The sequence below is a fragment of the Pristiophorus japonicus genome, chromosome 2 (assembly GCF_044704955.1).
Source record: "Pristiophorus japonicus isolate sPriJap1 chromosome 2, sPriJap1.hap1, whole genome shotgun sequence".
Taxonomy (NCBI): Eukaryota; Metazoa; Chordata; class Chondrichthyes; family Pristiophoridae; genus Pristiophorus; species Pristiophorus japonicus.
Window position 1 is genome coordinate 116,096,326 of NC_091978.1, and position 72,089 is coordinate 116,168,414.

At 45.6% G+C, this 72,089-nt stretch overlaps 1 protein-coding gene across 1 annotated transcript; it reads right to left on the bottom strand.

Annotated features, from left to right (window-relative positions):
* Positions 1 to 8,050: 8,050 nt before the first annotated feature.
* Positions 8,051 to 56,098, bottom strand: LOC139228919 (cell division cycle protein 20 homolog). Its single transcript, XM_070860443.1, has 8 exons — positions 56,058 to 56,098; positions 53,538 to 53,569; positions 51,790 to 51,977; positions 49,164 to 49,258; positions 41,572 to 41,803; positions 36,016 to 36,141; positions 33,507 to 33,624; positions 8,051 to 8,244 (listed from the first exon to the last, which is right to left on the bottom strand). Exons 1-8 carry the CDS (start codon positions 56,096 to 56,098, stop codon positions 8,051 to 8,053), a joined length of 1,026 nt encoding a protein of 341 aa, XP_070716544.1.
* Positions 56,099 to 72,089: the final 15,991 nt, after the last annotated feature.

Sequence of the window (72,089 nt, forward strand, 5' to 3'; positions counted from 1 at the left end):
CAAGCTTCTTCTCATACTCCATTTTCCCTGCCCTAATCAAACCCTTTGTCCTCCTCTGCTGAGTTCTAAATTTCTCCCAGTCCCCAGGTTCGCTGCTATTTCTGGCCAATTTGTATGCCACTTCCTTGGCTTTAATACTATCCCTGATTTCCCTTGATAGCCACGGTTGAGCCACCTTCCCTTTTTTATTTCTATGCCAGACAGGAATGTACAATTGTTGTAGTTCATCCATGCGGTCTCTAAATGTCTGCCATTGCCCATCCACAGTCAACCCCTTAAGTATCATTCGCCAATCCATCCCAGCCAATTCACGCCTCATACCTTCAATGTTAGCCTTCTTTAAGTTCTGGACCATGGTCTCTGAATTAACTGTTTCATTCTCCATCCCAATGCAGAATTCCACCATATTATGGTCACTCTTCCCCAAGGGGCCTCGCACAATGAGATTGCTAATTAATCCTCTCTTATTACATAACACCCAGTCTAAGATGGCCTCCCCCCTAGTTGGTTTCTCGACATATTGGTCTAAAAAACCATCCCTTATGCACTCCAGGAAATCCTCCTCCACCGTATTGCTTCCAGTTTGGTTAGCCCAATCTATGTGCATATTAAAGTCACCCATTATAACTGCTGCACCTTTATTGCACGCACCCCTAATTTCCTGTTTGATGCCCTCCCCAACATCACTACTACTGTTTGGAGGTCTGTACACAACTCCCACTAACGTTTTTTGCCCTTTGGTGTTCTGCAGCTCTACCCATATAGATTCCACATCATCCAAGCTAATATCCTTCCTAACTATTGCCTTAATCTCCTCCTTAACCAGCAATGCTACCCCACCTCCTTTTCCTTTTATTCTATCCTTCCTGAATGTTGAATACCCCTGGATGTTGAGTTCCCAGCCCTGCTCATCCTGGAGCCACGTCTCCGTAATCCCAATCACATCATATTTGTTAACATCTATTTGCACAGTTAATTCATCCACCTTATTGCGGATACTCCTTGCATTAAGACACAAAGCCTTCAGGCTTGTTTTTTTAACACCCTCTGTCCTTTTAGAATTTTGCTGTACAATGGCCCATTTTGTTCTTTGCCTTGGGTTTCTCTGCCCTCCACTTATCCTCATCTCCTTTCTGTCTTTTGTTTTTGCCTCCTTTTTGTTTCCCTCTATCTCCCTGCATTGGTTCCCATCCCCCTGCCATATTAGTTTAACTCCTCCCCAACAGCACTAGCAAACACTCCCCCGAGGACATTGGTTCCGATTCTGCCCAGGTGCAGACCGTCCGGATTGTACTGGTCCCACCTCCCCCAGAACCGGTTCCAATGCCCCAGGAATTTGAATCCCTCCCTGCTGCACCATTGCTCAAGCCACGTATTCATCTGAGCTATCCTGCGATTCCTACTCTGACTAGCACGTGGCACTGGTAGCAATCCCGAGATTACTACTTTTGAGGTCTTACTTTTTAATTTAGCTCCTAGCTCCTTAAATTCATTTCGTAGGAACTCATCCCTTTTTTTACCTATGTCATTGGTACCAACGTGCACCACGACAACTGGCTGTTCTCCCTCCCTTTTTAGAATGTCCTGCACCCACAGGGAAGAAAGGCCATCACAGTTGTGGGAGATGGCAATGTGGGAAATGCCAGTTGAAGGTTGTTCATGGCATCCTGCTTCTCTTCCTTCTCTTCCGTGCAATACTCGTCAGTGACCCATATCAATCAGCTCTGTTGATAAAGGATGGAATCATTGCAATAGTGAGAAATGATATTGGCTCAAATGATCAGGATGTTGAAACAGTTTGGGTGGAGATAAGGAATAATAAGGGGAAAAAGTCACTGGTGGGTGTAGTCTATAGGTCCCCTAACAGTAGCAACTCTGTTGGTCGGAGTGTAAACCAAGAAATAGTGGGGGCTGGTAAAAAGGGAACAGCAATAATCATGGGTGATTTTAACCTCCATATTGATTGGACAAATCAAATTGGTCAGGGTAGCCTTGAGGAGGAGTTCATAGAGTGCATAAGGGACGGGTTCCTTGAGCTGTGTGCAATGGAACCAACCAGGGGGCAGGTCCTGTGTAATGAGACATGATTAATAAACAATCTCCTAGTAAAGGATCCCCTTGGAATCAGTAATCATAGCGTGGTTGAATTTCAAATTCAGATGGAGGGCGAGAAAGTTGGATCTCAAACCAGCGTACAAAGCTTAACTAAAGGAGACTACAAAGGTATGAAGGCAGAATTGGCTAAAGTGGACTGGGAAAATAGATTAAAGTGTAGGACAGTTGATGAAAAGTGGTATACATTTAAGGAGATATTGCATCACTCTCAAGAAAAATATATTCCAGTGAGGAGGAAAAGATGTAAAAGAAAAGATAGCCATCCGTGGCTAACTAAAGAAATAAAGGATGATATCCAATTAAAAACAAGGGCATACGAAGTGGCCAAAACTACTGGGAGGTCAGAAGATTGGGAAGCTTTTAAAAGCTAGCAAAGAATGACTAAAAAAATGATTAAGAAAGGAAAGATAGACTATGAAAGTAAACTTGCATAAAATATAAAAACAGATAGCAAGAGTTTCTACAGGTATATAAAAAGGAAAAGAGTGGCTAAAGTAAATGTTGGTCCCTTAGAGGATGAAACTGGGGAATTAGTGATGGGCAAACATGGAGATGGCAGAAAATCTGAACAAATTTTTTGTATCAGTCTTTACGGTAGAGGACACTAAAAATATCCCAACAGTGGATAGTCAAGGGGCTATAGGGGGGAAGGAACTTAACACAATCACAATCACTAAGGAGGTGGTACTCAGTAAGATAATGGGACTAAAGGCAGAGGCAGATAAATCCCCTGGACCTGATGGCTTGCATCCTAGGATCTTATGACTCATAACGACAGGGATAGTGGATGCATTGGTTGTAATTTACCAAAATTCCCTGGATTCTGGGGAGGTCCCAGCAGATTGGAAAACTGCAAATGTAACACCCCTATTTAAAAAAGGAGGCAGACAAAAAGCAGGAAACTATAGACCAGTTAGCCTAACATCTGTGGTTGGGAAGATGTTGGAGTCCATTATTAAAGAAGCAGTAGCATAATTCAGTCTGGCAGAGTCAGCATGGATTTATGAAGGGGAAGTCATGTTTGACAAATTTGCTGGAATTCTTTGTGATGTAATGAACAGGGTGGATAAAGGGGTATGGTGTATTTGGACTTCCAGAAGGCATTTGACAAGGTGCCACATAAAAGGTTACTGCACAAGATAAAATCCACGGGGTTGGGGGTAATATATTAGCATGGATAGAGGATTGGCTAACTAACAGAAAACAGAGAGTCGGGATAAATGGTTCATTCTCGGGTTAGCAATCAGTAACTAGTGGGGTGCCGCAGGGATCAGTGCTGGGACCCCAACTATTTGCAATCTATATTAATGATTTGGATGAAGGGACCCAGTGTAAGGGACCCAAGTTTGCTGACGATACAAAGATGGGAGGAAAAGCAATGCGTGGTGAGGACACAAAAATCCTGCAAAAGGACATAGACAGACTAAGTGAATGGGCAAAAATTTGGCAGATGGAGTATACTGTTGGAAAGTGTGAGTTTATGCATTTTGGCAGAAAAAAAATCGGAGAGCAAGTTATTATTTAAATGGAGAAAAATTGCAAAGTGCTGCAGTACAGTGGGACCTGGGGGTCCTGGTGCATGAAACACAAAAGGATAGTATGCAGGTACAGCAATTGATCAGGAAAGCCAATGGAATCTTGGCCTTTATTGCAAAGGGGATGGAATATAAAAGTAAGGAAGTCCTGCTACAGTTATACAGGGTATTGGTGAGGCCACACCTGGAATACTGCATGCAGTTTTGGTTTCTATAATTAAGAAAGGATATAATTGCTTTGGAGGCAGTTCAGAGAAGGTTCACTAGGTTGATTTCGGAGATGAGGGGGTTGACTTATGAGGAAAGGTTGAGAAAGTTGGGCCTCTACTCATTGGAATTCAGAAGAATGAGAGGTGATCTTATCGAAATATATAAGATTATGAGGGGGCTTGACAAGCTGGATGCAGGGAGGATGTTTCCACTGATAGGGGAGACTAGAACTAGGAAGCATAATGTTAGAATAAGGGGCCGCCCATTTAAAACAGAGATGAGGAGAAATTTCTTCTCTCAGAGGGTTGTAAATCTGTGGAATTCGCTGCATCAGAGAGCTGTGGAAGTTTGATCATTGAAGAAATTTAAGACAGAGATAGACAGTTTCTTAACCGATAAGGGAATATGGGGTTATGGGGAGCGGGCAGGGAAATGGACCTGAGTCCATGATCGGATCAGCCATGATCGTATTAAATGACGGAGCAGGCTCGAGGGGCCGCATGGCCTACTCCTTCTCCTATTTCTTATATTCTTGCATTCTTATCATGAAGCCCTCATGTCACTGCTTTACTGAAAGTGAAATGTGGACCACTGTTCCTGAGGAAACCATTCTAACCTATCTTCCTCTAGATGTTGTTACATTTTTGCGTCCTTTATGGCCTTCTTGCTGAAGATACTCTGGATTCCATATTGCATACTGTTCTCAAAGATAAGCTTTAGCTTGCTACAACTTTAGGAGTATCTTTATTGACTCTGAGCCTTAGATAACATGCACAACACAAGAAATAGAAAATTCTTCTTTAGATTTCTTTAGCTATTATATCATGTGCCTTCAGAACATGCTCCTTTTATTCAAAAGCCATAGAATAACACTAACATTAGGCATTGCTGGAAGCTGTAACTGCCAAACAAATTTATTGAACAATAGATAAACAAGCAAATAAATAACATTAATCTGATACATATATTTACATTAGCTGTTGGATTATATGAGCATCTCCAATTGGAAAAATAAATAAGTAGTTCTAAATCGTTATGCGAAACTAAGATTTATAATTAAGTGTTATATATACACAGTTGTTCTTTTCTTCTCATAATCTTACCAAGTATGGGCGCTAACTGGTCCTAGACTGAGGGGTCAAAAATCCACAGCCGTCTGGTGCACCCCTGTTGAAAATCCAGTGAGCCAGCAGGAGAGCAGTAGAACAGTTAGGAATTAGTCGGGGATGTAGCTTCACTGCCATTCTATGGTGTCTTGCTTGGGCCGGAGCCTCCACCCACCAGAAAAAATGAGACTGGTATTAGAAGGGGCGAGGCCAGAGGAGGAGAATCCCAGATTGGGAGTATCCATGCCCCCAGCATCAGTAGGGCGGTGCACTAAGTAAATGCAGAAGTATTTTTTATCAAGGAGGCTTTGAGGGCATCCTTGAAATGTTTCCTCTGCCCACCTGGGGATCGCCTGCCGTGTAGGAGTTCTGAGTAGAGCGCTTGCTTTGGAGTCTTGTGTCCGGCATGCGGACAGTGTGGCCCACCCAATGGAGCTGGTCGAGTGTGGTCAGTGCTTCGATGCTGGGGATGTTGGCCTGATCGAGGACGCTGACGGTGGTGCGTCTGTCCCCCCAGGGGATTTGCAGGATCTTGCGGAGACATAGTTGGTGGTATTTCTCCAGCAATTTGAGTTGTCTACTGTATATGGTCCATGTCTCTGAGCCATACAGGAGGGCCCCTCAAAACCTCCTTGATAAAGTGCAACATTCCCACCGACACCTGGGAATCCCTGGCCATAGACCGCCCTAAGTGGAGGAAGAGCATCCAGGAGGGTGCTGAGCACCTCGAGTCTCGTCACCGAGAGCATGTAGAAAACAAGCCCAGGCTGCGGAAGGAACGTGCGGTAAACCAGACTCCCCACCCACCCTTTCTTTCAATGACTGTCTGACCTACCTGTGACAGAGACTGTAATTCTCGTATTGGACTATGCAGTCAACTGAGAACTCACCTTTAGAATGGAAGCAAGTCTTCCAAGATTTCGAGGGGCTGCCTATGATGATGATGATGATGATGATGAATGCAGAAGTACCAGCCTGATGAGCGGCAGATGTGGGGCCAACCTGAATGTCCAGGCCCAGGACATGGCCTAGGCCCTAGAAGATTTTTTTTTAATTGTTAAAAGATTTTTCAGCCCCATTATAAAGGGTCTTTCTAGAATGGTCTCGGGAGCAAGTACTCTCTGCCCCATTTTTCATTCTCCCTGGTCTGGTGGGCAACTGAGATGTGCAATTAGTGGCACAGGTGTCACAAGGCATATTTAACTGAGGTGACCGTCCCCTGGCCTCGCAAACATTGTCAGGAAAAGTGCCAGATGTTACAGCTGGCATACCCTTGTACTTCTGCTGGGAAGTCAAGCCCTTGGATTCTGAATACAGATAGTTTTAAATGCTTTGGGCACAATTTTTCTCTTTCGTACTCAGTCGTCAAACACCATGTGGGTGGAGCACATAGGGTAAATTGGGCACAGAGGATCACTCGGCAAAAAAGCAACCCACCTGATTTTTTGTGCATTCATTTAAATAGTCGCAAAAATTCTTTATTCATTCATTCACGAGATGTGAGTGTCGCTAGCAAGGCCAGCATTTATTGCCCATCCCTAATTGCCCTTGAGAAGATGGTGGTGAGCTGCCTTATTGAACCGCTGCAGTCCTTGCGGTGAAGTTTTTCCCACAATGCTGACTTTGTCATAGTGGTTTGGTGCAGCTGAATGGCTTGCTGGGCCATTTCAGAGGGCAGTTAAGACACAACCTAAAGGACATTAGTGAACCAGTTGGGTTTTTACGACAATCCGGTAGTTTCTCGGTCACCATTACTGATACTAGCATTTTTTTTTTATTCCAAATTTATTTAATGAACTGAATTTAAATTCCACAGCTGCCGTAGTGGAATTTGTTACGGGTGGATTTCGCTACAGATCAGACATATGATTCAATTTTCCAAGTGCGTTTCACCGATACGGTTCTCTAACTCCAAGTACTAAAGAAAATGAGTCCCGTTATTTGCAATGTCTGAATTTTAAAAAACAGTATCAAGCTAAAGCTAGACAAAATGCTTCATTTTTGTCACAGATATCCAGTGAAAATGAGACAGGCACCAGTGCATCCTGTAATACCAGCATGTCGGAGCACATACCATCAATCACGTTCTTCCTCCCAGGCACCACCTCAGAGACATTCACCTGGGGGAAATTAAAGAGTTAGCCAAAGGGAAGTACTTGGGTGACGCACAGAGCACGAGTGAGCAGTAGCTTCTGTAATGGAAAATGAGGAGGACCACATTGCTGATCACAGAATTGGGATACATTTGAAGAGTTCACCGGACCAACATAAAAATAGGATGTTGTGCATGAAGTGCATGTGCAAGCACTGGGGTCAGTCAATGTGCTGTAGATGGCAGGATAAGTGGAGGAGTCCACTATACACAAGTGCAGCAGTTCCATCTCAGGAATTAACTGCTGTCTGACGTGCACCAGCTCGGTCCCGATGGACCCTTTTACTTTTACTGTCACCCAAAGCATTTTTGTCACTTCAGTTTGGTAGCATTTGGGAGAAGCACAAGTATGATCTAAGAAATCATCTAACACATGCTGACACCAAAGGGAAGCACAGTGGACAGAAATAAACACATAAAAAGGGATTCCATTAAAACCTCAGTTGTGTGTGCAGACATTGTTCTTTTCTGGATTTGGGGGCTTCTTTCATCTGGTTGAATGAATGAAAAAAATAAGTCAGAGCTACTGGGATCAATGCCCCTCAAATCGGAGGGCCCATACGACCACAGGATTCACAGGTGGCTTTAGTAAATGAATCTGGTAAATGAATCCTACTGAAGGAGGAGGGTAAGGTCTTTATTTATTGGATATTTGATGTAAGGGTCAGCATTTATCCATCTTGGTTTCTGACTATCATCTTGTGCATCATGATGCAAAAATCAATTCTATTCAACAATATAATCTGGTAGTATGCATGTCCCACTTGATAAGTATGAATTTTGTAAATCCCTCTGTCATATCACAGCAGATATTGCACATCAAAGAATCATGTGATAACAAATTTCATAAATAACATTTGATACATTTTTTTTAGACAATAATGTCTATTCTAGTATCTCAAAACATCTGGGGTGTTTTTACTAACTTATCTTCAACAGTCAATATGATGAAGCCTCAAATCAGATAGTTTGTATTTTAAAGTCTGCTTTGCTTCCCAGGAACTCTCCATCTGCTGTTCATTGGCAGTGAGGCAGTTCCATAAACAAACTGTTTCATCAGCTGCTGCTGAAAACACAATGTTGCCATCAGGACTTAACGCCAGATGCAGAACTCTCTCTCTGTGACCTGCAAAAACAGAATGTGTGGTATAAAACCCCTAAAGGATGACACCATCTTTATCTCATGAGTGAGTTCTATAGATCAGCTTTAATCACAGTAATGAAGACCAGATTTACTACAGGTACAGTATGATGTGCTTGCATGCACATACAGATCACTGTTCACTAGCACTGAAGTGCTAATTCATATAATTGTCCCATTTGGCTCTCTGATGATATTTTGAACATTAAAAATTACGTTTTTAAAAGTTTTCAGGTAGTATAAAGGGCCAAGAGGGATAACAGCAAAAAATGCTGGGAATACACAGAAAGAACAAGCTAATATTTCAGGGTTATACTCTTTATCAGAACTGAAAACTAAAAGATAGGCAAACATATTAGTAAGGTTGTAAAAAAAAGAGAAAAACTAGGAAAGGGAAGAATTAACAGACATTCTAACCAAAGGGAGGTAGTAGGACAAATTATCTGCAAACAGCTTACGAGACAACTGCTAGATGACAATGTGAGGCAATGGCAAGAAATTAAAGGAACAAAAGAATATGTAAATAGTCAAGGGGAGGAAAACTCAGATAACCCCATACAAACAAAAAGAAAAGAAAAGGCAAATGCAGAGGTGTGAAATAAAAATAGGAAGTGCTCGCAATACATAGTGGGCCTGCATCACAGGCACAGACCTTCTGCCCTTTTCCCTTTCTACTTTTCCAAACCAACTAAAATGGCAGCTTTTCTTTTAGTCATCAATTCTGTTGAAGGGGCTATGCCCAAAACATTAACCTTTCTTTTCTCTTTACAGATACTAACTGACCTGCTGTGTGTTTCCAGCATTTTATATTTTTATTTTAGATTTTATGTTTTTTTTTTACCGTCATCAGGAAACTTTAAAAAATGTTTTTCTGTATAGGCCTGCGGTCATGTCCCATCAGATGTGAAAGAGAAGCACTGTGAGACTATCTTATGGAGGTAATCTCACACCTCATGCCTAACTGTGCTTTGACTCACTTTGCACCCAAATTACACTGTGCAATTTGTTTTGCTGCGGAACTGAAATTTGCATTGATGTGAAATGCATAGCACATAATTTGGAATCAAACTCAGCACAGGCTTCCATTTATAATATTAAAGTTAATTACTATTAAACAATTAGGTCAATTATCTATTCCTGTGCCAGAACAGGTAGGCCAGAGGCTCAGCTGATATTGGATCTCAATTGCAGCAGGCCGGTGAGCTGCGGACACCTGCTGGATGTCCTTAGGCAGCTCGACGGTGAACAACTGTTGAATTTGAAATGACTGTGTCACTTGCTGTGGTCCTCAGATAGGTCTTGATAGATGAGGGGAGCAACCAGGAGTGGTACGGAGAAGGGCACAGGGTCAGGGGGGTGATCGGGAAGGGAGCGATCAGGAGAAATTCGAGGTCACAATCGGAAGGTGGGCTTGAAGTCGGAATCAGGAAGGAGGTCGAGGTCGCACATGAGGGGGGGGGGGGGGGGTTGCGGGGAGCGAGCAGAGGCCCGTAGAATTTCCTAGTTATGCAATGCGTCTTTTTCTTTAAGTGTACATTTTTGGTGGCTGCCTGCAGTTGTCCCTTTAAGGACCGCTGGTTAGGCCGCAAATAAACTTTTTTTAATCTTAATTGCAGCTGGCTGACATTATCGTACAAAGTCCAAATTTACTTTGAGCCAGCTGAGAGACAGGCTAGCATCATGAGGGGAGACAAATTGTGGTGGCCCAGGGTGAGAGATTAATAATACATTCATTTATATTGCAACATATAACACACCACATTACATAGTGAATTACTTTTGGAGTGCAATGCTTGTTGTTACATGGACAAGTATGCCAGCCATTGTGACAGCATCCCACAGACAACAATGGTGCGAATTAATTTCTCTTCAGACATCTGTATTTTTATTGTGGTTGAGAGATATTGGGGGAATCACAGAATCAGAGTGATGCAGCACAGAAGGAGGCTATTCAGCCCATTGTGTCTGTGCCTGCTCTTTGAAAGTGCTGTTCAATTAGTAACACTCCCTTGCTCTTTCCCATGGCCCTGCAAACTTTTTCCCCCAAGTATTTATCTAATTCCCTTTTGAAAGTGATTATTGAATCTGAATTCACCACTCTTTCAGGGAGTGAATTCCAGATCATAACAACTCGTTGTGTAAAATAATTTCTCATCTCGCCTCTAGTTCTTTTGCCAATTACCTTAAATCTGTGTCCTCTGGTTACCGACCCTTCTGGCACTGAAAACAACTTTTCCTTATGTGCTCTATCAAAACCATTCATGATTTTGAACATCTCTATTAATTTTCCCCTTAACCTTCTCTGCTCTAAGGAGCATAACCACAGCGTCTCTAGTCTCTCCACATAACCGAAGTCCAGCATCCCTTGAGCAGTAAATCTCCTCTACACCCTCTCTAAGGTCTTGTCATCTTTCCTAAAGTGTGATGGCTAGAATTGGACACAATACTCCAACTGGGGCCCAACCAGTGATTTATAAAGGTTTAATATAACTTCCTTACTTTTGTACTCTATGCCTCTGTTTATAAAGCCAAGGAACCCATGCGTGTTTTAACAGCCTTCTCAATTTGTCCTGCCACAATCAAATATTTGTGTACTTACACCCCCTCTCTTCCTACACCCCCTTTAAAATTGTATCATTTAGTTTATATTGCCTCTCCTCATTCTTCCTACCAAAATGCATCACTTCACACTTCTCTGTGTTAAATTTCATGGGACCAAAATTCAGGCACCTATGATTTTTGGAGTGGTACTTACTGTTGGAACTCTAGGTATGGTAAGTAGATCCATTTTCAGGACTTTGACATTTTTTCAAAGTCCTACAGGAAATGGATCATAATGGGGCGGGCCTTAGATTCAAAGCCCAGCTGACTGACTGAAAATGGGTCGGCAGGGTCTCTGCCGCTGTCAATCAGCGGTGGAGTCATGGTGACATCACAGCGCGTGTGCATCACCACGCTCTCTCCCCTCCATTAAAGGGGAGAGAATCTATCATTTTTTAACTTTGGCCACTGGGCCACCAGGGAGGGTTTCAGCCGGGCCAGCGACCTGGCACTCAAGAGGGAGCGCCAGGCTGCCCATTGGCAGCCCAGCCGAACCCAGGGGGGCAGTATTTTGTCGGCCGATTGGCAAATCTGCCGGCAAAAATGTTTCCATTATGGCCGCTGCAGGGGGCATTCCCCATTAAGGGTGGCCGCACTGCCGGGTCGTACTCAGTGCGGAGATGGTGCACCGGTAGAAAAACCTACCGGAGGCACCACATGGCGGCAGATCGAGGGATTCAGATGAAAATCGATGAGGAAGTATTTTTATTGCTTTTTTATTGTTTTCATTGGCGGTGCAACCACTCTGGCGGGACAGGGTCCAGGCTGAAAAATCCCCGACCTGAATTTAGGTTGGGTAGGCCTGTTGACCCCAAAGCAGTGGCCATTCGATTTTTCGGAATGACTGCTGCAAATGGGCATTAACGGGTCTCTTTGAGACCCTGAATTTTGGCCCCATATGTCATGTGTCTGCCCATTTCAGCAGTATGTCAATGTCCTCCTGTTACTATCTATTACACTGTTTATCACATTTCTGAGTTTTGTGTCATCTGCAAACTTTGCCCAGGTCATTAATATATATCATAAAGAGCAGAGGTTATAATACCCAATACCCTGGGGATACCATTGAATGCTTCCCTCCAGTCTGAAAAACAACCGTTTACCACTATTCTCTATGCTCCGACTCTTAGCCAATTTTGTATCCACGCTGTCACTGCCCCGTTAAGAAACACCAGCTGCAAGTCAGGTGTATAAGAGGAGGAGCGGTGGCCCTGGAAACAGTGTGGCACCTGGACCTGCGAGGAAACACCAGCTGCAGGTCGGGGGTACAAGAGGAGGAGCCACTTCAAGATACAGCACAAGCCGTTCCAGGAAGGCGACGGCTTCGAGGAGGGCGACTGGGTGACGTCATCAAAACCCAGGTTGCCGATTGGAGCGTGGGCAGGAACTTCGGCCGTGCCCAGGTACAGAAGAGGTGCCGCGAATGATCAGGGCAGAGGTGCGGCAAGAGATCGTGGCAGAGGTGCGGCAAATGACCGGGGTAGAGGAGCGGAGAGAGATCGGGACCCAGGAGCAATGTGATCAGGGCCCAGGAGCAATGTGGTTGGGGTCCAGAAGAGGCAAGGGCCCAGGGGCAGCCCGGGCCAGCCCACACTGCGATATGTATGCGCACTGGGTCCGTGCAGCACAGCTGGTCTCCAGTCGTCACTGGACCAAGACCTAGCTATGTCAAACCCGTGTGATGGCTGGTGTGTAACGGCAACCACATATTAAAAAAAATCCATGCACAGGCATCTTCCACCCTTCAATATGTAGCTCGCGACCTGGAATATTAGGTCCTTCATTGAAACACCTGTGAACTCATCGCTTTTTGGTGTGGATGCAAGTCATCCTCGATACGAGGGACCGCCTAAGAATCACAATGGGTTCAATTTGCTTACAAGCAAGCTAAGTCAGTGGCATGGGATGGTACAAAGAATTTTCAAGTTACCCCACTCCATACAGTAACAGAAATAGGGGTTATGACTTCATCATTCAACTGCCCTTTTGTGATTGCCTCCCTAGTAAACAAAAGCAGCAAGTAATACAGGGGAGCGATGTGGAGATAAATAGATTCACTTTATCTTCCATAATAGAACTGTAACATTTTTCACTACTCTTAATATCTTTCTGCAGGATTTCCCACTGTGAAGATAGTTGAGGTACAAAACTAGCTAATTAAAATGTTGCCCTGGTTTAGCAGTGCGGTATGTGTTGCAGCTGAAAGACCTGGGCCTGTGAAAAACCAAAGTGTGATTGAAATATGCAGTGTTAGTTTTCTAAAACCTCCAAATGTTCTTTCTTTTAATAGACATTTTTTTTCAAATTCAATTACAGCCTGATGCTTAGATGAAAATGTTGACTTCCTGGAAGCGAAGCTTTAAATAGATGTTTTCGGTTTTGTCAAATAATTGCATTTTTCTTCCCTCACAGGGCATATTATTTTCTTTCTTGTGTTCATCTAGCATTTGGGTCTTGCTTAGCCTTGCACACATGGCTGCACAGAGACAGAGGGCTGCACCCAGGTTCTCCGATGACTCTCTAAATATGCTTGTGGAGGGACTCAGAGCACGCAGGGGGGGTCCTCTGCCCTTCTGCTGGGCAAAAGAGACTTCTCCAGGAGACCAACAGAGCCTGCCTGGAGATTGCAGCAGAGGTCAACAGCAGGAATGTGGTCAGGAGAACTTAGGTGCAGTGCTGGAAGCGCTTCAATGATCTCATGAGATCAGGAAAGATGAGTGCAAAGCCACACTCAACCTCATCCTGCTCTGCCTCTCATCCTCATCACTCTGCCTTCCCAAGGTTGCTCCCGCACATAATTCCTCACACCAATATACCTTGCATGTCCACCCATTCCTCTCTCTCGATCTACATTATAACATCCCCATCTGACACCCCTCACACTCACCCTCATCCTAACGCAATCATAGCAACTAAAACCCCAGAAGGAGGTCACTTTGCATTGGCACTTTGGCATTGGCACCACATTCCCTCATAATCACCCTCTAAAGATACAACCCACACATTCTTTACACTCATTCCATCACTCTCACTCAAACATCTCTTCTTTTCCTCCTTACAGGAGAAGAGAGCCCACAATAAGAGGAAGAGGGAGAAAACCGGAGGTGGGCCTCCATCATTCACTACTTTGACTCCAGCAGAGGAGGTCACCCTGGAGGTCTCAGGAGTTGCAGAGCAGCTGGCGGTGGGAGACGGAGAGAGGGGGGCATCTCAGTAACCTGGTGACAGAATTACAACTCATACAGCCACATGGCATAGAGCAATCACACATATGGGGACTGATGTCAGCAGCCAGTTCATCATGGGTATAATGGTATTGTTACCCATTCTTGCTATGACATATCTAAAACATCTCTTTACTCTCCCTCAGGTCCATCAAGAGCCCCCCACTCCACTGTCCAGGAGGAAGAAGAAGAGTAAGATGGCTCCACAGAGGAGCCTCCAGCCTCTGAGGGCACACTGTCACCAGACCCAAGTGCACCCAGCACCAGCACAGATACGCACACCTTGGTGAGTGTTGGCCTATTATAGGTTTATGTTCAAGTCTCTGGAGTAGGGCTTGAGGGCTGCTCACAGCCAAATGCCAACACTGAGCCAAGGCTGTCCATCAGAGGAACAGAAAGTTTGGAGTTTTAGGGGTTGTAGGGTGAGTGGAGGTTACACAGATACAGAAGGGTGAGGCTACGAATAAATTTTAACATGAGGATGAGAATTTTAAATTTGAAGCTTTTGGAGAGAAAGAGCTGTTGACAAATGGAATTCAGTTAAATCAGCTTCTGAAAAGTGTTCATGTTTCGTTCATTCAATATAGAGGAAAAATGTGGTTGGTATCATTAGCGAGAGAGAGAGAGAGAGAGAGAGAGGGGGGACAGATTTCACTTAGAAACAGCTGGTGTTTGCAGCGTTGGATAGAATAGAATCGATGTTTAGATTAGAAATATTGGCCCTGAATTTGCGGTCGGAGGCTTTCCGTGGGGAAATGCCTCCCATCCGCAAATAAGACGCCCACGTACCTAGTGGACCGGGAGGTACAGAGATTCGCGGTCCGGGGGCTCTCTGGGTACCCGCGGGAAGAGGCTCCCTGGGATTACGTGGGCCAGCTCAAAGAATGACAGAAGAGAATCCCCATTCATGCATATGGTAAAATAGGCATAAAAATTTCACCGGCATTCACTGGGAAGAAGTTGGGCAAATAGCTCAACTCGCTGTCCATGAATGCCCTTTTCCCGGGGTTGTGTTGGATCTGTCAAGAAAATTCTTGACAGATCACAAGTTCCCGGTTTTCACGTATGAGCTTTGCGTGCAAAAACCAGAATGTACACAACTTCTATAGGTCATATGCATAGCGTACACGCCTGTAGATGCCGCAAATTACAGCCCATTATGTTAGGGTAAGAAATGGCTAACATCTAGTGGTTTATGCTTACACAGGGCTGTGAACTTCGAATGTTGAAGAAGATGCAGACATGTTGCTCTGGACTATGCAGTAGCCAGAGACTACCCCATTAGGCAATGCCTGCTCCAGTTTGATAAGAATAATGCACTCAGCAATAGCATTTCCTTTAGGAAAGTAAGCAGGTGTCAGGTGTCAGTATTTATTGTGTTCTCCATGCTCTGCAGTAATGACCTTGTTCAATGGTTACTGAGCTTCCGCTTCAGGTGGACAGACGCGGTCCCGAGCTGTGTGAGTCCTGTGGTCATGCAGTGAAATTCAAAAGGTCTGGTTAAAAACACTGTTAAGGGTCTGACAACAAGGTAATAATGATTTAAATTAGGTCGCCCACCTCTGCCGTTCAGGTCGTTGCCACGCTGGCAAAGGCGCCCGAGTTAAAGGCGCAAGGAGGTGAGATAACAGTGGATTCTCGACGTGCTCCGAGGGAAAGCCTTCTACTGTCTTCAACTAGTGCTATGGGATCTTTTGTGTCGATCAGAACAGGCATCTGGGATCTCAATTTAACATCTCGTCCCAAAAGACAGCACTTCTGACAATGCTGCACTCCTTTGGAAACTCAGCCTAGATTATGTGCTCAAGCCCTGCTATCGAGCTTGAACATGCTATTTTGTGATCCAGCAATAACAATGCTCCCAACAGGTGTTAGCCTTGGCTCAGTGGTCTCCAAGTCAGAACAGTATCTACACTTCAAGGGGCCAAAATTGCCCCTCTCCTTAAGGTCCATTATCGCCTCTAATGGCGCGGTAATGCCTTTCAGACCGGGGGCAGGTGGATGATCCGACCCATCAAAAATTGCCCCCGAGCCGGGGGTGATGGAAATGGGTTTCCGCCCCATTAGGCACATGCCGACCCCTTGCCACCCAGCGGTGACTCCTTTCCCCCCACGAGGGAAATTGCCCCACAGGAGCGGAGCCACTGCCGCGCACCACTCCTGACAGCTTTTCCCGGTGGGAAGCTGCCAGTGGCAGGGCGGCGTGTCCGCCCTTAAAAGGGAGGGTGCTCCAACATGGGCGCCATTTTATTTTAATTGTCAGCCGACTCCGAAGGCATGTCGGCACCCTCTCTTGGCTGCCAGACCGCTGGCCCGGCCGAAGCTGTCCCTGGTGGCACAGTGGGCACCACTAAAGTGGCTGCAGAGCTTGCAGCGGCCCTCCCCTTTAAATGAAAGGGGAGGGACGTTGCTACGTGCCAGCGCCATGCTGACGTGCTCAGCGCACACTGATGACATCGCCCGCATTCCGCCCTGCTCCCGACCCACTTCCGCCCTGCAGCCACACAAAACACCGCCCCAACAAAATCGCACACCAAAAGAGGGCAAAATCCCTCTATTCTCCACCCCAAGGATTTGGGTGGAGAATAATTATTTAATTCAAATTATCCGGCCCGTTTGGGGCGGAAGGCTATTTCACCCCCCATCGACTGTGAAGTGCTTTGGGACATCCTGACATCATGAAAATCATTTTATAAATGCAAGTCTTTCTTTTAACAGAAGCACATGGGCACATGGTGAATGGTTGAATGCATACTACACTCCAATATCTTGCAGAAAATAAATCCAGAGGACAGTTTAAGGATAATCTATCTGTTTCATTTCTGTATCCTGCCATCTTTTAATCAGGTTCTAATTGACTGTCACATGGAGCAATCCTCATACATTTATTAACATTAGTCTCTAGATTTAACAGTACCATGCAAGTATTTGGTAGATTGTTTCTGACATCGAGCATTATGACTTCTAAGTAGGACCTCCCTTTTCCCAAATTTGTACTGTCTTGGTACAGTGTATGGTAGAGACAGCATGAAGAAACAGATTATATTTCATAAAGTCTTCTTCATTCTTGTAGAGATGTGCATTTTATAAACAACACGATATAATTTATAAAACCTAGAATGCCATATAATCTTAGAACAAGCAAAGGGAATAGATTTTAATGTGGACTCTTAAGATAGAATTGCCCAGAGAGAGTAACACAAGTAATGCAAAAAGAAATTAGACTGGCTATGCAATTAGTTAGAAAATGACAAATGAAATGGCTAAATGCAACGTATTAGATGGTGATTCTATGGGAATAGTTAACTGCAACATAAACAACATGGTTGTTTGTATGCACATCAAGGGGTCGAACTGACCCACCACCAGAAACACGGCGCACCTACCCTGTTTCAGCTGTTTTCACCATCGCAACGGGTGCAGTGGCCTCTTGAGCGAAATTTCGCTCTTTGGCTTTTTTTTTCCAGCGGCCCGGAAGTCGGTCATAATGGGGGTGGAAGTGCCGCAGTGAGCGGAAGTTCGCACACCAGAGGAGCGGAGGTGTGGGGCGGGCGGACTGTCCACCGCTGTCACTCATCAGCGTAGCACTGATGACGTCACCGCGCTGGTGCGTCACCACATCTCTCCCCTGCACTTAAAGGGGAAGGCTGCTGCAAACTCTTTGTTTATTTTAGTTAGGTCCACTGGGCCACCAGGAAATGTTTTGGCTGGGCCATAATTGACCTGGTAGTCGGCCGACAAAAAAAAAAGATGGCAGCATCGGCAATGAGCCTTTCCCTTTAATTGCAGTGGCACTGCCATTTTACAAACAGTGCATCAGCAGAAAAAGCTGCTGGTGGCACCAAGCGGCGGCAGCAACATTTCTCAGTGGAATTTCGCATTCGGAGGGAAACATCAATGGCGTGCACTCTGAGTGTTAAGTCCTGACTGTAATGTACTGACTTACACGAGACACATGCTGAAGTCAAGGTCACTCAGAACCTGCACCTTTAATTCCAGCTCTCCCAGTCCTGCACTTGCTTGAGACCTCCCTTTATATACCACAGTGGGACAGGTATGGAGTGTCTCCTGCAAGTGCACCCCTGGTGGTAAGGTATGCTCATTGTCACAGGTCATATCGAGTTACAGTCATGTATAGCATGGTAAGATACAGTTATATACAGTAATGTGAGATAAATGACATCACCCTCCCCAAGGTCTTATTGCCTTTATAGATTCAGTCTCTCAGGTGGTCTGTGCTCTCGCGTGGAGCGTCTTAGTTGTGGTTCAGTTGTTTGCCTTGGTGCCTGTTTTTCTTTCGGTGTGATTGCTGGTATCTCGCGTGGGCTGTCTGTTTCGTTCGGTGTGATTGCTGGTATCTCGCCTGGGCTGTCTGTTGAGACTGTCCTTTCCTCAGGTTGTTCCACCTGTCTGTCCACCAGGTGTGCTGTGAGTTCCACATTGTAGTCTGCCTCTGGTTCTTCAGTGTTATAGGTGAATCTACTTTTTACTTGGTCGACATGCCTCCGGCAGGTTTGGCCATTGTCCATTTGTACAACCAATTGCCTGTTTCCCGCTTCGTCTGTTACTGTCCCTGCAAGCCATTTGGGACCCGGCCATAGCTTAGCACAAACACTTTGTCCCCTATCTCATTCCACCTCCCCCTCAAATTTTGGTCATGGTACTCAATTAGATTTTGACGCTTAGCCTCAACAATTTCATGCAAGTCTGGGAGGAATAACGAGAGCCTGGTCTTTAAGGTTCGTTTCATCAATAGTTGCGCAGGGGGAACCCCAGTCAACAAATGTGGACGAGATCTGTATGCCAGCAGCAGTCGCGACAGGCGGCTCTGCAGCGTGGGAACTTGGATTCTGAGCATGCTTTGTTTAATGATCTGCACTGCTTGCTCCGCCTGGCCATTGGAGGCCGGCTTGAAAGGTATCGTCTCAACGTGATTTATACCGTGGTCAACTATAAAATCGTGAAATTCTGCGCTGGTGAAACACGGACCATTATCATTGACCAATATGTCAGGAATGCCGTGCGTTGCAAACATGGTTCTAAGGCTCCACAGTGGTGGAGGTGGTGCTCGAGTTTAAAATGGTGCACTCGATCCATTTTGAAAATGCATCAACGACTACGAGGAACATTTTGCCCATGAATGGGCCCGCATAGTCTAAATGCACCCGCGACCATGGTTTGGTGGGCCATGGCCAGGGGCTTATGGGGGCCTCCCTGGGGGCATTACTGAGTTGGCACAAATGGTGCACCGACGGACGCAGAGATCCAAGTCCGCGTCAATGCCAGGACACCAGACATGAGATCTGGCTATGGCCTTCATAAGGACGATCCCCGGGTGCTCGCGATGGAGTTCCCGGACAAACGCCTCCCTGCCTCGTAAGGGCATAACTACTCGACTGCCCCACATCCGGCAGTCTGCCTGCAGTGAGAGTTCATGCATGCGCCTATGGAAGAGTTTGACCTCTTTGGGGCAGGCATCGCGAGCCTCTGCCCAGTCACCGGTTAAAACGCATCTTTTATTAGAGATAACGTGGGGTCGCTGGTCGCCCAGGCTCTGATTTGGCAAGCCGTCATGGGCGAACCTATGGATTCAAAGGCATTGATTGCCATGACCATCTCACAGTCCTGTTCGTCGGACCCTTTTGGGGTCGCCAGGGGTAGGCTGCTAAGCGCGTCGGTACAGCTGTCTGTGCCTGGTCTGTGCCTTATCGTGTAGTCGTAAGCCGCCAGCATGAGTGCCCACCGCTGAATGCGCGCCGAGACGTTGGCGTTGATTACCTTGCACTCAGATAATAGGGACGTGAGGGGTTTGTGGTCGGTTTCTAATGCAAACTTGGCCCTGAAAAGGTATTGGTGCATCTTTTTGACACAGTACACGCACGCGAGCGCCTCCTTCTCAACCATACCGTATTCGCGCTCCACCCGCGAAAATGACCTGGGGGCATAAGCAACGGGCTGCAATTTACCCGTATCATTGACGTGCTGTAAAACGCACCCGACCCCGTACGCTGACGCATCACACGTAAGAACTAGCTTTTTACCTGGGTCAAAAAAGGCTAAAACACTCTTGGAACATAGAAGATTGCATGCCTTATTGAAGGCGCGATCTTGGGCGTCCCCCCAAAACCAATCACACCCCTTTCTGAGTAGCACATGGAGAGGCTCCAGCAGCATGCTCAAGTTCTGCATAAAGTTCCCAAAGTAATTGAGTAGCCCAAGAAAAGCGCGCAGTTCCGAGACATTCCGGGGCCTGGGTGACAGGCGAATCGCTTCGGTTTTGGATTCGGTTGGGCGGATTCCATCAGCGGCAATCCTTCTGCCCAAAAATTCAACTTCAGGCGCGAGAAACAGACACTTGGATTTCTTAACTCTTAGGCCTACCCGATCCAAGCGACTTAGTACTTCCTCAAGATTGCGGAGATGAGAGTCGGTGTCCCTGCCCGTGATGAGTATGTCATCTTGAAACACAACCGTCCCCGGGATGGACTTCCATGTTGCGCTGGAATATAGCAGCTGCCGACCTGATGCCGAATGGGCATCGATTGTACACAAAAAGGCCTCGATGTGTGTTGATGGTGGTGAGTAGCTTAGACTCTGTCAGTTCTTGCGTAATATACACAGATGTGAGGTCAAGTTTCAAGAAAAGTTTTCCTCTAGCTAACATGGCAAATAGGTCCTCCGCTCTGGGCAGCAGGTATTGGTCCTGTAGGGAGACTCTGTTTATGGTAGACTTGTAATCCCCACAGATTCGCACGGATCCATCAGGCTTCATGACGGGGACGATGGGTCTTGCCCAGTCGCTGAATTCCACAGGAGAAATTATGCCTTCCCGGTCCAGTTCGTTTTCAATCTTTTCCCTCATCAGATAAGGCACAGCTCTAGCCTTGTGATGGACCGGTCTGGCATTCTGTGTGATGTAGATTCTAACTTTAGCTCCTTTGAAGGTGCCCACACCTGGCTGAAAGAGATGTTCAAAACGGCTTAGAACTGTTGAGCAGGAGGTCCATTCCTCTGACGACATGGCGTGAACATCATCCCATTTCCAATTAAGTTCTGCTAGCCAGCTTCTCCCCAACAGTGCTGGGAGATCCCCGGGGACAATCCACAGGGAAAGTCGGTGCACCATCCCTTTGTGTGTGACTGAGAGCATGGCGCTGCCAAGGACTGGGACGATTTCTTTAGTATAGGTCCTTAGTTTGGTGTCGAGTTTTGGTCTGTTGCTTTTGTGCGGCCACAGCTGTTCAAATTGTTGAACGCTCATGAGGGATTGACTGGCCCCCGTGTCCAGTTCCATGTTGACGGGTATCCCATTGAGTAGAACCCTCGTCATAATTGGAGGCGTCTTGGTGTAAGAACAGTGGACATTGATCGTGTTAACCCGCTGCACCCCGTGCACTGTTCCAACCATCTTCTGGTCCGCTTTTCGACCCTTCCGATTCGTATACCAGCCGAGCTGCTGTTTTTCTGCACATGCGAGCCAGATGCTCTGTGTAGTTGCAGTTTCTGCAAACGGCATGCTGAAATCGACACACCCTGGTTGTGTGCCTTCCCCCAGATCTCCAACACAGACCATTTCCATTGTTTCCGAAGGATGAGCTGCGTCTGGCTGATCTCCCTTGAGCTTCTCTCAATCTGTTGTTGATTGCTCGCATTGTGGGTTGATGAGGTGTGATCAGCCGTTCATGTGGCCCTTGATTTTGAGGGCTTCTGGCGCCACAGTCTGCTGTTGAAGGCCTGCTCTCCTGCCTTTGTCTGTGTGTGGGGGTAGCGGTTTGTTTCACAATGTGAACCCCTTGTTCCGATGCCTCGTTGGTTGTCGTACCCGAAGTTTCTTCTTCGCCTGCCAAGAACATCGTGCGACCAGTGCTGTTGCCTCTAGAGTCAAGTTCTTAGTCTCTATAAGCTTTCGGAATATGCCTGCATAGCCTATTCCTTCAATAAAAAAGTCTCTCAGTACTTATCTCTTTAGTTCATCGGGGAACTCACATGAACTAGCCAGCCTCCGAAGTTCCGCCACGAAGTCGGGTATGCTTTGGCCCACACAGCATCTGTAGTTGTAGAACCTGTGTCTGGCCATGTGTAGGCTGCTCGCTGGCTTCGGGTGGTCTCTCACCAGTGTGCTCAACTCCTCAAACGACTTGCTTGCTGGTTTCTCGGGTGCCAGCTGGTCTTTCATTAAAGCGTATGTTTTCGAGCCACAGCTGGTCAAGAGATGGGCTCTTCTCTTGTCTGCCTTATCGTCGCTCAGCCAGTCTTTGGTCACAAAGATTTGCTGGAGCCTTTCTATAAAGTCATCCCAATTGTCTCCAGCATTGTATTTCTCATCTGAGCTGTTGGTAGCCATTCTGTGGATTCTGTGATCCCGTAACTCGTCGCCACTGTTAAGTCTTGACTCTAATGTGCTGACTTACACGAGACACATGCTGAAGTCAAGGTCACTCAGGACCTGCACCTTTAATTCCAGCTCTCCAGTGCTGCACTTGCCTGAGACCTCCCTTTATATACCTCAGTGGGACATGTATGGAGTGTCTCCTGCAAGTGCACCCCTGGTGGTAAGGTATGCTTATTGTTACAGGTCATATCCAGTTACAGTCATGTATAGCATGGTAAGATACAGTTATATACAGTAATGTGAGATACATAACACTGATGATGCACTTAGGATGGATCAGCAGCAGCGGGTCACCACCGGGCTACCACAGGAGGGCAATTTTAAAAATGTCAGTCATTCCACGAAAAATCGGCAGCCGCCGATTTCCGGCAGTAACAGGCCTTAAGGAAAGGGGCAATTTCAGCCCCCAAATGCCTTTCCCAGAATCTATCAATATGATACAAAGATGGGAAAGTAAGTTCTGAGGAGGACACAAAAAATCTATAAAAGGGGTATAGACAGGCTAAGTGAGTGGGCAAAAATTTGGCAGATGGAGTATAATGTGGGAAAGTGTGAGGTCATCCATTTTGGCAGGAAAAATAAAAAGCAAATTATTATTTAAATGGAGAGAAACTACAAAATGCTGCAGTACAGAGGGACCTGGGGGTCCTTGTGCATGAATTGCAAAAAGTTAGTATGCAGGTACAGCAACTAATCAGGAAGGCAAATGGAATGTTGGCCTTTATTGTAAGGGGGTGGAGTATAAAAGCAGAGAAGTCTTGCTACAATTGTGTAGGGTATTGGTGAGGCCACACCTAGAGTACTGCATACAGTTTTGATTTCCTTATTTAAGGAAGGAGATACTTCCATTGGAGGCTGTTCAGAGAAGGTTCACTAGGTTGATTCCTGAGATGAAGGGGTTGACTTATGAAGAACGGATGAGCAGGTTGCGCCTATACTCATTGGAGTTTAAAAGAATGAGAGGTGATCTTATTGAAACATAAGATACTGAGGGGGCTCGACAAGGTAGACGCAGAGAGGATGCTTCCACTCATGGGGGAATCTAGAACTAGGGGGCATAGTTTAAGAATAAGGGGCTGCCCATTTAGAACTGAGATGAGGAGGAATTTCTTCTCTCAGAGAGTCGTAAATCTGTGGAATTCTCTGCCCCAGAGAGCTGTGAAGGCTCGATCATTGAATATATTTAAGGTGGAGATAGACAAATTTTTGAACAATAAGTGAGTGAAGGGTTATGGGGAGCTTACAGGAAAGTGGAGCTGAACCGAAGATCCGATCAGCCATAATCTTATTAAATGGCATAGCAGGCTCGAGGGGCCAAATGGTCTACTCTGCTGCTATTTCTTATGTCCTTATGTCCTTATGTAAGACCATACTCTTACAGTATATGCAGGATACACATGACCATCAGATAGGTAATTACATTTACGGTTCAGTGACTCAATTATCCTGCATGGAGCTGCAGCCTAGATTGCATTAATGTGCAATAAAGTTTTAAACATTAATGTGAGACACAAACATAGAAACATAGAAAACAGGTGCAGGAGTAAGCCATTCGGCCCTTCGAGCCTGCACTACCATTCAATAAGATCATGGCTGATCATCACCTCAGTACACCTTTCCTGCTTTCTCTCCATACCCCTTGATCCCTTTAACCGTAAGGGCCTTTTCTAACTCTCTCTTAAATATATCCAACGAACTGGCATCAACAACTCTCTGCGGTAGGGAATTACACAGATTAACAACTCTCTGAGTGAAGAGGTTTCTCCTCATCTCGGTCCTAAATGGTTTACCCCTTCTTCTTAGACTGTGTTCCCTGGTTCTGGACTTCTCCCAACATTGGGAACATTCTTCCTGCATCTAACCTGTCCAGTCCCGTCAATATTTTATATGTTTCTATGAGATCCCCTCTCATTCTTCTAAACTCCAGTGAATGCAGGCCCAGTCGATCCAGTCTCTCCTCATATGTCAGTCCGCCATCCCGGGAATCAGTCTGGTGAACTTTCGCTGCACTCCCTCAATAGCAAGAACGTCCTTTCTCAGATTAGGAGACCAAAACTGAACACAATATTCCAGGTGAGGCCTCACCAAGGCTCTGTACAACTGCAGTAAGACCTCCCTGCTCCTATACTCAAATCCCGTAGCTATGAAGGCCAACTTACCATTTGCCTTCTTCACCGCCTGCTGTACCTGCATGCCAACCTTCAATGACTGATGTACCATGACACCCAGGACTTGTTGCACCTCCCATTTTCCTAATCTGCCGCCATTCAGATAATATTCTGTCTTCGTGTTTTTGCCCCCAAAGTGGATAACTTCACATTTATCCACATTATACTGCATCTGCCATGCATTTGCCCAATCACCTAACTTGTCCAAGTCACCCTGCAGCCTCTGGGCATCCTCCTCACAGCTCACACCGCCACCAGTTTAGTGTCATCTGCAAACTTGGAGATATTACACTCAATTCCTTCATCTAAATCGTTGATGTATATTGTAAATAGCTGGGATCCCAGCATTGAGCCCTGCAGCACCCCACTATTCACTGCCTGCCATTCTGAAAAGGACCCGTTTATCCCAACTCTCTGCCAACCAGTTCTCTATCCACGTCAATACATTACCCCCAATGCCATGTGCTTTAATTGTGCACACCAATCTCTTGTGTGGGACCTTGTCAAAAGCCTTTTGAAAGTCCAAATACACCACATCCACTGGTTCTCCCCTGTCCACTCTACTAGTTACATCCTCAAAAAATTCTAGAAGATTTGTCAAGCATGATTTCCCCTTCATAAATCCATGCTGACTTGGACTGATCCTGTCACTGCGTTGCTATTTCATCTTTAATAATTGATTCCAACATTTTCCCCACCACTGATGTCAGGCTAACCGGTCTATAATTCCCCGTTTTCTCTCTCCCTCCTTTATTAAAAAGTGGTGTTACATTAGCTACCCTGCAGTCCCTAGGAACTGATCCAGAGTCGATAGACTGCTGGAAAATGTTCATTATTAGTAAACCTACATGTTCATTTTTTGTAAAATCAAGAAGTGTGTTTCGGCACGTTTGTATTTGAAGTACAACTTACCACATCCTGGGCAGAGATGTCCAAAGAGCAGTACAAATGAAGTCATCAGCAAACAACCTCCAGTCACCACTTTTTCTCCGGTCTGGTTTTATCTGCTGTACAACTATTTGACTCATGTCGCTGATCTCAACTAACCATAAGTATTTATTCAGTAAATCCAGTTCTGCCTATAGCTAAACAATGCATAACAGTAGTACTTCCAACAAGTTAACCTGGGTATAATATTTATATGATGATAATATATACCTTCTAAGGGAGGGGAGGCCTGAAAGTAATCACAACTTACTAATGAGAAAATGCACTTGCAACAATCTTCAGCATTAGTAATATGAGCCCTGAAATTCCTCCAGAGGGCTTTTGGGGCGGAACTTCCACCTGATCCATGGATGTGCTCCTGAGCCCCTCCCATATCCTGGGGCCTGGGTTATTAGCATATTTTGAGAGGATGCCTGTGTCCTTTCAGGGCAACTAAGGTCCTCATGTCAGCGGGGAAGTGGAGAGAGAAGAGAAATGCAGATACTGCTATCGAGGAGGAGTGTGATATTCTGGATGAAATAAATATGGTGAGAGAGGAAGTATTAAAGGGTTTAGCAGCTTTGAAAGTGGATAAGTCCCCAGGCCCAAATGAAATGCATCCCAGGCTGTTGAGCGAAGTAAAAGAGGCTTTGACCATTATTTTCCAGTCCTCTTTGGATTTAGGCATGGTGCCGGAGGATTGGAGGACTGCTAATGTAGTACCCTTGTTTAAGAAGGGAGAAAGGGATAGACCGAGTAATTACAGGCCTGTCAGCCTAACCTCAGTGGTGAGAAAATTATTGGAAAAAATCCTGAAAGACAAGATAAATCTACATTTGGAAAGGCAAGGATTAATTAGGTACAGTAAGCACGGATTTGTTAAGGGAAGATCGTGTTTGACTAACCTGATTGAATTTTTTGAGGAGATCACCAAGAGGGTCGATGAGGGTAGTGCGTACGATGTAGTGTATATGGACTTTAGCAAAGCTTTTGATAAGGTCCCACATGATAGACTAGTCATGAAGGTTAAAGCCCATGGAATCCAGGGCAAAGTGGCAAGTTGGATCCAAAATTGGCTTGGAGGTAGGAAACAAAGTGTAATAGATAATGGATGTTTTTGTGACTGGAAGGATGTTTACAGTGGGGTTCTGCAGGGCTCAGCACCGGGTCCCTTTCTTTTTGTGGTATATATCAATGATTTCGATTTGAATATAGGGAGTATGATTAAGAAGTTTGCAGATGACACTAAAATTGGCTGTGTGGTTGATAATGAAGAGGATAGTCATGGGCTACAGGAGGATATCAATCTACTGGTCAGGTGGGCATAGCAGTGGCAAATGGAATTTAATTCAGAGAAGTGTGAGGTTTGGGAGGGCTAATAAGAAAAGGGTATACACATTAAGCGGTAGGCCACTTAATAGTGTAGATGAACAAAGGGACCTTGGAGTGCGTGTCCACAGATCCCTGAAAGTTGCAGGCCAGGTGGTTAAGAAGGCATACGAATGCTTGCCTTTATTGGCCGAGGCATAGAATATAAGAGCAGGGAGGATATGCTTAAATTGTATAATACTTTGGTTAGGCGACAACTGGAGTACTGCATGCAGTTCTGGTCGCCATATTATAGGAAGGACGTGATTGCACTAGAGAGGGTGCAGAGGAGATTTACTGGGATGCTGCCTGGAATGGAGAATCTTAGTTATAAGGACAGATTGGGTAGGCTGGGTTTGTTCTCATTGAAACAGAGGAGGTTGAGAGGAGACCTCATTGAGGTGTACAGAATATTGAGGGGCCTTGACATAGTGGATAGTAAGGGCCTATTTCCATTGGTAGAGGGGTCTATTATGAGGGGGCATAGTTTTAAGGTTGTTGGTGGAAGGTTTAGATGGGATTTGAAGGGGAGCTTCTTTACACAGAGGGTTGTGGGGATCTGGAACTCACTGCCTGGAAGAGTGGTGGATGCAGAAACGCTCACCACTTTTAAGAGATGGTTGGATGGGCACTTAAAGCGCCATAACCTGCAGGGCGAGAGCTGGTAATTGGGATTAGACTCGATGACCTTTTGTTGGCCGGCGCAGATATAATGGTAAGTACTGCAGGGAATCGAATACAGCCAGGGTGATCTCCTGGATTAGTTTCGATCGCCTGGATGGGTCGGAGAGGAATTTTCCCAGATTTTCTTCTCCCAAAATTGGCCTGGATATTTAGCTGTTTTTTGTCTCTCCCAGGAGATTACATGGCTCCGGTTGGGGTGGATTGTAGAAGGTTTCAGTATAAGAGGTGTCGCAGTTGTGTGAGGCAGACTGTTTGGGCTGGGTGCTCTTTGCCTTTCCGCCATTGTTCATTGTTCGTAGGATTATATGTAATCTTCAGGGCTGCTGACCGAGGGCCGTGCGGCTCTTTGTCGGCCAGTGTGGACACGATGGGCCGAAATGGCCTCCTTCTGCGCTGTAAATTTCTATGTTTCTATATTTCTAAATTGCTGCTGCACTTTTCTGTAGTTGTCACACCCAGAGATTTAAAAACATGTTTATAAAGCTCCAATTTTGAATTTGCTGTTTCCCCAATTGTTTCATGATCAACTGATGTAGCAAAACCAACCTATGAAATGACAACGGACCACCTGATCCACCAGGATCATGGCCAGCCACCTTACTGTTCCTGCAAAAAAACAACTGCTCCCACTTCCTGTGGAAACATCAACAGAGAAGGAAGTGTGGAAATCCAACAAAATTGTGTCCTGCCAAAAATTCCACCCCAACCATCCATATTACAAGAATTCTGTACCTCAAAAGGTAGGAATTTCAGGGCTGTAATCTATGGGCTAAACTTTCCATCAGGATCTATGTCACCCAAAAATGGGCGATATTTCCGGCATTAGTGGTATTATTATTTTTCGGGATCACTAGTTTTGATTTTTTAATTTGGGCGTTAGCCGTAGTGATGTGAAATGGGCATTAGCAATTTATTTCATCATGCAAGGCCGGTATCCATAGCAACGGACGTTCTGCGCATGCATGTTTTTTTTAGGTGATTAACTTTTCCCATGATTCGGGAGGTCAGGGGTCATCTGCACATGCGCAGAACAGAGAGAATCGAGCTGTTGTTTTGTGGATTGGATATTGAAGAATTGTTTTTGCAGGGAATAACTGAAAATAATTATAAATAAATAATGGAACATAGAGGAGAGGTGGAGGAGGAGGTGGGTGAAGGGAGTGATCTGGGTGAGGTGTCAGAGATGGGTGGCAGAAGGCATGCCCTAGTCCACGAGGTGGAAACTCATTGGGCCCAATTGACTTGGGATGGTCATGGGAAACCACCCCTCAAGGTGTATCAAAGAATATGGTCGGAGATCGCCAAAGTCATCTCATTGGCGGTTCATGATGTTCGTGAGCCGAACCAGTGCCGTAAGCGCTGGAACAACCTTGTTGATTCCGGAAGAGTAAGTATTACATTTATAAATTGTAATGATGCAATGACTCATTAATTCAAATGTAGATCTGCTGGATTATAATTAAGCTGGTAATCTTGGTGTCATGCGTTAGTTCCTAACCACAATCTTATTAAATTTATTCTCAGACCGTAGATATCATCATCATGTGTTCAATTGCATACAAAGCATATTAGCATATAACGTTAACGATGAATAGCAAGGGCGATGACTAATTGTGGATTATCTGTGTGTTCTGTGTGTTCTGTGCTTTGTATAATAGTAGTATCTATTAATATCTGTAATATCTATAATAGTACCTAGGCAATGAGCTTATGCCATGCTCTTGTCACCTTTGCAGAGAAAACTGTCAAAAAACTGCACCGAGCAGAGGCGGACTGGAGGAGGATCGGCACAACTGTGCCAGCTCACCGACCTCGAGGAGCGGGCGTTGGCTTTAGTGGGAGTCCACAATCGTTCGGCCACCCATGGTGGTGCTGAACCTGTTTTTGTGCCACGTGAGTAATGTATAAACTATTGGTGATTTAAAGTAATTTAATACCGTTTCAGTATAATATATGATTGATGTAATGTTATGTAATTAATGATGGGATCATGAAATATCATTGTAATGCAATGCAGATTCTGTACTATCATGATGTTAATTATATGTGACGTCTGTCAGTGATATTTATAGCAGTAGTGTTGCTCCTCGTACATATGCTTGCGTAGCGTAAGCATTCTCATGTCAACCTGGCATCCCCTTCTCTTCTACTAACCTCATTTATGTTTTCTAGGTCCCCAGACTCCCCAGGTTCCCCAAACTCCCCAGGCTTCGCAGGCTCTCCAAGCTCTCCAGGTTCCCCAGACTCCCCAGGCTGTATCTGGAGGCGAGGAAGCAAGAGCCTCTCCTTTGCTTGTACAATTGCTTTTGCCCACCGAGCAGAGTGAGGAGGTGGAAGATGAGCCTGCAGCAGGTTCTTCCAATGTTCCTGCGGCCACCGAAGAAGCAGCGGTGCCAAGCTCCTTGCAGCAGGGCGCCCTGAGTGGCTCAATGCCTGCGCTGACCCCGCAGAGGTTGGTTCGGCGAGGTCGGATTGCTCCTAGACCAGCAGAAGTCAACCTGGACATGGTACAACTGTCTCAGACGAGCATCGACATTGGTCGAGAGCTCCTCCAGGCAATGGGCGGGTTAGCTGGGCACGTTGCCACTCTGACCACGATAGTCTTGGAGGAGATGACACGGATTATTGCGGCAATGCAGAGAATAGCCGCTTCCATGGATGCCAGACGGCAGGTTGTGGTCTCGGAATACGGCACTGCACCCCAAGGTGCCGTACCGCCACTGTCGATGGATGTGAGTCAGGAGGAAGCAGTTGTTTCCGACTCAGAGGTGTTTCTTTGGAAAGGTCCTCTCCAGCTTCTCCTGCTACAAGGCGGCTTGGTGTTGGTAGAAAGGGGGGTGTAAGTGAGGGGGGGGGGGGTGTGGTCAGACCAGGGGGCTAAAGGCAAGGCGAGGCGTGGCCCCAAGTAGGGGAGGAGGAGACTGTATTTTTTTGTATTTTTTAATTATTGTTATTAATAAATTTGTTGACTGTTGGGTGGGTGTTTGTTATATTTCTAATGGTTTTTGAAAGTTTGTTGCTGTACTTTTATATATTATGCTTATGTTATTGTTATTTAAAACATTAAACATAACAGTTGGGGTGGGGGGTAGATGGGTGTTTATGTATTTGTTAAAAAAATGTCTTTAAAAATGTAATCATTAAATATTTTTTATTTAACTTAACATTGTTGTGCAGTGTCTTCCAATAACAGAAACGTTAACATCAATACAAATTTTGCAAACAATGGCGAGACCAGGCCAGGCAAGGATGAAATGTAACATAACGCAACTGTAACTGTCACCAACGTAACTTCACACAAAGCATTCATTTATGAGCTGCTGACTCAACAGTCTTGCAGCTGTGTAACTACCACGGGGTTTTTCCTGCGGTCTAGGGTGAGTTGGGGGCATGGTTTCAATGCCAGCCTGATCGTCCTCCCGAGGTCCTGGTCCACCTCCTCATCCTCCTCTTTCGCCTGCCCTCTCTCCAGAGGTAGACTGGCAGTCCCATCTGGCAATTCTTGTCCCCTCCTGATAGCTAGATTATGCAACATGCAGCACACCACAATGAATTCAGTGACCTGCTCAGGGTGGTATTGTATGTCGCCTCTTGAGTGGTCCAGGCATTTGAAGCGCTGTTTAAGCACTCCAATTGTCTTTTCGACGATATTGAGTGTGGCTATATGGCTTTCATTGTAGCACTTCTCGGCTTCCGTCTGGGGCTTACGCAGGGGGGTCATGAGCCATAGAAACATTGAAATATAGAAAATACGAGCAGTAGTAGGCCATTCGGCCCTTCGAGTCTGCACCGCCATTCAATAGGATCATGGCTGATCCTCTATCTCAACACCATATTCCCACTTTTTCCCCCATACCCCTTGATGCCTTTTGTTTCTAGAAATCTACCTATCTCACTCTTAAATATATTCAGTGACTTGGCCTCCACAGCCTTCTGTGGTAGAGAATTCCACAGGTTCACCACCCTCTGAGTGAAAAAATTTCTCCTCATCGCGTCCTAAATTTCCTACCCCGTATCCTGAGACTGTGACCTGCTGGCAAAGCATTATCCTTTATCCCCCAGCATTCAACTGTTACCTTGTGGCTGACTTCTTAAACAGGTCAGAGACAGTGCTCTCACACATCATGGATGCTGCCTTGAAATTTTGAACCTACTGCCATGATTATTTGCTTGTGGTCGACAACGAGTTGCATATTCAGGGAGTAGAACCCCTTTCGGTTCCGAAACACCTCTGCATCCTAAAAAGGTGCCCACATGGTGATGTGCATACAGTCTATTGCACCCTGCACCTTGCGGAAGTTTGCTATTCTCAAGAAACCCAAAGCCCTCTCAGTCTGTGCCTCCCTGGTCATAGGGGAGTTTATAAAGTCCATCCTGTGAGCATAAAGGGCTTCAGTCACCTGTCGAATGCAGTAATGCGTGGCATGCTGAGAGATACCGCAAATGTCGCCAGCTGAGGCCTGAATGGAGCCCGATGCATAGAAGAAAAGTGCCGCAGTAACCTTGACCTCAATGGGCAGTGCAGTCCTGATGGTGCTGATTGGCTGCAGATCTCCCTTAATTAGTTGGCATATCTCACTGATGACTCCTTTCGGAAGCGCAGCCTCCTAAGGCACATGTTAACGGACAAGTCCAGGTCTGATCGCTTATCCCTGTAAATGCATTGGGTGTAAAGTCTTCTCCTCCTCAGCAGTCTGCCACCTCTTTTATTGGGGACATAATGCTCTTCAATAAACCTTCTCCCATCTCTATTCTGCAGCATGTGATTAGTCATCAATACTGGCTGAGAAATTACAGGCCCCATTACTATAAATGCCCTATTATGTCTTCAAAATTATTAAATTGTCCTCTAAAAATGCAATAGAACTCAAAATTCACCACAATATAATTAGATGGTTGTCAAGAGATTTTAAAACCATCTTAAAAGCACTTACGGAGGTGAAAATAGGCGGTCTTAGTTATGCTGCAGATATGTGGTCGAAGGCTAATTTCAGTGTCAAATATGACACCAAGGTTGCGAGTAGTCTGGTTCAGCCTCAGACAGAAGTTGGGGAGAGGGATGGAGTCAGTGGCAAGGGAACAGAGTTTATGGCAGGGACTGAAAACAATGGTCTTCCCAATATTCAATTGGAGAAAATTTCTGCTCATCCAGAACTGAATGTCAGAAAAGTAGTCTGGCAATTTAGAGACTGTTCAAAGGTCTGTTTCAAAGCAATTTTCAAGGCCAAGCAAAATCAATAAAAGGTTTAAAAACATTATTTTAATAACATGTCATACGGTAACAACCTTTCATGAATTCTACATGACAGACAGTGGCTTTTAGTGGCCAAAGAAGAATTGCAGGCCAAGTGAATGTTGTGGGATGTACTATGGACTACAGTGTGATGAGAAGGATGCAGAAGAGTGGAGGTTCCACCCCAGGCAAATTCCCCTAGAAACTGTGAGCACAGGATGAGTCGTGATCTATTTCTTGAGCCTTCCCCTCTACTCCCACTGGAGTTATGGCCACAGCAGAGAAGCTGTGGAAGGCCCTTGCCTTTTCAGGGCCCAAATATTTTAAATCATAAGGGTTGAAATATTCGTGGTAAAGGAAAAATATTTGAACATATTTGAAGACTATTTAACCAAATAAAATTTTAAAAATCGGGAATATTTTCAGAATCTTGCCCATCACCATTGTATCCAGAAATTGTGACCATTTTGACCATTATTTTCCATCCATTGATTTTAATGGTTGGACAATTGCTTATGATTTTCGAAGATATGTTCTAACTATTCTAACTTAACTATTCAACATGCTGCTGAGAGGCCCTAACAATCTACTCAGAGTGGTTCTTGATATAGTTATATTTTCATTCAATCTATGAGGTGGTCAAGTGGTACCTTTGAGGTCAGCTGACTTCGTAAGAGTTGGGTAATTCCAGACGGAGACCTGATGTTTGGGAAAACCATGGCCAGTTACTAACTCCTTGTATTGTGATAACCAGAGCAATGAACAAATCTGAAAAAACAAAAACAATTTGTATCAGCATGGAATGTTTTGCATTTTATATGACAGCTTGGATGTTTCATCTTTCTGTCGTTGGAACATGTCACTGGGGTGGCGGCGGGGGGGGCGGACAGGGGGGACGACAGGCGGGCTAACTTTTGCCCACCACAGACAGTCCATAGGGTCATTTGAAATTGCAAGCAGTTTCTGCTGGGATGTCTCACTGAAATGGAGGTGGAATTGTGTTGGGACAGACACTGAAGCCGTCATGCTACCTGTCAAACAGCTACAAAACTTTTTGAAAACAATTTGCATCAACCTCAGAGCAAACCTTTGCTCGGACAATAACCGTACAGCACCTGCAAGAAAATATTCTTGTGCCTTTCCGCAGCTTGCACTTTTGGGAACCCAATCACTTCATTGAAATGTTGAACCTTCTCCAGCTGTTCCTTCCTTTCCATTGGAAAAGTGACCAATTTGTTGCCCCCAACAAACAAAGGGCTGTAGTAACTGGTTAATACATCAGTGTATGCGCAATTGACCTATCCGACTTAGGTCAGCAGAAGTGGCTTGAAATCAGCCTGTAGCATTAAAGTTCAGTGTGGTGATGACTTTAACCACAACAGGTAGGGCTGCCCCTGTACTGGATGTTGTTTAAGGTCACACACCCATGTATGGCACAACTTGGTAACTGCCACCTTTCTGAATCATAGACAGTGAAGGCAGGTCTCTTCCAACAGGCCCAAGTAGTTGTGGCTGCCCCAAATGATGTAATCATATGATGTTACTCTTGGTTCATCTGTGGAGGGCTGCCAGATGTCTGCTGTGATTATGAACCACTGCAGGAATTCCTCTTCCAAATGCAATGTGACCATTGGCAGGCCCAGTGGAATGCCCACGATCAGCACTGCTTACAGCTATTGGGGGTCAACTGCTGGCAACAGGAGTGCTGCTGTGGGAGGTGAGCACCAAAGGAGTGCTGAATCAAAAGAAACCAAAAGCCAGCAACAGGAAAAACAGTGATTAGCTCCAATGCACCCAGTTTGTTATCAGAAACTACAGTCAAAATGCACATCTCCCAAATATAATAACCTAGCCCCAGATGGTGAAGAACCATTACCACAAGGCTTGTAGCAGTTCAAGGAGAAGGCCCAACACCACCTTCTCAAGGAAACAAGGGATGGGTATTAATTGTGGCTTTGCCAATGTTGCCCATATCCTGATCAACATTTTTTAAAAGTTCTTCAACAAACAATTTGGCTCAGAAAATCAGGAGCTGCAGCTCAAATCAACACAGGGAACTTGACAAGGGACTATTTTTCAACAGTTTACATAATTCTGTAGGTGCTAATGGGAAGATGCACACATATAGCACTGCCTCAAGAACTTTAAAATGTTTGCTTCTGTCCAATTAGGAGTTCCACAGGGTATGGGGAGCGGGCGGGTAAATGGAGCTGAGTCCACGGCCAGATCAGCTATGATCTTGTTGAATGGCGGAGCAGGCTCAAGGGGCTAGATGGCCTACTCCTGTTCCTAATTCTTATGTTTTATGTTCTTATGTATGTGCTGCTGACAAGGGTTCACTCTGAGTACCCCACCGTGGAACTCTAAAATATAACAATTAGGAAAAGTGGAGCCAGAAGTTTCTAAATAAATAATAAATATTGCAATTCAGCCTTTTATGTGGTTACGAAAAACCACCAGTTCATTTATATATACACACATGATAGACTCGAGATGTATCTTGCAATTCGATCAATTTTCAAGAATGTTTCTCATACACGTGGTCAACCATTTCACATCATAGAAGTTTCACACAGTTGCACATGAGCAAACCTCAAGAAGTACAAAGCTGACCAATAGCCTCAAATAAGCTGATGACTCAAAAGCAGCTCTGTATTTAGGCCTGTGACATATGAAAACAAAGGGGAAAATATCCATGGGAATGGAAAATGATTTGTGCTCATCAATGGTCAGGAGAGTTATTTACACAAGAGTTCCCTGGGTCAGCTTATTTAAGTAGTGATTGCCATAAATCCTGTGTAAAATGGGTGTAAGTTGCTGGAAATTAGAGTGCAGCCTTTAAAAGAGAGTTCAGTCTGGAACAGACTACTTCACTGCATGTCTCATCAATCATTTTATGATACCTTAAGAACATATACAGCAGGACTCCATGCACCAAGCAGCCAGCCAAGGCAGTGGATTATGGCACCAAGCCAGAAGAACCAAGAATTTTTCTGACTGGGAATATACTGTAGAAAGTTCAAATTCCACCATGCTATTATATTATCTTGGAGCAAAATCAACGAACAATACTTTAGACTCTCCCAATCACAAAACCTAACCACAAATGTTAAACATATTAATCCCATGGCACTGTTACAAATTATCTGATTATCTTACTTGTGATTTTGTATCCACGTCTCGAATACAGCTCCCACTTTTTGTGTCCCATATACGCAAATGTCCATCTTTCATTCCTCCCCCAACAGCAAGAATTCCAGATTGCCAAGGGCACCAGTTCATGGCCTATTGAAAAGGAAATTAAATTATTGATAAATAAAAGATTTAGGGGGCAAAATTGGCCCTTTTTCAGAGGCCCGGAAGCAACTCCGGAGGGCGCTAACGGGATGCAAGACACTTTTCGCCCAGGGAGTTGGGGGGAGGGGGGGGGGGTGCGGCACTACCGGCTCCCGGGAAATAGCCCGGGAGTTTGCAGAGGCGCTGTCATGGCAGCACCACACCCCACAGGGGGAAATTGCCCAGCGACTTGCCAGGTTGATGCGAGTGGATGTCAACGCCAGCTTCGCAGGTCACGAAGCTGGCCAACATCCAATCGCAGTGTGGAAGTTGAAGGGGAGTTCGCCAGCACCCCGCACGGCCATCTTTGAAGTTTTGCCGATTCTCGGGTCGGCTCCCATACCTGCTTTTTGGGTGGTACGGGCCGTCATCATGCAGCCCAGCACTTCGTTTTGGGTGCCGGACTGCAACCTTGGCACCACACTGCCCTGGCGGTCCAGTGGAGGCCAACAGAGACCTTGCAGAGTGCGCAGTGGCCCTCCCCTTTAAGCAAAGGGGAGGGGCATTGAAGCATGTCAGCGCTACATGGAGCACTGCACTACTCGCCCCAGCATCGCCCTGTGACCCGTCCCTAAAGGAACTGGAGCGCGCGAGATTGCGCTGCATTTCCTTTGAGAGGCGGTAAGTCCAATTCAGCTGTCGGGGCGGATCTTCTGCACAGGGTGCAGGAAATCCCGGCCCCAGCAGGTTACCACCCCCAATCGGGGTGCAGGGCAATTTTGCTCCTTTATTTTCTTGCCCATCCACACTGTCTTTTTCCGCAATAATTGAAAATACAAATATATATTTATAGTATCAGAACTATGTCCTGGATTTTTGTGTCAACGGTACATTTTAACCATGTAATTTCCCAATGGGTTAAACTGATATACAGTAGCTACAGCTATTTTCTAGAGTGTCCTTCTGCTTGTATGGGTGGAATAGGCAATCATATTATCAGTAGGGGAGATGTTTATAGAGATTGGGATTTAAATATTGTAAGTCTTTTTTTTAAGTTTAGTTCAAAATTTCCTCAGGTCTGATGTCTCTCCCTACAATTTCCCCCAGCAATGTTTCTATTGGCCAGCATTAAAACCTTTGCATTCCTATGATGAAGTATTCCAAATTATAAATTATTTTAAAGGAAGAGCCAGCCCCACACTCTCAGATAACTCATTAGACAAAGGCACCATGAAGTGTTGTAAGTAGAACCATAGAAACATACAGCTCATAAAAGAAGAAGAATTGAAAATTAGGCTGTTTTAACTTTCTTTCTATGTTGTAAGTGTATCCTAAACCATAGAGTTGGGACATTTAGATGACCAAGAATATGATCCAGAAACCCTTCATCCTCTCTGGCATTGTGGAGTGTGGCTATTGTGGCGATAGCACAGAGATCCTCTGCTGCAGAGACTCAATTTTCTGACACTCGGTGCAGACATGCTGTTATTGGGTTATTGGATACCCATGATGGCCCACATATCAAATTCTACATACATTGGGTTCAATTTTCCCCAAAGCTGTTTTTTGGCGTACTTGAAGAGTTACTCCCGTTTTTTTGGGGCCCAACTACACCAAAAAAAATCATCCAAGTTTCCCCGTCTGAATTGTTGATTTCGTCGTCACCTAACCTGTCCTTTAGCTTTGGGGGTGGAGCCTAAGATCTGCGCCAAAATGATCGGGTTGCCAGGGTAACGAGGGACACACTGCAGGCTGAGGCTGGAAAGTGAAATATGCAACACATTCTGGCCAGCTCACAGCAACCTGCACAAGCACCTTACACATTGCAGCAATTTACCAGCATTAAATTATTAAAGTGTTTATGCCAAAAGTCTATCTCCCCCTCCCCTCACCTCCCGATACCGGTGCCGGTACCCACTACTATCCCAGGCTGAAGAGCCTCCTGATGCTGGTACCCACTACTATCGCAGGCCGAAGGGCCTCCCCCCTCCTGGTACCCACTACTATCCCAGGCTGAAGAGCCTCCTGATGCTGGTACCCACTACTATCCCAGGCCGAAGAGCCTCCTGATGCTGGTACCCACTACTATCGCAGGCCTCCCCCCTCCTGGTACCCGCTTCTAACTCTGGCCGAAAGGCCTCACCCCCACTCTCTCTCCCCTCTCTGCTGCTGCTGTCCGGGCTCTGCTGCGCTGATTCTCTTACCTGCGCCAATTTTCTTAACTGCCCAGAAGGTTTTTCCACAGCGGTCACATACACCGTCCTAAAAAAAATTGGTGTAAATCGGAGCTGGCCAAACTTACTTAAATGGCCAGAATTGGTGCGGGTGGCAGGTTACACCCCAAATGAGGTGAAAAAAAAACTAACTTAAAAAAATCATAACTTACTGAGTTCCACTGGCACACAATCTTTGGGGAAACTTGGATACTTTAATTTCGGCCAAAAAAAGAACGGCTTAAATAACGGGGGAAAATTGAGCCTTACATTATGAGGATGTTCTGCACTGCCATCCATCTGTGTCTTACTTAACAATTTAGATAATGTTTGCCTGACCTCCCACTGGCACCAAACTTTCACAATAACCAACTTACTCATTTCACACATGAATTCAATATAGAAAAAACTCCTATCATAGAAAAAAATATAGAAACATAGTAAATAGATGTAGGAGTAGGCCATTCGGCCCTTCGAGCCTGCACCACCATTCAATAAGATCATGGCTGATCATTCACCTCAGTACCCCTTTCCTGCTTTCTCTCCATACCCCTTGATCCCTTTAGCCGTAAGGGCCATATCTAACTCCCTCTTGAATATATCCAATGAACTGGCATCAACAAATCTCTGCGGTAGGGAATTCCATAGGTTAACAACTCTCTGAGTGAAGAAGTTTCTCCTCATCTCAGTCCTAAATGGCTTAGCCCTTATCCTTAGACTATGTCCCCTGGTTCTGGACTTCCCCAACATCGGGAACATTCTTCCTGTATCTCACCTGTCCAGTCCCGTCAGAATTTTATATGTTTCTATGAGATCCCCTCTCATCCTTCTAAACTCCAGTGAATACAGGCCCAGTCGATCCAGTCTCTCCTCATATGTCAGTCTTGCCATCCCGGGAATCAGTCTGGTGAACCTTCGCTGCATTTGCTCAATAGCAAGAACGTCCTTCCTCAGATTAGGAGACCAAAACTGAACACAATATTCCAGGTGAGGCCTCATTAAGGCCCTGTACAACTGCAGTAAGACCTCCCTGCTCCTATACTCAAATCCCGTAGCTATGAAGGCCAACATGCCATTTGCCTTCTTCACCGCCTGCTGTACCTGCATGCCAACTTTCAATGACTGATGTACCATGACACCAGGTCTCGTTACACCTCCCCTTTTCCTAATCTGCCGCCATTCAGATAATATTCTGCCTTCGTGTTTTTGCCACCAAAGTGGATAACCTCACATTTATCCACATTATACTGCATCTGCCACGCGTTTGCCCACTCACCTAACCTGTCCAACTGCACCTCAAGGCTAAACTCCATCTAAGGCCGAAGTCCATCTGAGGCCAAACTCCAGGTTCTATCACTTCTCAATGTCCATTGGGCTGAAATTGATGGCTTTACTGCCCACTGCCGCCAACTGCCACCCACTGCTGCCAATATTCCTCTGGTCGAACCGCCCAGTGCCACTTTTGTTGTGGCCTGGAGCGGGCGGGAGGGGAGAGCCGCCGGGAAGCGCCTGCCGATGTCAGCGGACGGCCGATGCGCGTAAGTACACTCCCGCCCGCCGACCTTCGAGGTGCCTTGCTGATGAAAACCCCACCCAAAGAACCATCAGGGACCACAGCGGTCATCAGCGGTCCTTTGGGCAGCACTTGGGTAGGCGGATGCCTTCATCAAATTCGGGGGCCTTAGAATTCAAGAATGTTAGAGCCACAGAAACAGGACATTTTATCCATCAAGTCTGTACCAATCTCTACATGAGCTCTTTTAATATTCCTTTTTTTCAATAAACTATTTAATTCCTTTTTAAATAATCTTGTCCCCTAAAGGGGTTGCCAACCCCTCAGCTAATTCAAGAAGGACAAAAGAGAAGAATGAAATACAAGACATTTTCATAACTTTTTAAAATGAGTTTTGCATTCATCAAGGTAAGGAATATTAAGTGGGGAATACTCTCCTACTTGGGCACCAAGGACTAGAAATTGCATAGTGCCCAGTTTGGGGTGATAACGTTTGAATTATTGCAAAAGTATCGGCAGGCAAAAATTATTTTCTGCTTCCGGGAACTTCAGCGTTAGCGCTCCAAGAGGGAAGTGGAGTGCTAAATCAAGTGCTACCACTTCCCTTAGAGCGCTAAAGTGTCTGAGAGGGATTGTCGCTGCAGAGTGCTGAGCAATGTTCAGTGCAGTGCTGTCAGCATTAGAGGCTCCTTCCCTCGCTTAAAGGGAAGGACCAATGATGGATTGAAACATTCCTATTGCTCTCTCTGTGGGGCCACGGGACCTACGCGACTTGCATTACAGCCCCAAGCACTCTAAGAGAATGGAGGGCTGACGAATCTCACAGAAATCAGCTGCGAAAAGCAATCAGAAGGCACCAGACTGGTACAAGGAATAAAGTTTGCCCTACCTAACCACCACTGCCTTTAAATATCACTCCTCAAGCGGCCAGCCGATGTGACAACGCCTCCTGAAGCTGCCGTTGTTGACACCTGGCGATGCAGCATGGGTTGGGACCGAATATCACATCCGGGGGAGTAAAAAGGTGCTGTGCACCAGATGGCGACATGATCTATGGGGCGCAAGAGAGCGAGGCGGTAAGTGCTAGCGCCAGCACAAAACCACCAGGGAAGTTCGCCAGCGTCGGTGAATTCACTACGCTTGGTCGGTACCACTCAGCAACCCGCTACCGCTCCCGCAGGTGCTCATGGAAGGAGCAAAGCAACCGAATTTCTCCCCCCTAGTTTCAGCATCAAGCTTTGTCAAGTGAAGTGCAGCATAGATTATCTACAGAGTAACGTTCCCTCTCATCTGCCCCAGCAATGCCCCTTAAGATAACCCAAGAAGATTAGCCCACCTCTGACATGGGTGTGGCATTTTTCCATCATCTCTTTTCAGCTATCCTTTTAGCCTCTCTGAATGAGATCACCAATTGCAGCCATCTTAGGGACAGCATAGTCCGGGAGGCTCAGCCCCACGATGAGTTGGATTAAGACAGTTCAAACTCATTTACATAGAACACTAACAGAGAACAAGCAGATGACATGCTCATCCTTATCAGCTTGGGTGGATTCAATCCCAAGTTCCAGAGCTAAAAAGCTGTTGAGCTAAACCATTATACCACCAACCACTTCAGCAGAATTTATGTTAATTAAAATGTTGAACAGATCTTATTTGTAGCATAAGACAGGAAAAATGTATTAACAACAACGTACGCAGTTAATCAACATTCACCTTTACAGCTGACTCTTGATTATTAATGGTCATGTCTGGTTTACTTTTAACGTTGGCTCCTGGGTCATTGAGCCAGATATTCAGTAGACCGTCATTGCCACCACTAGCAAGCAGCCCACCATCTGGTGACCATTTGAGACTACATACTTGAGAGTTGTGACCACAGAGTGTGCCAACATGGTGCTGTGCAATTCTTACATCATGGTGATGAATCGATCCAAATCGGGAGCCACTGTACAATGTAAATAGATGAATATATATATAAATATCATGAAACACCAACATTGTCATGCCTAAATCAGCAAAGTTCATGTCATGTATGTAACCTTCATGTAACTGTAACCTTCATGTAACAACACTGTACACTGTATACACCTAAGAAATGCACACCTTGACCATAGGGGGTGAACTTTTGGGAGAAACTCCTCACCTGGTCATCCAGGTATATAAAGGGAGGTCCCACGCAGGGTCATCACTCCTTGCTCCTGTGAATAAAGGGTGACCTTGTCTCCAGTATGTGCCTCGTGTTGATTTACAGTAGTTTACAGTTGAGTGTAAGGACACAACATTTGGCGACGAGAAACGGGAATCAACGACTCACGAGGATGGCCACCGGTAGCACAGAGGAACAGTACTGTGTTGGTGAGGACTAGGATGATTTCGTTGAGAGGCTCCAGCAGAGCTTTGTCATGAAGGACTGGCTGGGAGTGGCAGCAGCTGACAGGCGAAGGGCACATCTACTGACCAGCTATGGACCTAAGACGTACGCACTGATGAAAGACCTACTCACACCCAAGAAGCCGGCGGACAAGACCTTTGAGGAGGAGCTCAGCAAACTGATCGGTGAGCACCTCAAACCGGCAAGCAGTATACACATGGCCCGACACCGATTCTATACGCACCGACGTCGGGAAAGGCAGAGCATACCGGACTTTGTTGCGGACCTTCGGTGCTTGGCCAGCCTCTGTAAGTTCACAGACACCTGCAGGGGGGAGATGTTATGGGATTTCTTCATTGAGGGCATTGGTCATGTCGGGATTTTTAGGAAGCTAGTTGAGACCAAGGACTTGACCTTGGAAGCAGCGGTGTTGATGGCTCAAACCTTCATGGCGGGGGAGGAGGAAACGAAGATCATATACGAGTGCAACTCTGCTCCCAACATGGCGATGGAGCAGGGTGTTAACATGGTAAACGCGACTCAGAACCCCGCAGGCAGGCAAGGGTAATTCGACACCAACCAGGCAGTAACAGATTCTAGGGTGGGTCCTCAACAGAGACAATGGCAGGGTGAACAGACATTTACACCATCACAAGGGACAATACGTCCTGGGATGGGGCCATTGACACCCATAAACAGAGTGCTCAAGAGTAATCAAAGAGACAATCAGAGAGGAATGCTTGGTAACAGCTCTTTTGTTCACAACAATCTCAGCTCCTGAGGAGGTGCGGGGGCAGACATGCTGCGAAAACCTGCAGGTTTCAACAATTTATCTGCAGAAATTGTAACTTCAGTGGACATTTAGCCAGGATATGCAGGAAGCCCACAGCGAGACTGGTTTACAAAGCGGATGAACCACAAGAGGGGTCTGCAAGGCAGGGTTATGCTTGGGACACAGCAATGGACGCTGAAGTTCAGCGGGTTCAGGTGGCAAACATCCACAGCTCATACACAAGAAAGCCACCAATGATGATGAGAGTACTGTTAAACGGCATCCCGGTACACATGGAGCTGGACGCAGGAGCCAGCCAGTCACTTATGAGTGTCCAACAATTCGAGAAACCATGGCCACTCAGAGCTAGCAGACCCAAACTAGAATGCATTGACATGCAATTACGGACGTACACCAAAGAGATCATCCCAGTGCTAGGCAGTGCAACGTTGGTGGTCACACATAATGGATCAGAGAACCGGCTGCTACTCTGGATTGTCCCAGGAAATGGTCCCGCGCTTTTGGGGAGGAGCTGGCTAGCCGAGATGAACTGGAAATGGGGGGATGTGCATGCCATTTCATCAGGTATCCATTTGGCATTCATTCAGCAGCTGCTATCTTTCAAAGGAACATGGAAAGCCTGCTCAAGTCCATCCCTGGAACAATCGTATTTCAGGATGACATCCTTATCACAGGTCGAGACACCGAAGAACACCTCCACAACCTGGAGGAGGTGCTACACCGACTGGACCGGGTAGGCCTGCAACTAAAGAAATCCAAGTGTTTGTTTTTGGCCCAAGAGGTCGAGTTTTTGGGCAGGAGGGTTGCCGCAGACGGGATCCGGCCTACCGAATCCAAAACGGAGGCGATCCGTCGTGCGCCCAGGTCTGGCAACACATCGGAGTTGCGTTCATTTCTGGGACTACTGAACTATTTCGGGAACTTTCTGCCAAACTTAAGCACATTGTTGAAGCCACTACACATGCTCCTGCGTAAGGGTTGCAATTGGTTTTAGGGGGACTGTCAGGAACGGGCTTTCAATCGGGCACAGAACCTGCTTTGTTCTAATAAGCTGTTGACCCTGTACAACCCCTGTAAGAAATTGGTTTTGACATGCGATGCATCATCCTATGGGGTTGGGTGCATGTAATGATGAGGGCCAACTCCAACCTGTGGCTTATGCTTCCAGGTCGCTCTCCCAAGCAAAAAGGGGATATGGGATGGTTGAAAAGGAAGCACTTGCATGTGTCTACAGGGTGAAAAAGATGCACCAGTACCTTTTTGGCAGAAGGTTCGAGTTAGAAATGGACCACAAGCCGTTAACATCCCTGCTGTCCGCCAGCTAGGCTGTCAATGCCAATGCGTCAGTTCGCATACAGCGATGGGCTCACACGCTGGCTGCGTATGACTACACCATACAGCACCGGCCAGGCACCGAAAACTGCGCTGACGTGCTCAGCAGGCTTCCACTGGCCACCATTGAGGGGGCAGTGGAGCAAAGCGCTGAGATGGTCATGGCTCTCGATGCTTTCGACAGCACAGGCTCCCTCATCACAGCCCACCAGATCAAAACATTGACAAACAGAGATCCCCTCCTATCCTTGATTAAGAAATGTGTCCTGACTGGGGATTGGGTGCCCGCTCAGAGAGCATGTTCTGAAGAGGTCAGACCGTTTCACAGACGGATGGATGAACTCTCCATCCAAGCCGACTGCCTACTATGGGGCTGCCGGGTAGTCATGCCCCAGAAGGGAAGGGAAGCATTCATCAGGGAACTCCACAGCGAGCACCCAGACTTGGGCTAATGAAGGCCATTGCCCGGTCACGTGTATGGTGGCCGGGAATTAATGCAGACCTGGAACACTATGTTCGCAGGTGCACGACGTGTGCCCAGCTGGGCAATGCCCCCAGGGAGGCCCCACTCAGCCCGTGGCCCTGGCCCACCAAGCCATGGTCACGTATTCACGTAGACTACGTGGGCCCATTCAGGGGAAAATGTTCCTCATTGTTCTTGATGCGCACTCGAAATGGATCGAGTGCATCATATTGAATTCGTGCACGACATCCACCACAATTGAGAGTCTGCGTGTGGTCTTTGCGACCCACGGCTTGCCAGACATCCTGGTTAGTGACAACGGCCCGTGCTTCACTAGCTATGAATTCCGGGAGTTCATGTCGGGTAATGGCATCAAACATGTCAGGACAGCACCATTCAAGCCGGCTTCCAATGGCCAGGTGGAACGTGTGGTCCAAATCATAAAGCAAGGCATGCTCCGGATTCAAGGACCCTCCCTTCAATGCCGCCTATCGCGATTCGCTCACGGGAGTCCCGCCCGCGGAACTACTCATGAAACACACACTTAAAACTCGGCTGTCCCTTATTCACCCAGTCCTGTCAGCCATTGTTGAGGGCAAGCGCCAGTCCCAAAATGAGTGCTTGACCGTAACTCAAAGGGGAGCTATATAGAAATCGATGACCCTGTATTTGTTCTTAATCACGCTTTGGGGCCCAAGTGGCTCGAGGGTACTGTAATTGGTAAAGAGGGGAATAGGGTCATAGTGGTCAGACTTAACAATGGACAGATATGCCGCAAGCATCTGGACCAAGTGAAAAAAAGATTCAGCATGGTCACTGAGGAACCTGAGGAAAATCATGAGATGCTGCCCACACCACTGCCAGTGAACGAGCAACAAGAACCGTCAGCAGCATGCACAGTCCCTGAGGCCAGGTACCTGATGAGCCGGAATCACCACAGGTGACAAAGACGCATGCCAAGGCTCAACATCCAGAGCCCCAACTGCGGCGCTCCACGAGAGAGCGTCAACCGCCTGAAAAACTCAATCTTTGACCCAAAGACGTTGGGGGGGAGGTGATGAATGTATGTAACCTTCATGTAACTGTAACCTTCATGTAACAACACTGTACACTGTATACACCTAAGAAATGCACACCTTGACCACAGGGGGTGAACTTGTGGGAGACACTCCTCACCTGGTCATCCAGGTATATAAAGGGAGGTCCCACGCAGGGTCATCACTCCTTGGTCCTGTAAATAAAGGTACAGGTCACAGAGTGACCTTGTCTCCAGTATGTGCCTCGTGTTGATTTACAGTAGTTTACAGTAGAGTGTAAGGACACAACAGTTTAGCAGTTATTTAACAAATGTGAAATTCTATTTACAATGTTTCTCAAAAATTGGTTCGTGTGCCAAATCAAAATGTATACTGTAATTGGTGCAAATTGATTTTGTTCATATTCCCATTAGATCACAGTAAACCCTCCAGTTCTAAATGTAATTTTAAAGTCAGAGTTTTAACAACAAATATTAAGATTCAGATTTAAATCCCATGGTTTTTTTGTTCGGTCTGACATACCCCATGCATCTGATGGATAGCTCAATGTATTACAGCACAGAAAGAGGCAATTCGAACCAACAGATCTGTGCCAGTGTTTATGTTCCACATGACCCTCCTCCCACATTACTTCATCGTACGCTATCAATCTATTGAACATGTTGCCGACCATAATCATTCTGGCTTTGGCAATAAAGTGTAAATGGTTGTTAGATGGTGATCGATTTTCAATTGACCCTTCGATTGAGCAGGCCAGAGGGCTCACGCTACTGCACTATTCCTGCCTGAAGACGGGAAGGGGGTGGGATGAAAATCAGCCCTATGGAGTTTTGGATCTTATGATGTGAACTTAATTGAATATCATAGGCAGTCCCTCGAAATCGAGGAAGACTTGCTTCCACTCCTAAAGTGAGTTCTTTGGTGACTGAACAGTCCAACACAAGAGCCACAGACCCTGAATTAATTGAATAACATACCTGCTAACAGTCCTTTAACAATGCATATCAAATATCTATGCTGTCTGACTGTTCAATGTAATTACAGTGCAATCAGGCAAATAGAATTTCCTGTGAAATTGAATTCTATAAAGAGTGACACAGACTTCAACTTTACTTCTCAATTTCCTATTTTAATTGAGGAATCCCGATATTAAACAGCACCGCTGAGAAAAACAACAAACTGCCACTATCAGCTTATTTGCTAATTCTACTACAATCCATACGCTGGCACTAATAGCTTGAGAGGTAGAACTACAAATTAAAGATGTGCTGGGGGAGAGAGAAGTAGTAAGGGAGACGGGTTTAGGGAGAGACTTGCAGTAAGTAAGCCTAAATTGGCTGAAGGTGAAACAGAGAAGGGAGAAAAAGGATGCATAGGAGGCTGGACACGGAGAACTGGAGGGTACCAAATAAGTTGCCACTTCTCTTCCAAATGTACACTAAATACCAGATAAGCACAAAGATGGTCATAAAGTTGAGGAAGGTTGTAGAGAGTTAGAGATGAGTGTTTCCAGAATACATGTAGAACCAGCCATTGAAAATATTATCCATAATGATCCAGGATAATAGACAATTTGTTATCTCATTTCGGCTAGAAGTTGGCATTCACATGAGGTAGGGCGAGAAACTGTGTTCTTGCATACAGACTACTTTTAAGGATGAACATGATGTATGTGGCCATAGGCCGAACTGGACTGGATGCCATACAGCCCTTCGGAGCATGAGACCTGGAAGATTTTAAACCCTGGACCCACTGAACCCGGCGAGATGACCTATGTGGCTGGCGGGTGGGAACGGGATTTTGGGTGGCACAAGGCCTGATTGAGTGGGCCCCGACGGTAAGGTAAGTGTTTGGGAGGGGGGTTAGGATGGTCAGAGGGGAAGGGAAGCCCGTGGGCTGGGGAGGCCTGAGGTTTCCCTGTAGGACCCAGAGGGCTTTGCCATGCAGGCCTAGGGTTAATATTGCAGTTGGGTCCTGATGACATCATCAGAACCCAATCCGCATATTTAAAGCAGGACCCCTCTGTTTTCCCGCTTTCTCACCAAAAAGAGCAGGTTAATATCGGGACCCGTATGAAGGCAACGGGATTGGAGTGCGTAAGACATAGGGGGGCTGAAATTCAGGTTCTCAAAAGACCCATTACTGTCCATTTGTGGCAGCCATGCATCGGAATCCCGTGGCCGCCGCTTTGTGGTCAGCTGGCCGCCCCGACACAAATTCAGGATGGGAATTTTTCGGCCTAGACCCGATGCCACCCAATGCTGATGACCACCGCAAGCGCATCATCAGGATACGCACCACTGCTTTCCCTCACCTTAAAAATGCACCGACCGAAAGTTAGGTCAAAAAAACGATCCCCTGCCACGCGGTGTCCCTGACAGCTTTCTGTGACGGTGCACCTTATCCCCAGTGAGTGCTGCCTTCAAGGGGAGGACCCACTGCCGCGACCGCCATGTAATAATTTTTGCCGGCCGACTTCCCGATTGGCTGGCAAGATAGTGTCCATGGGTTCGGCCAGGCCGCCATCGGGTAGCCTGGTACCCCCTCTTGGGTGCCAGGCTACTGGCCCGGCAGAAACCCTCCCTAGTGGCCGAAGATGAAAACTCTCAGATTCTCTCCCCCTAATGTCCCGCCCTCACTATGACTGATTTTCTTTGGAACTTAATTTCAAAGTCCTGAAAATCAATCATCCGACCACATCGTGGATCCATACAGTAAGAACGTAAAAAAATCACAGGTGTGCTACTAAATTTCGGCCCAAGGGCGTTTACCTGCCCGGTTGGCTAAGACTGAGGGTATCAGATTACAGGATGCTCCCTGGGTTTGAGATTCATGATAATCTTTCCTTTAAAGTTAAAATGATAACACAAATCAACAAGATTTGTACAGAACAAGATATCCACAGAAAAGCTGTGAAATTCTAATGACACTTTTCAAATTGGTTCAATAAACAATGTAACAATTAACACTCAAAGATTAAAGTGGCATTTTTGCAAAATTGAGAAAAAAGCCAAACTAAGAGTGTAGTTTTATTATTTTATTCTAATCTAAACTATTCTAGTCCCAGATATCTTGTTTATGCTTTTTCACATTGGAAAGAATCATCATATTTGAGGCTTTTTCAGTAACTATGTGAGCAAAACTGTTTGTTTCATCTTATACGTACAGTAAAAACCCAGAAAATTCGAAGTCAACTCATATCTGTTTAAAGAGTATTTAAATGGTTAGTAAAATTAAGCTAAAATGATTGAAAAATGTGAGTATATATGTATACATGATGATTGTGAAGCCAGACTACTAAAGACATACCTGCTAAGAATGTGGTCATTCCAATTCAGAGCTCCAACCATTGAGCTATGGCTATGCATATTTCGCAATTTCTTCTTAGTCTCAACATCCCACAACTTGGATTTAAAACAAATATATTTCTTGTTATAACACTTTGTGATCAAAATGTATTCTTTTTACAATGGTTTAAAATTTTGCATCCAAAATATACAATGGCAATATAATTTTTTTGCTTCTTCTCCTAAAGGCTGTGGTTTATTTCTGCAGTATGGCTTAAAGGAGCATACCACTTCAAGGCACAGCACGTGCTAGAGAGCGACGGCTGTGAAGAGCATGACTGGATTGGATGTCACCAAGATCCAGGTCACTGATTGGAGTGTGGGCAGGTACAGCAGGAGCAGTGAGGTTGGGGCGCAGGAGCGGCGAGTGATCGTGGAGCAACGTGATCGGGGCCCAGGAGAGGCGTGAGTTCGGGCATAGAAGAGGTGAGGGCCCAGGGGCAGCACGGGCCAGCCCACACTGTAATATGTGTGTGCACTAGGTCCGTGCAGCAGAGCTGGTCTCCAGTCGTCTTGGTTAATCCTTGCCACTGGACCAAGGCCTAGCTCTGTCAAGCCCGTGTGGTGGCTGGTGTGCAACGGCCACCACACGTTAAAAAAATCAATGCACAGGCATCTTCCATCTTTCAACATGTAATTTGGGACCTGGGATATTAGGTCCTTCATTGAAACACCTGTGAAATCATCCCTTTTTGGTGTGGAAGCAAGTCATCCTCGATACGAGGGACCACCTATGATGATGATGGTTCCAAGTATGCCAGCAGCACTCTTATAACTCCGTAGGTGCCCAATTCTTAAAAAAATTGTTAGCTGGTGTTGGAACAAACTTTGCAGACCTCCACCCACAATCCATCCATTAGTGGTGCTAACAGAGATCCGTTAGTTCTGTACAAAATATGCACACATCGAGACCGAATTTCTGTGACCTCCAACTGCACTCCTGTGGTTGGTCTCTACTCAGAATCATGCCCATTGAAAATCTGCAAAGGGGCCTGGTTTGAGGCAGGTTTCGTCCATCCCAAAAATGGCTCCTGATGTCAGAGGGGGCTGAGGACAAGCAGAAAGAATTCTCACTCCAGAAATTTCTTCAGCCCCGGCCTCTATACCACTGAGTGACCTTCACACCAGAATGAAAACTAAAGGGTTAACATCTCCTGACGATTTGGAAATAGCTACCTATTGCACAGGTGTTTCTGTTATTATTGGCCAAATGAAGATCACAGAAAAGAAGCGAGATTTTAATGCAAACAAGTCGGTGGAGTGGCAAAAGTGGGGCCCACTTGGTGATCCAGGCCTGGGGCCTAGCCTTGAACCACTCCATAAGAACACAGATAGATGTATTAATATCGATCCCCTTGGATATTGTTACATTGCATATCTACAATGTTACACACAAGAACATAAGAAATAGGCCATATGGCCCCTTGAGCCTGCTCCGTCATTCAATAAGATCATGGCTGATCTGATCATGGACTCAGCTCCACTTCCCCGCCCACTCCCCATGACCCCTTATCCCCTTATCTTTTAAGAAACTGTCTATTTCTGTCAAATTTATTCAATGTCCCAGTTTCCACAGCTCGCTGAGGCAGCGAATTTCACAGATTTACAACCCTCTGAGAAAATAAATTTCTCCTCATCTCTGTTTTAAATGGGCGGCCCCTTATTCTAAGATCATGCCCTCTAGTTCTAGTCTCCCCCATCAGTGGAAACATCCTCTCTGCATCCACCTTGTTAAGCCCTCTCATAATCTTATATGTTTCGATAAGATCACTTCTCATTCTTCTGAATTCCAATGAGTAGAGGCCCAACCTACTCAACCTTTCCTCATAAGTCAACACCCTCATCTCTGGAATCAACCTAGTGAACCTTCTCTGAGCTGCCTCCAAAGCAAGTATATCCTTTTGTAAATATGGAAACCAATACTGCACGTAGTATTCCAGGTGTGGCCTCACCAATACCTTATATAGCTGTAGCAAGATTTCCCTGCTTTTATACTCCATCCCCTTTGCAATAAAGGCCAAGATATCATTAGCCTTCCTGATCACTTGCTGTACCTGAATACTATCCTTTTGCATTTCATGCACAAGTACCCCCAGGTACTGCGGCACTTTTCAATCTTTCTCCATTTAAGTAATAACTTGCTCTTTGATTTTTTTCTGCTGAAGTGCATGACCTCACACTTCCCAACATTATACTCCATCTGCCAAATTTTTGTCCACTCACTTAGCCTGTCTATGTCATTTTGCAGATTTTTTCTGTTCTCCTCACACATTGCTTTTCCTCCCATTTTTGTATTGTCAGCAAACTTGGCTACGTTACACTCAGTCCCTTCTTCCATGTCTTTAATATAGATTGTAACTAGTTGGGGTCCCAGCACTGATCCCTGCGGCACCCCACTAGTTACTGATTGCCAACCCGAGAATGAACCATTTATACCTTTATCTTTAGCTTATTTCTTCAAGCCAGAATTTATTATCTGTGACACTTTAAGCAGGTTAAAATTTTGATTAAAACAAACAAAAATGGCTTCTATAATCTATTCAGTCACTAAAATCAAACTGAAATGAAAACAATTAATACCCTGTTACCTGCACATCAGCAGCACTGGTTCCAATTGCTAGATTGTTTCTATCCTTAATCCAGGCGACTGATGAGATGTATCCTAATTCCACATTTATGGCCTGATGCACTCCCTTCTCTGGGTGCCAAAGATACACTGCATTGGAAAGAGCAATAGCTACAAGATTTGCAGCATTCCAGTCAACCAAATTAAGATCTAGAAAATATAATGCAGAATGGTGTAAAACAAAAACCTGCATTTTATATAGAAAAAGATCCCAAGATGCTTCACAGAGGCTTGAGGAAAATGGACAAAGGAGAGATTGGGAGGTGTCACCAAAAGCTTTGTCAAAAGCGGTATATTTTAAGGAGCATCGTAAAAGAGCAGAAGTAGGTGGAGAGGCATAGGGGTTTAGGGTGGGGATTCCATAAAGTGGGATCCAGGCAGCATAAAGTATAGCTGTCAGTGATAGGAGGTGCACAAGAGGCTGAGGAACAGAGAATTTGGTGGGGCTTGTAGGGCTGAAAGAGATTACATAAATAAGGAGGGATAAGGCCAAGAAAGAGAATTTAAAATTTGAGATGTGAGGAGACTGGAAGCAATTCAGTTTTGGAAGAACAAGGGTGATTGGCGAGCGCGACTTGGTGTGAGATAGGATACTGGCAGCACAGTTATGACAAAGAAGTCACTCAGATTTCTATGGATTTTATAGGCTAGTGCTTAGAACTATTTTCTCAGCAACTATTAGGCCGTGAAATTTTACAGGGGTTCTCCTGGTCTCCCACTGTTACTCTTGCAGGAGACAGGCAGAAATCCTGGCAAAACAGTGGAGACCCAGCCTTATCCGGGTTACGCTGGGTCACCGTAGAGTTACAGCAGGAGACTTGGGGAACCCCTTTGGAAATTTCGGGCCTTAGTATCAGTTAAATAGATCTCCGCAGTTAAAATATTACTGATGAAGATCATTCATTAAAATCTGCCACAATCCAAATCAAATCCTTCCATTAGTGTGTTCAAACATTGAAGAAATTACTTTTGCTCAGTCACTTCCTCTACCCCAACTTCATCCCAGTTATCTTAATTGCAGTAAGGTTTAGCACACAGACATATATCTAGCAATGTACTAGAGCAATGTAGCTCCTTAGGCTAATTGCTGAAAGGCTTCCTTTAACAGTGTACTATGAATCCCTCCCTGTCCCATTTTCCCTCCTTCCTTAGATATCTAGGATAAAATAGCCTTTTAAAGGAAAGCCAGAATGTGAGTGACAGCTGAAACTGGGATACAAATGTTTATCTTCTGGTCAAGAATCCAACATTCTAATGTTACAACTATCAGGCCAGTCACTCAACATATTAATCAAAAAATAAATTAACGTGCAACCTGCAGTTTGGCAGTCAAACATTCAGGAGGTTGAGATGAAACCATAACTGAAATGCCTTATTGCCTTGGAGTGCATGGCAGCCTGTTGTTCTTAATTTTGAACCATACAGAATATATTTGAATATGCTTCAAGGCAATAACACATCAATGGTAATTTGAGACTTTGTGGTTATTGGCAGTGTTATCACAGTAGACAATGCCAGAGAGACCATCCCATCAAGGAGACTAAGCAAATAACTTTGTGATCAGGCAACAATTCCCTACTTTAATTCTCTCTGCTAGGCCAGGCAAACTGCTGAAGAAATTGGAAACCACTTTTCTGAGCTAAAATTGGGCCTCAAAAGCCCCTGTGACTCCCTACCCCATTACTATCTCACATAAGGAACACAACTAACCACAAGACTTGTCACTTCCAAAAATCTGCAGCCTAAGGAAAAATATAACATATACAGAATGCACATAGCGAACTCCATGGTAAGGGCTCCATGACAGAAGGATGGGCAGCAAAACATTTCCCTGCCTGAAACTGCTGAAAGGCAGTTTGCTGAATCCTTTCTTACATGCATACCTGAGAAAAAAAATTTCTAATCACTTCATTCAAAGCTGATATTTCAGACAAAGTTTGTGGGGAGTCAAAGCTTGTGAACTTAACCACTTCCTGGTTTGGCATGTCATTCAAGTCACCTACCAGTCTTTTCTACAAGCTTAATTTGTCAGGTGCAATTCTGGTGTAAATGTCTGAATCACTGGGTCTGCAGCTTTTGCCCTCCTTATCATATCATTTACATACATTGAAGGTGGGCACATCTTCTGCCAGCAACCACTGGTTGAATATTGTAAGACGATTTGGCCAGGCAGGACATCACAGATAAGCTTGGTACCATTCTCACACAATGGCCAGAATCTTACCAGCATTGCGAGTGCAAGTTTGGAGGCAGCCCCACTGTCAAAATGGCCATGATTAATAGCGAGGAGGAAGTCCGCTCTGAACCTGCCTCCATGTGAATTTCCAAAGTGCCGGCTCTGGCTCCGGACTGCAGACCTGGCACTAAGTGACGTGTCAGACAATTGTCCTAGTTAACAAGCTGCTTAAAGATATTTCAGCAGCATTTTACCAGGTCCAAAGGATTTTTCCAAGTTTTTTACTGGGTCCACATCCCTCGGGTATCACGTCAGGTAAGCGTGTCGGGTTCTCAACTCTGTATTTCTTTTGTTCCGGGATGTGGGACTCGCTGGCAAGGCCAGCATTTATTGCCTGTAAGAAGGTGGTGGTGAGCCATTTTGAACCGCTGCAGTCTGTGTGCTGAAGGTACTCCTACAGTGCTGTTAGGGAGGAAGTTCCAGGATTTTGACCCAGCGACGATGAAGGCATGGTGATATATTTCCAAGTCAGGATGGTATGTAACTTGGAGGGGAACTTGCAGCTGATGGTGTTCTCATGTGCCTGCTGCCCTTGTCCTTCTAGGTGGTGGAGGTCTAGGGTTTGGGAGACGCTGCCGAAGAAGCCGTGGCGAGTTGCTGCAGTGCATCTTAAAGATGGTACACACTGCAGCCACGGCACGCCAATGGTGGAGAGAGTGAATAATTAAGGTGGTGGATGGGGTACCAATCAAGCGGCTGCTTTGACCTGGATGGTGTTGAGCTTCTTGAGTGCTGTTGGAGCTACACTCATCCAGGCAAGTGGAGAGTATTCCATCACACTCCTGACTTCTGCCTTGTGGATGGTGGAAAGGCTTTGGGGAGTCAGGAGATAAGACACTAGCCACAGAATACCCAACCTCTGACCCACTCCTGTTGCCACAGTATTTATGTGGCTGATCCAGTTAAGTTTCTAATCAATGGTGTCCACCAGGATTTTGATAGTGGGGGTATTCAGCAATGATAATGCCATTGACTATCAAGGGGAGGTGGTTAGATTCTCACTTGCTGGTGATGGTCATTGCCTGGCACTTTTGTGGTGCAAATGTTACTTGTCACATATCAGCCCAAGCCTGAATATCATCAGGTCTTGCTGCATGCAGGCATGGAGTGCTTCATTTTCTGAGGAGTTGTGAATGGAACTGAACACTGTGCAATCATCAGCGAACATCCCCAATTTCTGACCTTATGATAGAGGGAAGGTCATTGATGAAGCAGCTGAAGATGGTTGGGCCTAGGACACTGCCCTGAGGAACTCCTGCAGCGATGTCCTGGGGCTGAGATGATTGGCCTCCAACAACCACAACCATCCTCGTACATGCCAGGTATGACTCTAGCCAGTGGAGTGTTTGCCCCCCGATTCCCATTGACCTCAATTTTACGAGGGCTCCTTGATGCCATGCTCGGTCAAATGCTGCTTTGATATCAAGGGCAGTCACTCTCACCTCACCTCTGGAATTCAGCTCTTTTGTCCATGTTTGGACCAAGGTTGTAATGAGGACTGGAGCCGAGTGGTCCTGGTGGAACCCAAAATGAGCATCGGTGAGTAGGTTAATGGTGAGTACGTGCCTCTTGATAGCACTGTTGACGATATCTTCCATCATTTTGTTGATGATTGAGAGTAGACTGATGGGGTGGTAATTGGCTGGATTAGATTTGTCCTGCTTTTTATGGGCAGGACATACCTGGGCAGTTTCCAATTTGTTGGGTAGATACCAGTGTTGTAGCTGTACTGGAAAAACTTGGCTAGAGACGCGGCTAGTTCTGGAGCACAAGTCTTCAGCACAACAGCCGGAATGTTGTTGGGGCCCATAGCCTTTGACTAGTTGACAGCTGCAGAAGTGATGTAAAAGCTACCATTTCACAGCTGTTCAATTTCCAATCAAAGAAGCTGGAGCCTTTAGGATTTGGAATACACTTTTCAGCTTTATGAAGGTTGAAAGTATTTGCACTGAACTCTCGATCCAGTATCATCTCCTTGGAGCAACCTATCTCACCACTGGCAAATTGCTTCTGGCATCTCAACGTCAGCTGCCATCTATTCCATCAGCATCGATGCCCTTGAAACAAATCTCACCTTGGTCCTCAGAATCCCACCATGATCAGCCCCAACACCAACATCACTAGGCACACCAGCATCACCAACAACACCAACCTTCTCCACAATCACCTGATGCTGTACAGGACAAAGGGCATCAGCACCCGGCCACATTGCTGTCCAGGATGCCAGGGGCAGCCTCACCATGGCACCACCCCACACCAGCACCAGAAAGCATCCCTACAATGCTCAAGCCATTCCTTTCACATTCATCACCATTGGGGAGGGGGGAGGGGGGGGTACCATTATTTATCAGCATTCACTGCAACTCACTAAGCCACTTCCAAAGGTGCATACAGATCGGTCTCAGAATGCAAATGTTGAAAATACAGATTTGAATGTTTGACAACACATTAGCAGAAACGTTTTATCAGCATTGGCAATAACACCCAAGTGCCTACCCTTATGTGTTGTTAGTTGGTATGATTGGACAAGGATGAAGGTGAGTATGAGGGGTGGCTAGTGAGATGGGGATGTGATAATGTAAGCAAAGAGAGAGGGATGGTTGGAGGTGCAAGGTAAGTTGGTGTGAGTAAGTATGTGTAGGAGTAGGTTAGGGAAGGCAGAGTGATGGGGATGTGATGAGTGGCACAGCAGGATGAGGTTGAGTGTGGCTTTACAGTAGCATTTCGTGATCCACAGAGATCATTGAAAGTTTTGCGCCAGTGCAGCCAGGTCGCACCTTTATGCAGCGCTTGTCAGTGTTGCAGCACCTCAATGCTGCAGAACACTGACAGAACAAGTGTCAAAATGTATGTGGACATGGTCTCTTTAAGGCTGATGAAGCATCATCAGATTATGTCATCAGACCCGCTTCCTTTTAATTGGCCGGGAACCTCGCAGGGGGGGCTTAACAATCCCCATCAAGGTAAAATCAAGTCGGAGGACCGGATCAACACAGCTGTAGGGTCGGCATCTGCCACGGAGATCGCCCGCCCCAGACCCGTCGAGGTTGGTAAAATCCAGCCCAATGTTCCCACACACACATATTTTCCTGCAAACGTGGTTGAATAGAAACCAGGAGCTGGAATCTTGGCTGGTTTTCTATTCCTTAATCAAAAGGGACTGAAGATAATTCATAATACCGGTACTGATACTGGCACCAATACGAAGATCAGCTAATTAAGCATGGTCCTTCCCACTAAATAATTGGGAGTTTGGGGGCTCCAGTAAAGGTTATTGTTCAAGTGTGTTATAGCTGCTGATATAGAAACATAGAAACATAGAAAATAGGTGCAGGAGTAGGCCATTCAGCCCTTTGAGCCTGCACCACCATTCAATAAGATCATGGCTGATCATTCACCTCAGTACCCCTTTCCTGCTTTCTCTCCATATACCTTCATCCCTTGAGCATAAGGGCCATATCTAACTCCCTCTTGAATATATCCAATGAACTGGCATCAACAACTCTCTGCGGTAGAGAATTCCACAGGTTAACATCTCTCTGAGTGAAGAAGTTTCTCCTCATCTCAGTCCTAAACGGCTTACCCCTTATCCTTAGACTGTGTCCCCTGGTTCTGGACTTCCCCAACATCGGGAACATTTTTCCTGCATCTAACCTGTCCAGTCCCATCAGAATTTTATATGTTTCTATGAGATCCCCTCTCATCCTTCTAAACTCCAGTGAATAAAGGCCCAGTCGATCCAGTCTCTCCTCATATGTCAGTCCAGCTATCCCAGGAATCAGTCTGGTGAACCTTCGCTGCACTCCCTCAATAGCAAGAACATCCTTCCTCAGATTAGGAGACCAAAACTGAACACAATATTCCAGGTGAGGCCTCACTAAGGCCCTGTACAACTGCAGTAAGACCTCCCTGCTCCTATACTCAAAACCCCTAGCTATGAAGGCCAACATACCATTTGCCTTCTTCACCGCCTGCTGTACCTGTATGCCAACTTTCAATGACTGATGGACCATGACACCCAGGTCTCGTTGCACCTCCCCTTTTCCTAATCTGCCGCCATTCAGATAATATTCTGCCTTCGTGTTTCTGCCCCCAAAGTGGATAACCTCACATTTATCCACATTATATTGCATCTGCCATGCATTTGGCCACTCACCTAACCTGTCCAAGTCACCCTGCAGCCTCTTAGCATCCTCCTCACAGCTCACACCGCCACCCAGTTTAGTGTCATCTGCAAACTTGGAGATATTACACTCAATTCCTTCATCCAAATCATTAATGTATATTGTAAATACCCAAGATATTCTTCACGCTATTGAAACAGAGTATGGTAACATAGTGGTTATGTTACTGATCTACTAATGCAGAGGCCTGGACTAATAATCCAGAGCTGTGAGTTCAAATCCTAGCTGGGGAATTCAAATTCAGTTAATTAAATAAATCTGGAATAAAAAAGCTAGTGTCAATAAAGGTGACCATGAAATTATCCAATTGTCGTAAAAACCCATCTGGTTCACTAACGTCTTTGGGGAAGAAAATCTGCCATCCTTACCTGGTCTGGATTATATATGACTCCAGACCCTCAGCAATGTGGTTGACTCTTAACTGCCCTCGGAAATGGCCTAGCAAAGTCACTCACTTGTAACAAACCACTACAAGAAACAATAATAAGAATAAAACCGGACGAACCACCCGGCATCGACCTCGGTGCCAGCTTCAGGCACGACAACGGCACATCCAGCCCAGTTGACCCTGCCAAGTTGTCCTCACCAACATCTGGGGGAGCTGTCCCACAGTCGAGTCAAGCACCAGCCTGACTTAGTCATACTCACAGAATCATACCTTTCAGGTAATGTCCCAGACACCTCCATCACCATCCCTGGGTATGTCCAGTCCCAGTGGCAGGACAGACCCCAGAGGTAGTGGCATACAGATGGGAGAGAGTGGTCCTGGGAGTCCTCAACATTGACTCTGGGTCTCATGGCTTCAGGTCAAGCATGGGCAAGGAAACCTCCTGCTGATTACCACATACCTCCCTCCCTCAGCTGATGAATCAGTACTCCTCCATGTTGAGCACCACTTGGAAGAAGCACTGATAGTAGCAAGAGCACAGAATGTACTCTGGGTGGAGGACTTCAATGTCCATCACCAAGGGTGGCTCGATAGCACCACTGCTGGCCAAGTCCTGAAGGACATTGCTGCCAGACTGGGCCTGCAGCAGGTGGTGAGAGAACCAACACGAGGGAAAAACCTACTTGACCTCATCCTCACAATCTACCTGTTACAGATGCATCTGTCCATGACGACATTGGTAGCAATGATCACTGCACAATAACTGTGCAGACGAAGTCTCATCTTCACACTGAAGACACCCTCCATCGTGTTGTGTGGCACTACTGCCATGCTAAATGGGATAGATTCAGAACAGATCTAGCAGCTCAGAACTGGGCCTTCCTGAGGCACTGTGGGCCATCAGCAGCAGCAGAATTATATTCAGCCACAATCTGTGTCCTCATGGCCCGGCAGATCCCTCATGCTACCATTACCATCAAGCCAGGGAACCAACCCTGGATCAATGAGGAATGCAGGAGCAGCGCCAGACATACCTAAAATTGAGGTGCCAACATGGGGAAGCTGCAACACAGGACTACATGCATGCTAAAAAGCGGAAGCAGCATGCTATAAACAGAGCTAAACGATCCCACAATCAACAGTCAGACCAAAGCTCTGCAGTCCTGCCACATCCAGTCATGAATGGTGGTGGACAATTAAACAACTAACAGGAGGAGGAGGCTCCATGAATATCCCCATCCTCAATAATGGCAGAGCCCAGCACACAAGTGCAAAAGACAAGACTGAAGCATTTGCAACCATCTTCAGCCAGAAGTGCCAAATGGATGATCCATATCGGTCTTGTCCAGAGGTCTCCACCATCACAGAGACCAGTCTTCAGCCAATTCGATTCACTCCACGTGATATCAAGAAATGGCTGAGCGCACTGGATAGAGTAAAGGCTATGGGCCCTGACAACATCCCAGCTGTCATGCTGAAGACTTGTGTTCCAGAACTAGCTGCACCTCTAGCCAAGTTGTTCCAGTACAGCTACAACACTGGCATCTACCCGACAATATGGAAAACTGCCCAGGTATGTCCAGTCCACAAAAAACAGGACAAATCCAATCCGGTCAATTGCCGCCCCATTCGTCTACTCTCAATCATCAGTAAAGTGATGGAAGGTGTCGTCGACAGTGCTATCAAGCGGCACTTTCTCACCAAAAACCTGCTCACTGATGCTCAATTTGGGTTCTGCCTGAACCACTAGGCTTCAGACATCATTACAGCCTTGGACAAAAGAGCTGAATTCCAGAGGCGAAGTGAGAGTGTCTGCCCCTTGACATCAAAGCAGCAATTGATCATCAAGGAGCCCAGTAAAATTGAAGTCAATGGGAATCAGGGGGAAAACTCTCCACTGGCTGGAGTCATACCTAGCACAAAGGTAGATGGTTGTGGTTGTTGGGGGTCAATCATCTCAGCTCCAGGACTTCGCTGCAGGAGTTCCTCAGGGCAGTGTCCTTGGCCCAACCATCTTCAGCTGCTTCATCAATGACCTTCCCTCCATCACAATGTCAGAAGTGGGGATGTTCACTGATGATTGCACAGTGTTCAGTTCCATTCGTGGAAAATGAAGCAGTCCATGTCCACATGCAGCAAGACCTGGATGACATCAGGCTTATGCTGATAAGTGCCAAGAAATATTCGCACCACATAAGTGCCAGGCAATGACCATCTCCAACGAATGTGAGTTTAACCACCTCCCCTTGATATTCAATGGCATTACCATCACCAAATACCCTACCATCAACATCATGGGGGATCACCATTGACCAGAAACTTAACTGGATCAGCCATATAAATACTATGGTGACAGGAGCAGGTCAGAGGCTGGGTATTCTGCAGCGAGTGTCTCACCTCCTGACTCCCCAAAGCCTTTCCACCATCTACAAGGCACAAGTCGAGTGTGATGGAATACTCTCCACTTGTCTGGATGAGTGCAGCTCCAACAACACTCAAGAAGCTCGACACCATCCAGGACAAAGCAGCCCACTTGATTGGCACACCATCCACCAATTTCTACATTCACTCCCTCCACCACTGGCGCACCGTGGCCACCATGTGTATCATCTGTAAGATGCACGGCTGCAACTCGCCACGGTTTCTTCAGTAGCGCCTCCTAAACCCTAGACCTCTACCACCTAGAAGGACAAGGGCAGCAGGCACATGAGAACACCATCACCTGCAAGTTCCCCTCCAAGTTACATACCATCCTGAATTGAAAATATATCACCGTTCCTTCATCGTCGCTGGGTCAAAATCCTGGAACTCTCTCCCTAACAGCACTGTGGGAGTACCTTCACCACAAGGACTGCAGTGGTTCAAGAAGGCGGCTTACCACCACCTTCTCAAGGGCAATTAGGGATGGGCAATAAATGCTGGCCTTGCCAACGATGCCCACATACTGGAACAAATGTTTTAAAAATTAGACTTAGATTTGGTACTAGACAGCAGCAGAGTTTATTTTGAATATTGTCTTGGCATGGGAGTCATTCCAGTAAATGTAATTATCTAGTTGTGGAAATCAAAATGTTGTGAACCAAAGCAACCCCCTTAAGCAACGTTTATTGTTTTGTGAAGTTATTTGACTATATTATATACAAATAACTTCAATAAAATTAAGATAAGGACACATATTGTGATGTTTCTCTTTTGACACATATTTTGAAACAAATTCAATACCAACCTCTTCTTTCCTTGATAATATCAGAACACTTATGTTGCGAACGTGTGTTTATAGCATTGAGACCGCACAATAGTCAGTTGCTAATTTTGATACCTATGTGCAACTTCCTCAGTAATATTATTGTTGCATCTCATTGATCTTTCCCAACAATATCAATCTGTGTTAGTATTGCTATTAGATCTGGCACTGTTCGCAATACTTTTGATAAGAGCTGAGCTTTAGTAGATTTAGTCCACTGACTCTTATATTTTTAGACTTTTAGAAAGAAAATTAACAAACCTCAGAGAGAATAATGCAGTCATTTTCTACTTCCAATTTAGATCTAAAACTGATGTGAAAGAGGCTTGGGATGTACAATATCCAGTCTCAAAAATATATGATTCCTTAAGCAATCAAATGTCATAACATTTGTTTTAAACACAGGTCAAATAAAAATGCTTGTAAAGTCCAGAAATGGACAAGAATACTTACAGTAATCATCCTTCAGACCAGGAGCATCTAAGACTTTCATAGGGATTAGAGATATACACCGTTTGCTTTTTGTTCGTTTACCATGAAAAAAAGCATCACTTACATTGTTCTTGTATGCTGAAACAAAGAACAGGAATTTCAACATTGTTAGATTGGGCTTGTAACTCCTTTCTTATCAGGGACTCAATCTTATCATAAATACTGACCAATAATGGTACAGAGGCGCACCACAGTAAAATTGGAAATATTTTATCTTGCTGGAAGTGTGTGTGTGATGTATATTGAATCAGAAGGGAATCAGCTGTGTGCCATGGTCAAATACCATACCATCTTATTGCCCAGTCTCTGCTATGAAGAATGACAAGTTGGGTGAGATAAAGGCAATCAATACCCATTTCAATAGAAGATAAACAAATAACTAGGAGTAGAATGGCAAAGTGGGCAGTATTGCATCGGCCACCTGATATGGGCGAGCGTATCACAGGCAGCCAATGTGATATCACTTCTTCTGCGCTGCCACCCAAGGCGAATTTCTACCCTCTATAGTCATATCAGCACTGGGCAGAATATTGAAGCTAAGATGCACAACGATTAAAAAAAATCAGGATCCTGAGTAAAACATGGGGGCTGAAATTGGTCACCGGTATTGCCCACCCATTTTTCGGTGGTCCCCGGGTGGCACCTACCTTTTTGGCTGGGTCCCACCTGGAGCCACTTTCGGCTACGTTGTGTGGGCGGCAGCGGCAGGCAGCGGGAGTTGGCGGGCGGGAGCAGCCAGCGGCATCAGTGGAGGCAAGTGCAGGCATCTCCACTTGGAGAACTTTGGAGGGCCTGCAACGCGCATGCGCATGCGCAAGACTTGGTGAGGTTTTTTTGGTGGTCTTTTCACGAGACTGATATCATTTCGGCTGCGTTTGAGGCTGATGAGGCATCTGCGCATGCGTTTAAAGGCACAGCACTCTCTTGCAGCTGTGAGTGGAAGAGGGGAGAATGTGAGTTGGAGATTGGAAAGGGCAGAGTCTGGGTTGGAGGTGGGAGAGTCTGAGTGGAGAGGGGAGTGTCTGAGTTGGAGAGGGGAGAGTCTGGTAAATTGAGAGCCACAAAGTCTTGAGCAGCCATTCCTTTAATCATTGAAGATAAGTGGGCAAAAAATTTGCAATGAAGTCTGTCAAAACCAGGCCCAGAGCTCCACGGTTTAATGAAGAGGAATTGGAGGAGGTAATAACAGAGGTGGAGCGCAGGTTATAAAGACCTCACCCGGGATAGTCGTAACAAGCCTCCACCACCACAATACCGATGCATTTGGAGGGAGATCGCTGAGATTGTGTCTGCAATGGGCAACATTGTGTGGGATGGGGACCAATGCAGGAAACGTTGGAATGATTTTGTGGCGGCAGCAAGAGTGATTAAAAGTTTATTGCCCCCCTCCTGTCCAACTGCAAAAGGGTTGTGCGCCAGATATGTGTGTGTGTGGGGGGGGGGGGGGGGAATGCATCAGCAAAGGGGCTAAAGGCTGCAACATTTCTTTGTGCAGAAGAAAAATGCATCTAAGGCAACAAGCCTGAGTGCGACGGGAGGGGGCCCAGCACAGGTAGTGGAACTGAGGAGGCTGGAGGAGTATGCGTTGGCATTGGTGGGTGACCGCCACCATGCAACCACAAAGGTTGATGCAGATGCAGTGCTACAGCATGGTATGGTTATACTAAGCTCCAATGTGAGCCACGCTAATGGCATGATGGTAATGGTAATGGTAATTATAGACCAGTTACCTGACATCAGTAGTGGGGAAAATGTTGGAATCAATTATTAAAGATGAAATATCAACGCATTTGGAAAGCAGTGACAGGATCAGTCCAAGTCAGCATGGATTTATGAAAGGGAAATCATGCTTAACAAATCTTCTGGAATTTTTTTGAGGATGTAACTAGTAGAGTAGACAAGGGAGAACCAGTGGATGTGATGTATTTGGACTTTCAAAGGCTTTTGACAAGGTCCCACACAAGAGATTAGTGTGAAAAATTAAAACACATGGTATTGGGGGTAATGTAGTGACGTGGATAGAGAACCGGTTGGCAGACAGGAAGCAGAGAGTCGGGATAAACAGGTCCTTTTCAGAATGGCAGGCAGTGACTAGTGGGGTGCCGCAGGGCTCAGTGATGGGACCCCAGCTATTTACAATATACATTAATGATTTGGATGAAGGAATTGAGTGTAATATCTCTAAGTTTGCAGATGACACTAAACTGGGTGGCGGTGTGAGCTGTGAGGAGGACGCTGAGAGGCTGCAGGGTGACTTGGACAGGTTAGGTGAGTGGGCAAATGCATGGCAGATGCAGTATAATGTGGATAAATGTGAGGTTATCCACTTTGGGGCAGAAACATGAATGCAGAATATTATCTGAATGGCGGCAGATTAGGAAAAAGGGAAGTGCGACGAGACCTGGGTGTCATGGTACATCAGTCATTGAAAGTTGGCATACAGGTATAGCAGGTGGTGAAGGAGGCAAATGGTATGTTGGCCTTCATAGCTAGGGGTTTTGAGTATAGGAGCAGGGAGATCTTACTGCAGTAGGCCTCACCTGGAATATTGTGTTCAGTTTTGGTCTCTAATCTGAGGAAGGACGTTCTTGCTATTGAGGGAGTGCAGCAAAGGTTCACCAGACTGATTCCCGGGATGGCTGGACTGTCATATGAGGAGAGACTGGATCAACTGACCCTTTATTCACTGGAGTTTAGAAGGATGAGAGGGGATCTCATAAAACGTATAAGATTCTGACGGGACTGGACAGGTTAGATGCGGGAAGAATGTTCCCAATGTTGGGGAAGTCCAGAACCAGGGGACACACAGTCTTAGGATAAGGGATAGGCCATTTAGGACTGAGATGAGGAGAAACTTCTTCACTCAGAGAGTTGTTAACCTGTGGAATTCTCTATTGCAGAGAGTTGTTGATGTCAGTTCATTGGATATATTCAAGAGGGAGTTAGATAAGACCCTTACTGCTGAGGGGATCAAGAGGTATGGAGAGAAAGCAAGAAAGGGGTACTGAGGGAATGATCAGCCATGATCTTATTGATAGCGGTGCAGGCTCGAAGGGCCGAATGGCCTACTTCTGCACCTATTTTCTATGTTTCTATGTTTCATGCTAGTTTACTTTCATAGTCTATCTTCCCTTGCTTAATCAATTTTTTAGTTATTGCTGGCTTTTAAAAGCTTCCCAATCTTCCGTCCTCCAACTAGTTTTGGCCACTTTGTATGCCCTTGTTTTTAATTGGATACCATCCTTTATTTCTTTAGTTAGCCACAGATGGCTATCTTTTCTTTTACACCCTTTCTTCCTCACTAGAATAATTTTTCTTGAGAGTTATGAAATATCTCCTTAAATGTATGCCACTGTTCATCAACCGTCCTAAACTTTAATCTATTTTCCCAGTCCACTTTAGCCAACTCTGTCGTCATACCTTTGTAGTCTCCTTTATTTAAGCTTAGTACGCTGGTTTGAGATTCAACTTTCTCACCCTCCATCTGAATTTGAAACACAACCATGCTATGATCACTCATTCCAAGGGGATCCTTTACTAGGAGACTGTTTATTAATCCTGTCTCATTACACAGGACCAGATCTAAGAAAGCCTGCCGTTACATACTGCTCAAGGAACCCGTCCCTTATGCACTCTATGAACTCTTCCTCAAGGCTACCCTGACCAATTTGATTTGTCCAATCAATATGGAGGTTAAAACCATCCATGATTATTGCTGTTCCCTTTTTACAAGCCCTCACTATTTCTTGGTTTATATTCCAACCAACAGAGTTGCTACTGTTAGGGGGCCTATAGACTACGCCCACCAGTGACCTTTCCCCCTTATTATTCCTTATCTCTACAAAGCGATAGTGACAGTCTATTCGTTGAAACGTCAATCATAGGCCACTGAATTACCGCAGCGCTTGTCGCTTGCTGTGTTCTATTGAACGTAGTCCTTCCTCAGTTTCCTGTGTAATAGCGCTGCCTCTAAAGTCGAATAGCTGTAACTTTATACCCTTTTCCTCCCATACAAATGTTGTGAGAGTCTACAGCTGCCTCAGGCTTACAATAGATCATTCTAAGTGTGTGCCTCTGACCTTCTATGTTATATGTAGTGCTGCCCTGGGAACATTTAGAAGGACTGTGTCACAGAATTAATTAATGAACTGTGCAAAATGTGACATGCTGCATACTTTTCAGTTATTGATAATTATTTGGCCTTGACCATTGTGGTTCTAAATGAAGATGCTTCATCAAGGTAAAAAAAAAGTTTCTATCAGCTTGGATACGTTTTAGTCACTTTTATCACATAGCAATTAAACATGAGCATGATCAATAAACTAAAGTAATATCCAGTAATTTTTTTCCTAGCAGTCCTACTCATAATGCTGCAGCATCTACACAATCCCCGTGATGTGCAGTGCAGCAGCACTTGGAGCCGTTCTCCCTCCACCCAACTCACTGCCAGCTCAGACCTACGTTTTGCCAGCAGTTCTTCTGGCCAGCGGTAGGTCGATCTGAGGCCATCATCCCTGATCAAAATGGACGATTTCCAGCATCCTACATGGACGGGTGGCATGACGTCATGCTGGTGGAACCCTCCGTGACCAATCTCCCGCCGGGCGGAACGTGGACGGCAGATGGGCAGTTCCGAAGGAATCACCCCAAAAACTACATTTCCAGCGGAACCTCGATGGCTGCGGGCGCAACTCCCACCAATTTCAGCCCCGTGGATTTGAAAACACTGTCACAGCCACTCACTGCACTAATGTGATATCAAGTGGTTTGTTAAGACTCCAGTCTTAGGTTGGCATGCAGGTACAGCAGGCGGTTAAGAAAGCAAATGGCATGTTGGCCTTCATAGCGAGAGGATTTGAGTACAGGGGCAGGGAGGTGTTGCTACAGTTGTACAGGGCCTTGGTGAGGCCACACCTGGAGTATTGTGTACAGTTTTGGTCTCCTAACTTGAGGAAAGACGTTCTTGCTATTGAGGGTGTGCAGCGAAGATTCACCAGACTGATTCCCGGGATGGCGGGACGGACATATCAAGAAAGACTGGATCAACTGGGCTTGTATTCACTGGAGTTCAGAAGAATGAGAGGGGATCTCATAGAAACGTTTAAAATTCTGACGGGTTTAGACAGGTTAGATGCAGGAAGAATGTTCCCAATGTTGGGGAAGTCCAGAACCAGGGGTCACAGTCTGAGGATAAGGGGTAAGCCATTTAGGACCGAGATGAGGAGAAACTTCTTCACCCAGAGAATGGTGAACCTGTGGAATTCTCTACCACAGGAAATTGTTGAGGCCAATTCACTAAATATATTCAAAAAGGAGTTAGATGTAGTCCTTACCACTAGGGGGATCAAGGGGTATGGCGAGAAAGCAGGAATGGGGTACTAAAGTTGCATGTTCAGCCATGAACTCATTGAATGGTGGTGCAGGCTCGAGGGGTCGAATGGCCTACTCCTGCACCCATTTTCTATGTTTCTATGTCTATTGTGATCTTGTGGTCAAATTTTGAAGTATTATCAAGCTCGTCAGTTTTCTACTATAGCATGTGGTGAGGCCAGACGGACATAATCAAGAGTTATTACTTGACTTAACACCAACGAATAACCGTGAAATGTCTCTAAGATGACCTCTAAGAGGACATTGTCATACCTTATCTGACTAGACTATGGGGACAATTTTGAATGCTCTGTGTACAGGGCAGAGCCTCACTGGCCATCAGTGCCCACTAGAGAATTGGGCACGGATACCCACATGCCCAATGTACAGTGTGCTGCAATTCACAAAATAAAAGTCCCTATTTTTTGCAGCCTCTCTGTTGACCAGCCCGAGCCTAATTATAGCTTTGGGGCTGCAGGAGACGAGGCCGGAAGTGGGATAAGGCTGTCGCGGACACAATGGGCCGAAATGGTCACCTTCTGTTCTGTAAATTTCTATGATTTCAATGATCCAAAGATCTCCATTTTAGTCCCTAATTGGCCTCACGCCTCCTCTTCTGCGGCCTTTTCTGTTTCAATGAAAACAAACACAGCTTATCCAATCTTTCCTCATAGCTAAAATTCTCCAGACCAGGCAACGACCTCATGAATCTCCTTTGTACCCTCTCTAGTGCAATCACATCTTTCCTGTAATGTGGTCACCAGAACTGCAAGCAGTACTCTAGCTGTTGCCTAACTAGTGTTTTATACTGTTCAAGCATTATCTCCCTGCTCTTTTATTCTATAGCCACAGCTCATTAGGGCAAGTATTCCTTATCTACCTGGCCTGCTACCTTCAGGGATCTGTGGATATGCACTCCAAGGTCCCTTTGTTCCTCTACAGTTCTCAGTGTCCCACCATTTAATGTATATTCCCTTTCCTTGTTGACCCTCCCAAATGCATTACCTCACACTTCTCTGAATTGAATTCCATTTGCCACTGTTCTGCCTACCTGACTGGTTGATTGATATCTTCCTGCAGTCTACAACTTTCTTCTTCATTATCAACCACGCAGCCCATTTTAGTATCATCTGCAAACTTCTTAATCATATCCCCTACATTCAAGTCTAAATCATTGATTATATACCACAAAAGCAAGGGATTTAGTACTGAGCCCTGCGGAACCCCACTGGAAACAGACTTCTAGTCACAAAAACACCAATCAACCATTATCTTCCTGCCAGAGCCAATTTTGGATCCAACTTGCCACTTTGTCCTGGATCCCATGGGCTTTTACTTTCATGATCAGTCTGCTATGTGGGACCTTATCAAAAGCCTTGCTAAAGTCCATATACGCTACATCAAATGCACTATCCTCATCGACCCTCTTTGTTACCTCCTCAAAAAATTCAATCAAGTTAGTCAGACATGACCTTCCCTTAACAAATCCATGCTGACTGTCGTTGATTAATTTTGTGCTTTTCTAAATGAAAATTTATCCTGTCCTTCAGAATGTTTTTCAATAATTTTCCCACCACCAAGTTTAGGCTGACTGGCCTTTAATTACTCGGTCTATCCCTTTCTCCCTTTTTAAATAAAGATACCATGTTAGCATTCCTCCAGTCCTCCAGCACCACACCTGAAGCCAGAGAGAATTGGAAAATGATGGTCAAAGACTCTGCTATTGCCTCTTTTGATTCTCTTAACAGCCTGGGATACATTTCATCGGGGCCTGGGGATTTATCCACTTTCAAAGCTGCTAAACCCCTTAATACTTCATCTCTCACTATGATTATTTCATTTAATATTTCACACTCCTCCCTGACTGCAATGTTTGCATCACCCATCTCTTTTGTGAAAACAGATGCAAAGTATTCATTAAGAACCATACCCACATCTTCTGCCTCCACACACAGATTAACTTCATGGTCTCTAATTCGCCCTTGTCTTTCGTTAGTTATCCTCTTGCTCTTAATGTATTTATAAAACATCTTTGCGTTTTCCTATAGTACACTCCCAGCAGTGTGATTGCCCCGCTTTTGTTTTCCAATTTGACCCATAAGGCCTCATTTGATGATCCTTCCAACGTATCATCCCTCCTCACAACTGTAATTGTTTCTTTAATCAATAGTGCAACCACCCTTCCTTTTTTACCGCCCTCTCTATCCCATTTGAAAACCCTGTAACCAGGAATGTTGAACTGCCATACCTGCCCTTCTTTCAGCCATGTCTCAGTAATAGCTATAATATCATACTCCCAAATGTCTATCTGTTCTCTCAGCTCATCTGCCTTATTCCCTATACTCCTTGCATTGAAGTATATACCGTTTAGCACTGCCAAACTTCCTTGTTGTCTTTTTTCTAGCCCTTGTTTCCTCTGTCTTCCAAATTCACTTTCTACTTTTCTGCTTTCCAATTCCAGCTTTGCATCTCTCCCTACTGAATCTATTCTCAGGTTCCCATCCCCCTGCCAAACTAGTTTAAACCCTCCCCAACAGCACTACCAACAGCCCCCCCCCCCCACTCCGCCTCAGGAGAATATTGGTCCCGGCTCTGTTGAGGTGCAACCTGTCCAGCTGTACAGCTCCCACCTCCCCTAGAAACAGTCCCAATGCCTTAGGAATCTAAAGCCCTCCCTCCTGCACCATACTTCCAGCCACGCATTAATCTGTCCTATCCTCCGATTTCTATACTCATTCGCACATGGCACTGGGAGTAATCCGGAGATTACTACCTTTGAGATTCTTCTTTTTAATCTCTTTCCTAGCTCCCTAAAATCTACCTGCAGGACATCATCCCTCTTTCTACTTATGTCATTGATATCACGACCTCTGCCTGTTCCCCCTCCCACCAGAATGCCTGGCAGCCCCTCGGTGACATCCTTGACCCTGGCACCAGGGAGGCAACATAATATCCTGGAGTCACATCTGCGGCCGCAGGAGTGCCTGCCTGCTCCCCTACCTATCGAGTTCCCTACCACTTTTGCTCTTCTGCTCTTCTTCCTCCCCCCCCAACCCCCCTTTCTCCTGTGCAGCTGAGCCACCCATGGTGCCGTGGACTTGGCACTGGCTGCACTTCCCAGAGGAACCATCGCCCACCAGTACTCAGAACAGAATACTGGTTGGAGAGCAGGATGCACTCAGGCGACTCCTGCACTATCTGCCTGGTCCTCCTCTTCTGTCTGGCAGTCACCCACTTCCTCTCTGCCGGCACACTCTTAAGCTGCAGGGTGACAATCTGTAGAAAAGATTCAATCATGGCTTTCAAAAGGGAATTGGATAAAAAATTGCAGGGCTACGAGAAAAGCACAGGGGAGTGGGACTAGCTGAAGTGCTCTGGCAGAGAGCCGGCATGGGCTCGACGGGCTGAATGGCCTCCTTCTGTGTTGTAATATTTCTATGATTCTGTCACTGACTGTGCCAATCCTGTGGTGCATGTTAGCAATTGTCCTTACAATTGATGCAACTGTATCTGGCTGAGGTGGCCCAGACCCTGTGAAGGCACTTATATACAACCTTGAGAGGTAGGTAAAAGAATGCCTACAGGTATGGTTGATCGCATCTGCCTTGAGAGTTGGAGCCTCCACTTGTACTAATTGCCTGATCACCTATGTCTGCGAGTGTGAATGTGGAGACACTTGCATGTTGGCACAGACCACTTCTCATGCCTGGCATCCTTTCTCTTCTTCTCACCAGGGGGATTCTCATTGGGAAATTTATCGATTTTGTGTTGTAGACAAAAAAACATTGGCAGAAAGGATCATGAGAATTGAAGTGCGAAGAGAAAAAAAAAATGCAATTTTTTTAAATGGGCCAAATACAGCAAAAGATTCTTATCACTAAGGTTTAATTGTCTGGTAAAGTTTATATCTTGTCATTTTTTGTAATTTTGCATGCAATTCTAAAAATATTTTATTCAACTCATTCTTGTAGGGAAAATGATAAGGACAATGGGGTTTTAATGCTGTGGTCAACAGAGTCATTTTGCCTCAGGAAGTAGCTACACAAATGATCACATATTTCACCGCACAAATTCTCAACAGGCTGTGAGTGGAAACAATGCAACTTGACCAATGGCATTAAAGATCATGCAGGAGATTGTGTAGAGATTATTTTCATTCTGTTGCTACTTTTTTCCATTCCACTCTGCTCACCTCCTCGCAACCCCCCCCCCCCCCCCCCCCCCACCCCCACCCCCCACACACACACACAATGCACAATTATCATCAAAAGGAGCACAAAGTGCCATCTGGAAAACTCAAAAACTAAAAGCTTAAAAATAGCTGAAAACTCAGACCATTATAAAACTG

Excerpts from the sequence above, each read along its gene's own strand:
- LOC139228919 (XM_070860443.1), bottom strand. The coding sequence starts at position 56,098 with ATGGCAGCTGACGTTGAGATGCCAGAAGCAATTTGCCAGTG. Across the intron at positions 36,142-41,571 it reads ATCAAGAGTCAGCTGTAAAG|GCCATGAACTGGTGCCCTTG; the intron begins GTGAATGTTGAT and ends CCTTTTCAATAG. Across the intron at positions 33,625-36,015 it reads ACGTGGATACAAAATCACAA|ATTTGTTCATTGCTCTGGTT; the intron begins GTAAGATAATCA and ends TTGTTTTTTCAG.